The sequence below is a fragment of the Ranitomeya imitator genome, chromosome 5 (assembly GCF_032444005.1).
Source record: "Ranitomeya imitator isolate aRanImi1 chromosome 5, aRanImi1.pri, whole genome shotgun sequence".
NCBI classification, from domain to species: domain Eukaryota; kingdom Metazoa; phylum Chordata; class Amphibia; order Anura; family Dendrobatidae; genus Ranitomeya; species Ranitomeya imitator.
Window position 1 is genome coordinate 674,992,602 of NC_091286.1, and position 72,089 is coordinate 675,064,690.

Sequence of the window (72,089 nt, forward strand, 5' to 3'; positions counted from 1 at the left end):
GATAGTACGTCTAAGGTCACAGAGGGGTTAACATGTGCTCATCATGTGTCTTGTCAATGAACCCTGACACTACTGATCAGGGGACAGTTACTTAAAGAATGCTGTAAACTGGATTGACATGTTCCTGTGGTTGTGGTACTTACTGATGAAGGAGTCTTGAACTCTGAAACGTGTAGAATAATAAAGCCAGTGGTCCAGATTTTAGACACAGCTGACTGTGAACAACCAACATTGCGTGATGATTTACCCTCTTTTAAGAGTTTGGTAATCCTCTCCTTTGTTTCATTTGACATCTCTCGTGTTGGAGCCATGATTCATGTCAGTCCACTTGGTGCAACAGCTCTCCAAGTTGTGATCACTCCTTTTTAGATACAGACTAAGGAGCAGATCTAATTTGATGCAGGTGTTATTTTTGGGAATGAACATTTTCAGGGTGATTCCATAATTTTTTCCCACATAAATGAGCGATTCCATAATTTTTCCCCTATGCTCGATTACAAAAAGTAACTATTACTGACTACCACATTTTTTGTTCTTGATTTCTTTTAGTGTTTCTTAAAGCCAGAAAGTTGCCATTTGAAATGACTGTAGTTTTGTGCTATGTCTGTGATCTGGTTTCTTTCTACAAAATTAAACAACTGAATGAACATCCTCCAAGGCAGGTGATTCCATAATTTTTGCCAGGGGTTGTATGTTCACTGCTGTCTCACAATTTAGATGCTGCAGTTAGTCACCTTTCTTTGTTGGGACACCTTGTCATAGCTGGTGGGCTTTTATGAATTGGCCTATTTATGCACTAAATACCTTCATTTTTAATACTACGTGGGCTATGTTATATACTGCATGTGCTGTGCTATATACTACGTAGACTACGTAGCTGTGCTATATACTACATGGCTGTGCTATATACTACGTGGCTGTGCTATATACTACGTGGCTGTGCTATATACTACGTGACTGTGCTATATACTACATGGGCTTTGTTATCAGGGCCGGTGTCAGCACCCGGCGCACCCGGGCAAGTGCCGGGGCCCTGAGCACCATAATATGCAAATAAAATGTTAAAAAAACAGACAATGTGATTTTCTGGATTATTTTTTCTCAGTTTGTCTCCCATAGTTGAGGTCTACCTATGATGTAAATTACAGACGCCTCTCATCTTTTTAAGTGGTGGAACTTGCACTATTGCTGACTGACTAAATACTTTTTTGCCCCACTGTATGTGGCTCATTCTGTATGGAACACTCTGTGGTGCCCATTATACTGTATGGAGCATTATATGAGGCTCATTATTCTGTATGAAGCATTATATTGGGCTCATTATTCTGTTTGGAGCAATATGGGGCTCATTATTCTGTATAGAGGACTATGTGGTGCCAATTATACTGTATGGAACACTATATGGGGCAATTATACTGCATGGGGCAATATATGGGGCTCATTATTCTGTTTGGAGCAATATATGGGGCTTTTTATTCTGTATAGAGGACTATACTGTCCGGTTTCTTAGCTAATGTAGAATATACAATAGATATCACTCATGTAATGTAAGAAGTAAGTGAAATCTTTGGCATTGTACTATACCTATATTTCGCTGCCATATCCGTGCATTATGAATTGTGGTATGTGCTAAAGGGGCCCACCGGGACTCTTTCACCCAGGGCCCATGTCACGATATGGTATGAAATATCATATAAGTAGTTTCTCTTGCTAGCAGGCTGTGGGCTAAAAATCCCCCCTTCCCTTTCGCTTAGCCAAGAGCTGCCTTGCCAATGTACTGGGGGGAGTTTTATTGAAGAAAGGAATTTACGATCGCTTTGGAAGGCTCCAACTCTTCTGTAGCTATAACTGGATTAGAAATTTCCAGAATACATGGAAGTTCTTTGTTTTGCTTTTGTAAGATATTACGCAAACCGTTTACGTTAAGAACACGAAAATATATATTCCTAATCTCCCTCGGTGGATCTGGCCATCCCTCTAAACACGGGCTTCTAATTCCATCTGGTAAAGAAGTAGGGATTTCTCTGTAAATATGTATCCCAGATAGGACATATTTGATCTCATTAGAATGCCCACGTTAATCCGAGATGAATGCTAGGTTTGTTATGACTATGACATGTTTTGTAGCGGAGTTATAGAAATTAGATATAGGTTAGGGTAAAATTAGTTAACTGAAGAGGTAGGAGGGACGAGGTGATCCAACCCCTTTCTGGGATGTTACAGGCCGCAGCTATAACTGTCTGCCCAGATCCCCAGCACAGTTTTCTTGTATTTTTTCCTGGAGAGCCCTGAGCACGTCCAATGAGCTGGGACGTATGGAAACTTCACTAGCCTGGTTGCCTGCAATGCTTTGAACACATGTAAGTGTTATTCTCATGTAATCCTTGTTTTTTTATAATTACCCTGTACATATTTGCAATTGTCTCATTTGTAACATCCTTGTAAAATATTTTGATAAAACACTGCCTAAACTTTATGGAGTATAATAATTAATATACTAGATTCTTTCTCCATGCTCTAAACGTACCCTAAGTCTCCTGATGGGAATTACGCTACTGTTGTTTTTGGGTTAGCTTCGGACCCGTTTAATCAAAACTGGTGGCAGCGATAGTGTGCAGGCTTTTGGGGTGATGTTGTAGCGACTGCGGCGTTGATAATTATTGTTCCTGCCTGAGTGGGAGTAGTTTATCGCGTCGCTGCAGTGTGCCCAATAGCCAGAACATAGCAGGCAGCCTTTCTGGCAACTAATTACCCCAGGTGCAGTACCTCATCTGACCTGAGTGTAAGGGGGGCGCCAGAGAGCTGCAAGTTTTAAGTGGAACTGTAAGCGGGATATACATAAATCCCTGCAGTTCGTGGTATATGGCAGAGCAGTGGGATACCTAAAAAAAGCCCCTGCTGTAAACTAAGAGGTCAGTAGCCTTGTGTGTGTGTTTTCATTATATTGTGGAGTGGAGGGATAACTAAGATAAGCCCCCCTGCACATGTGATAGCCGTCTGTTGGCCTAAAGTCACCCCAACCCATGACGTAGGGGTGATGGTCATGGTGTGAATCGTGACAAATTGGTGGCAGCGGTCAGGGATTCCTGGCAGCCCATGAAACCCCGGAGCCGACCCTGTTTGTTATATGTTACATGGCCTGTGAGACTCTTTCGCCCGGGGGCCTCAAAAACCTGGTGCTGGCCCTGGCTTCACTGATTGGTCGCGCACGGCCTGCCGCGAACAATCAGCGACAGACGCAGTCCGGCCGCGAATTGGGGCGGGATTTGAACCATGCTTCGCTGATTGGTCGCGCCCGGCCGGCCAAATCCTGTGTATTCATGGCATTATTCTGAAATCTTCATAAATAAACTACATACATATTCTAGAATACCCGATGCGTTAGAATCGGGCCACCATCTAGTCATTTTTATAAATATACATATACTGTAGCAGTAATGCCGTCCAAATTTCATTTACTCAATGTTTGCACATCTTAGCACTTACAGAGGCGTCTGTATTCTAATGCTTTTATGTTAAGCAGTGGTAACAGCTTGCACTTGTTCATCTTTGGTTTATACTGTTCAGAGGGGCTGGCTAGTTTTTATTTCTTGTAACATATTTGTTATAGTCAAATCTATTAAACCTATTAAATCAAAATATAAAAAGAAGTATCCTATTGTAAATGGCATAAAAATATTGAAATACAAGCATTGCCATTTTATGAATCACTGTATGATCCCCCAAAAAAATGTTTTTAAAAAAGCAATCAGAACCACAAAATGGTATCAATTAAAACTGTCACTCAACACACAAAAAATTTGGGAGAAAAATTGAAAAAGTTATGGATCTCGGGAAATGGCGACGGAAGCCAAATACTTTTTACAAAGTTCTGAAGCTTATAGAACAAGTAGCACTGGAATATATAAATGGTATATATATATATAGTAGTATATATAATATTATTCGCATTATTATTTTTAATATTACTAATATTTTTACAGCACATTAAACAATTTAAAAGAAAAAAAAAAAAAAGGTGTAGCTGAAATTTTCATTCCACATTTTCAAGTGAATTGTGTCATTGAAAACTACAACTCGTTCTGCAAAAAAAAAAAAACCTAGCCTCACATGAATATGTCAGCATAAAAATAGAAATGCTGTGGATTTTGGAAGATAGGAAAAAAAAAAAACACAAAAAATGCCCAGTCTTGAAAGGGTCAAGCAGGTCAGGCTTATATGCGTAAAACAACTTTTACAGACTTTTTTTAAATGGAATTTTAGAGGAAATTCTAAAGGCATAACGAAAGTACAACACGAAGATATTCACAGAATTTTTGTTGGTGTTTATTTTTTACATAGTGTCTTTACTATGTTGAAGTTGTGCATTATGTTGTGTTTTCTGCAGTTTTTATTAAAGACTTTGCAGGATAACTTCCAAAAATGGCACCCCAAAATACTAAAAAATGTCATTATAAACACACATAAAAAAACACATCAGACTTGTGGTTGGTGATAGTAAAACATAGAAAGTTGATATTTTTGTTGATTATTATGTTTTTATTTACATATATCCACTCTGTACAAAAACAAGTAACATTCAAGAAAAAAACTAGAAATGCTTAATTTCAATACATTTGAAACATTTGATTATATATTTTACCATAATATATTTATTAAATTGGTATTGAAGTCTTTCATGATATTGCATGTTTATTGTAGTCTACCGTGATATTGCACTCTTACCAAACTCTTCTAACAAATATCTAAAAACTCAAAATATAGAATACATAAAAAAATCCGTTAAACCTTCACTAGTTAATCCAATTCATGTTAAAAATCCTATGAACTGTAGCCAAGTTTCCTGTGTATTTTTATTGTCCATTTTTTAGATGTAGTAGTTATAGATATTTCTGATATCTTTTTTTTACCAACATTTCCATTAATGCGTGGTCTTGTATTGTGATTTTCATGGCTTATGAAATACCACGAAGGGTAATCATTTTCACATGCGAGGCGTTACACACATCATTTGTGGTTTTGGTGCATTTGTTAATCCGACGACAGAGGTCAGGTCCACATCAGTCACCCCCGGAGGTAACCCGAAGTTGAATTTCTGTAATAGGCTTGTAAAAAAGATGAAGAGCTCCATCTTTGCAAGTGTTTCTCCAGCACACGCTCTCCAACCTACAACAGGATAAACAAGTAACATAACTCAACATTAAGACAGTGGCATAATTAGAGTTCGATGGACCTCAATGCAAAATTTGAACCTTTGCCTCCACCTGCATGTTGGTTAGATGTATGGGTCCTTGAAGCGTTCTAGGTCCTATAAAAGACATATATGTTCATCCCATCTGTAATAATGTCTCCCATTCTGTGTCCTTCTTGTTGTAATCTCCCCTATATTGAGCCCCATGCTATATCATTTAACCCCATCCCGGGTACCTTCCTAGTATAATGTCGCCATCCTGGTATAATTTCCCCCATCCTGGTATAATTTCCACAATTCTGGTGTAATGTCCCTATCCTGGTATAATGTCCATCATCCTGATGTAATCTCCCCCATTCTGGTCATCCAGGTGAAATGAGTGTCCCAATTCTGGTATATTGTCCATATTCTGGTATAATGTCCCCCATTCTGGTATAATGGTCCCCATCCTTGTATAATGTCCCCCATCCTGGCATAATTTCCACAATTCTGGTGTAATGTCCCCATCCTGGTATAATGTCCATCATCCTGATGTAATCTCCCCCATTCGGGTCATCTAGGTGAAATGAGTGTCCCAATCCTGGTATATTGTCCATATTCTGGTATAATGTTCTCCATTCTGGTATAATATACCCCATCCTGGTATAATTTCCCCCATCCTGGTATAATTTTCACAATTCTGGTGTAATGTCCCTATCCTGGTATAATGTCCATCATCCTGATGTAATCTCCCCCATTCTGGTCATCCAGGTGAAATGAGTGTCCCAATTCTGGTATATTGTCCATATTCTGGTATAATGTCCCCCATTCTGGTATAATGTTCCCCATCCTTGTATAATGTCCCCCATTTTGGTATAATTTCCACAATTCTGGTGTAATGTCCCCATCCTGGTATAATGTCTTCCATCCTGATGTAATGTCCCCATTCTGGTCATCCAGGTAAAATGAGTGTCCTCATCATGGTATATTGTCTAGATTCTGGCATAATGTTTCCCATTCTGGTGTAATGTGCCCTTCCTGGTATAATGTCCCCCATAATGGTATAATGTCACCCATGCTGGTCATCCAGGTGAAATTAGTTTTGGTGGACTCCCCTCCCACACGGGACCAGGTGCACCCCCTGCTTCTGCGATTATAACGCCTCTGGCTGGAAATACTGGACAGAGTGATGGCTCAGTGGATATCATTGCATTGCATTCATGGCTTTTAGGATTGCCCTGCGGAGATGATTTTCTCTGAGTTTTCTGCATTCCCTCAAAACACAGACTGATCAGTTAACTGGTTTCCTAACTCTACTAGGTAAAATTTGGGAATTAGATCGAGAGCCAAATTTACAATTAATGTGCCATAACAGTAGTGCGCTTCTACCGTTCCATCCAGGGAAAGGGTGACACTGGGGCTCTTTATTTCATGACGTCAGGTGCTATACTCGATAACATTTATTTGTTGATGTTGTATGCATATAGAAGTCTCCCCTAGTGTCAATGTCTCTTGTCACATTATATGAATCTCTTTTTTGAAAACTACTATGATTTTGCTCTATGTCCCCCATCCTGTGTGTCTATTTTATATAATATAGATATTGTAAACTTTGTCCTCCTTTTTCTACCTCCTTATTACCAATTATTTATCACTACTTTTTGTGTTCGGTATATTATCAATTTTGGTATGATCATGTTGAAAGTACTGTAATTGAAATATTATCCTGGCTGCGTGCCCTATTTTTCACTTGCTTGGTTCATAATATCCTCTTGGGAGATGTTTTAGTTAGTGGCCTACCACCCAATTTGGAAAGATAGACAAGTTGGACACATTGTGCACCATGGCAAGTCTTATTTTACATTAGGCCAAATCTCGCTTGATTCTTTATACATGACCAAACAGAAATATTTCTCTTCTGAAGCCCACTAGTGTTCCTATAAAGTACAGTGTGACAACCACACACAATCATCCCACTTGCCTGCATCCTGCTTCTCTGCTGTCTAACATGTGAAATGACACAGGACACATAGAACGTGCATTGGGGTAGTAATGATTAAATTATACAGTTAATTTGCATATTTTGGGTAAGACTCATGTTGGTACATGATGACTATGAATATACTGTCATATTATGCACTGCTACTTTGCTTTTGGCTTCTGTATCACATTGGATCATGTAATATTTGCATTAGGGCACCTTGCTGTTTTGTTCCACTTGCACCTTATTGCACTTGCACATTACTAAAAGTGACATTGAACCATTTTTCTATCTCTTGTGCCTTAGCATTATTGATTTGCTGCTATTTGTGAGGATCTTCCCTAGAAGACTTCTACACCACTATATTAAAAATATGTTATATTAATCTTAATCTAATAGAGATGTATTCCTATGGGTGTAATAATGCGGTACCAGGGGCAGAGATACATCCAGTGAAGCTACACATGGGTTCATAGGTAGAGGGCGATCCATACTAGCTTTGCAGGGACCATTTATAATGAGGGCAATTGCAAAGTATTATTTGAAAACTAGAGACTCCCAAAGCTGAGAGGGGGCAATGGGGCCAACACTGTGTGACTTTAGGGCCATCATATTGAATGTGCAACTGTAGGATCCATCTTAGGCTATGTGCCCCTGTTGCAGAACAGATGCAGATTTTTCCTCATCAAAACTGCACACCCTTGCCAGGGAAAACGCATGCGGCTTTTGATGAGTTTTTAATGCATTTTTGACCCGTTTTTCATGCATTTTTTCTAAGCGTTTTTAAGCATTTTTCAGCACAAATAAAGTTGTGACAAAAAAAGGCTCCCTAGAGCTCATTTTCTAGTCCAACCCCTCTTCTACCTAATGGGTTAATGTCACCTTGCTATTGAAAGGTGACATTAGGCCAGGTTAAAAATGGAGAGGTGTCAATAAGACACCTATCCATTATTAACTCTAGAATAAAGGGTTAAAAAAACACACACAAACACATTAATTAAAAAATCTTTTAATGAAATAATCACACCAAGTTTTTGACAAAATTTATTATTCTGCTAATCCAAAAAAACACCCCTTGTTCTGTTAAAAAATAAAAATAATAAAGCAACAATATCCATACCTCTCCACAGGTCCCATGATGTCACTTCCTATTTGCTGCAGTTTTGATTTTACAAAATCGCAGCAAATGCGCTTGAAATCTGCAAACCTTTTTAATATTTGCGAATTTCAAGTGTTCCAATACAAGTCGCCGCAATTCCGCAAAATAAATGAACATGCTGCATATTTTCCCGCGGTGCGACTCCACTACGGAAAAATACGCAGCATGGGCACAGCAATTGCGGAATGCTATTAAAATTAATGGGATACGTTTTTTTAGCGCTTTATTTAAGCGTTTCTGCTGAGGAAAAACAAGGTGGAAATGCTTAAAGAACGCAACGTGGGCGCATAGCGTTACTGAGTTTTTGGCCATCATACTAAATAAAGGCTGTGGGAGCAGCATAGTGAGGGTCCAATATGTTGTGTTGGGTGACGTTAGGTCCACAACACTTTGTGGGCAGCTGTGGGGGTATTATACTAAATGGAGTTCATCATACTGGCAGGTCATCATACTGTGTGGGGGTCATGATACTGTGTTTGGGGGAAATATGGGGACATCAAACTGTGGTTGTCATTTTAGGGACATTATGTTGGTTGTTGTAGCGTGCTTTACGGCAGGCTCTGTGGTGTCATCATATTATATGAATGGGGAGATTTCAGATGAAATTGTGGGGGTAAGGATGTTCACTGTAGTGATTTTATACTCTGTGTGTGGAGGGGAGGCATTTTTCGGAGCATTATGCTCTTAATGGCCATTAAAGATCTATCTTGGGTGAGAACACTAAGGGGCTTTAATAGTAGTGTAATGACTGTATCCATGCCACAATACATATCCCTTTCCCTGTTTATAAAAGTTTGGAGAAATGATCCTTCTACTCCAGTAAATTTTTTTTTGTGGGGAAAGAAGGGTGCTCAAATAGAATTTTTTTTAAGGTGCTGAATGATTTTTGTGTCCTCCCCTGGGAACAGACCAGAGACTTGCAGGATTCTTGGCTTGGGATTTTTAGTAAAATATAAATTTCAAAGTTACTTGTTTTTACATATAATGTTAATAATTTATGAACATAGGACAACTCCTTGAACCAATCATGGTTATGTGTAATTGCTCTGTGGAGCGTTTCTCGTTTGTATGTTGATTCTATTAAATATAGAATATTGCGTTCATAATGGGGTAAAATTAGAAGAAAAATTTCACCAAAAATGGTTGACCCTCTTTCCTTATTACAATTCTCCCTGGTAGCCATTGAACATAAAGAATCTTAATCCCACCCGTCGCACTCACGTGTTCGACCTAATCGCAGCCGAAGAGTCTGGAATATTATGTAGAACACGTGGTTAAATGTCCGTTAGACAAAACAGATCTTTCATCTCATGTTAGAGTGTGGGTAATGCAATGGCTTCAATGAAGTAGGAAGCTTCTCAAACTAATTGGGTTTAAGTAGAAATCAACGTGACTAGTAGATGTGATGTTTATTTGTTACATCTCCTTACCGGCAGAGAAGGGCATGAAGGCTTCTTTCTTTATGAATTTTCCGTTCGAGTCCAGAAAATGATTTGGAAAAAATTCATCGGGTTTTTCAAACTGCGTTTTGTCTCTCAGCACGGATGACAGTAATGGGATGATATAAGTTCCCTAGGTCAATATAGTAAGAGATTACCTTGTCAGAAAGTGTAAATTACAAGAGTCCATAATATTAATAATCCAATGAGTATTGGTACTCTCTCTCATCTGTTTAAAAAAAAATCACTATGATGCTGATACAGAAAAGTAGGAGGAGTGTCATTCTAGCGTCATGCAAGTACAATGTGATTTTTCTCATCTTGCGTCTGTATGACATCTCTATGACATGCTTATGCAATGCATTTTTAACATCAGGTTTAACATACTGCAATTATCTTTGTCATTTAAAGCTAGTTTGCAAAACTATTAAAGCAATCGTATATAAAGATATACATAGAATAGATAGATAGCATAAATAGGATAGATATCTTGTAAATAGTTAATGTCACAAGCCCCTTACTAGCTCCCTTTTCATGTGACACTGAAGCGTGTTTAGCCTTCTTTAACCTATTAAATAAATAATGAATTTTAAAAAATGGCATGGGATAATCCTTTTTTTTAAATAACCAGCTGAGGGAAAGCAGACAGCTGTGAGTAGGTCTTATTATTCTGGGAAGGGCCCAATATCCTATGGAGCTTCCCAGCCTATTAATATCATCTCACAGCTGTATGCATAGCCTTCACTGATTATTAAAAAGGGTCACCCACCTCAAATCTGACGTAGGGTCCTGCCTATTTATAATAACAAGCAAAGGCTAAGCAGATAGCTGCGGACTGATATTAATGTGCTGGGAAGGGGCCAATTTATTTTGGCTCCTTCCTAGACTGATAACACCAGCCCTCAGCCGCCCCAGAAATGGGACATTCATTAGATGAACCAATTCTGGCGCTTAGCCTCGGCTTTTCCCGATTGCCCTTGTCCAGTGACAATTGGGGGTAATAGTTTTAGGGTTGATGTCAGCTGTGTATTGTATATGTATGGTTTTTATTTTTTTTTTGTTCCTTAGTGTTGAATGGAAAAAAAGGAAAGTGATTTGAACTTTTATATTTATTTTATTTTTTTTCATATTTTTTTAAAAACTTTTCTTTTTTTTTTTACTTTTCACTCTATTTAATAGGTCAACTATGGGACTTAAAACTGCACTCATTCAATCACTCATGCTATGTGCAGTCATATGCACCGGATCACACAGCCATCATCTGCTGAGAAAGATGCAGGCATATTTTACTAATGATTGTGATATAAAAAAAAGCATTGCCAAATTAAAAAAAAACTAACTTACACATGAAGTTATTTTCTCATGATAACTTCCCAATTAATTATACAGCTCCCTTATATTTTCTCTTTACCTGAAAGTGTTTTTGCCTTTATATGTCAAAATTAACAAATTAAAATATACTATTTTGTTTTTAATTTAATGTTTGAGATAAAAAAAAAACAGCAAAAGTATTCATTTCAAAATGACCTAGATACTTTTGCAAGCTGTCTTCTGGTTTTGTACAAGGATCTCAGGTGGCTTCATTTACGAAAATTCTATCAAAACTTTTAAGGCTTTGTTGATTTTAAGAATTAAAAAAAATAAAAATGGAAAGTCTTCAGTGGTTTATACCTTTTAATGACTAACTAAAAGGTAATTTTTTGCAACTACTGAACAACAAGGTGACTTATTTTTTTTTCATCAATTAAACACGTCAATTCTACATTTGATCATGACGTGCTGAAATTCCTAAATATGTTCCTAAAGAGTATTACAAAATCATTTTTTTTAAGTTGATCATTTCGAATCAACGATCTTGACATAGATCTAACCTAGGGTTGAGCGACTTTTACTTTTATAGGATCGGGTCGGGTTTCACGAAACCCGACTTTCTCAAAAGTCGGGTCGAGTGAAATCGGCCGATCCTATAGAAAAGTCGGGGTCGGCCGAAACACGAAACCCAATGCAGTGCAATGGGATACTATGGTTCCCAGGGTCTGAAGGAGCGGAAACTCTCCTTCAGGCCCTGGGATCCATATTTAAGTGTAAAATAAAGAATTAAAATAAAAAATATTGCTATACTCACCCTCGGACGCGCCCTGGTACTAACCGGCAGCCTTCCTTCCTTAGAATCAGCGCGTGAAGGACCTTAGATGACGTCACGGCTTGTGATTGGTCGCGTGAGCGGTCACATGGGCGGTCGAGCGACTAATCACAAGCCGTGACGTCATCTAAAGTCCTTCATGCACTGATACTAAGGAAGGAAGGCTGCCGGTTAGTACCAGGGCGCGTTAGAGGGTAAGTATAGCAATATTTTTTATTTTAATTCTTTATTTTACACTTAAATATGGATTCCGATACCGATTTCCGATATTGCAAACATATTGGAACTCGGTATCGGAATTTCGATACCAGATTCAGAAGATCGCCGACCTCATGGCCGACCCCACACAGGGGTCAGGTCAGGTTTCTTGAAACCCGACTTTGCCAAAAGTCGGCGACTTCTGAAAATGGCCGACCCGTTTTGCTCAACCCTAATCTAACCAACAGAATAGCTAAGGAAGGGTGCAACCAAAGATTGATATGTTCATGACCTAAAACGTTGTACTAGTATTTACATTGAAAAAGTCCTATGACGTATCACTAATAAAGACATATTTTTCTTACTTTTGGAATAAAGTATCCCTTAAAGGTGACATCTTTGGTTGTTTCGTGACCCAGATTCAGAGGAACAATGTCAGAGAACCTCTGAATTTCATGAATTACTGCATTGGTAAAGGGCATTTGCACTCGGTGGCTGTACATTGGCTGTGCAGTGCCAATGACTCTTGAAATCTCCTCCTGGACCTTCTCTAAATGAAATAAAGAAATAAATAAATGAAGTTGCTAAAAGTCAAAATATTTATAGATTGGATATTGATTTTTCTATATTAAAAACACACCCTTGGGTTATTCCTACTAAGGACTTATTGAAAGGTCCGTTTTTTGCTAATAAATTCTCTCTGTTCTTTGTTTTGTATTTCTTCTCATCCAAGATGCACAATAACAAATTATATTGTGGTATCGGGTTAGCCAGAAAAATCGATGTGAATATTTTTCTGCCCAATGACGACAAACTTATTGTCGGAGTATTAATCTGAGAATACGTTTGTCATCATTGGGCAGAAAAGTATTCATATCGATTTCTCATCCAAGAAAAAAACTGTTGAAACTCTGACCAAACTCTGATTAAAATCACTTATAAAACTAGGGCAATTTTTCTCTTACGTGAAAAAAAACGGATGTCTGAATGAGTCCTTAGTAATGTTAGAGATCAGATGGAAACTGGAAACCAAGTCTACATACATATGCTCTTTGGTTTAGTGACGGAGCCAAATTTTTGAAATCTGACCAGTGTCACTTTATGTGGTAATAACTCTGGAACGCTTCAACAAATCCCAGTGATTTTCAGATTGTTTTTTCGTGACACATTATACTTTATGATAATGGTAAATTTAGGTCGATCTATTTTCTGTTTATTTATAAAAAATATCAAAAATTTGAGATAAATGTTAAAGAATTAGCAATTTTCAAAATTTGAATGATTATCCCTTTAATCCAGATAGTCATACCACAGCAAACCATTCATAAATAACATTTCCCACATGTCGGCTTTACATCAGCACCATTTGTAAAATGTTATTTTATTTTGTTAGCATTTTAGGAGGTTTAAAAATGTAGCAGCAATTTTGACTTTAGGGGTCCTATATATTGGGAAACCCCCAAACGTGGTACCATTTTAAAAACAGCACCCCCTGACATATTGAAAACTGCTGTCAGGTAGTTTATTAACCCTTCAGCAGGTGCTTTACAGGAATTAATGCAAAGTGGCATGATAGAAATGAAAAAGTGTATTTTTACCACCTAAATGCCTCTAACTTCTGAACAGATTACTACAGCCGTCAGACTCTAAGGCCGCTATTTGGTCGTGAATTGCCATGGCAAATATCAGGACCACACAATCATGATCTGAGGGCACCAATTGGGATAAAGAGGAAGCCTCCACACTCTGTTAACCATTTATAATTATGTAGTCACTATTGAAAGCAGCATCTAAGGGGTTAAACAGATTTGGACGGTGCAAACACTGTTCGTGGTTGATACAGCAAGTTGTCAGCTATAGTGTACAGCCGGCAGCTGCTGGATTGTCACCTGTATGGGGAGGCTAGTCTCTTATATCTCAGGTCAGTTAAAAGACGTATTGGCTGTCACTAAGGGGTTAATATGTTTTACATGGGTGAAACAGGCAACACATAAAATGCAGACCCCAATTTTTGATCAATAATTGGACTTTATTAGTTTACTTATGTAGTGAGACTCAGGAGCTTTAGTTACTTAGTAGTTTTTGTGGTGCACCTTGTCTTAACAAAATGAGGGCCTGAAATGATGAAATGAGGGACACATGAGTGTCATTTTAGGGTTCATTGTCTCCACAAGAGAAAATTTTTTTAGGATCCATCCTAATAATACTTAATATATTTGTTTTTTACTAAGTCTCACATCTTTTAAGCCACTACAATATATATTTATACTGACCTGCAAAATCGCCATGCCAGGTCATTATTATTATAAAGCAAATGTTGTAAAAAAACAAAACCCAAAATAAAAGACAGAACTGCATTTTTTTTCCGCCAATTCATACCAGTTATAATTTTTTTCCCATGATTAATTGATTTCTGTGGCTTACAGCACCAACTGAGTCAACTATGTCACCATTCTCCTGTTACAGGGCTATTGAGGCCAGTAATTGTCTGCAGCAGTCAGATGACCAGAGCAGGGTATCATCAGAGAAACATCCAAATATTCCAAAAATTACCCTCATGATTAATCTCCCCCACCATATTATTTTAAGATTTAAATTAGAACATATTTCTTGTCACATGTGTATATAATATCAGACCCATCAGACCCCAGGGGAATGAAAATGCTGGACACAACACCATCGGGAATTAAAAGAAATTGTGCAAATTTTGTAAGTTCATGATTTTCCACTTGAGCATTTCCAGCTTCAAATTTACAACAACAAACAAGACAGGCTGACTGAGAGTTGTAATTTTGCAAAAGCTGGAGAGCCTTAAGTTGGAAACTACTAGCTTTTGCTCAAGTATACCTTGGATGTTTTGATATTTGATCATTAGTAGAAGTCCCCAGCGGAGTGTGGTGGATGTTGTCTCCATTCCTGCAGAAAACAAGTTCCTCACCACTCTTGTCAGATTGCCATTGTGGAAATACGAAAGGGGGTTTCCTGCCTCCTGCAAAATAAGTCAATGTATTTTTACAGTGAGCAAGGTACATTAACCCAAGGTCGGATTCATGCTTCAGTGAAACAATGATTATTCTTGCATTAGAAGGCCCGGTGCAACTGCTCTCTGTCGTGGTTCCACCCCTTAGTGTGTCTGAGATGCAGTTACTGACCGCTCAGCCATCCAATCTGCTACAGGGGCATCTTGAAGCTGTCAGTACTGGTGCAGCGGCTTGCTGAGCTGTCTGTGTGTTCATTGACAGCTCAGCCATCCAATCTGCTACAGGGGCATCTTGAAGCTGTCAGAACTGGTGCAGTGGCGTGCTGAGCTGTCGGTGTTTTCATTAACAGCTCAGCCGTCCAGTCTGAGTCTGGGAGGCGCTAGCTGTCTTCAGGTGGTTTGTCCCTTGTGATTGCCAGGCTCCTTAATTGTGCTTTTACTCCCAGTTCTCTGACAGTTGTACATTCAGCTACTGTGTGACTTGTCTCTCTGTGCCTAGCATTCTGTGTTTTGATCTTTCATTGCCTGACCTTGGACCTCGTTCTGACCATTTGTCTGGTTAACATCTGATCCGCTAACCTCCTTGTATTCTGACACTGGAAGGTTACCTGACTACGCTTTTTTTCTCTTCCGTCTTTTTATCACATACACTCCTGGCTTTTGACCTCTCATTCCTTGTCTATCCTGTCTCACTGTCCGTGAGAAGTAATTCATTGTCACACTATCCTGAGCTAACAACTTTCTAAACATATGTGATACATACATGCTAGCCACCTTAGGGAGAGACCCAAGTTGGGCTAAATGTAGCGGGATGAAAGAGACAGAAAAGCCCTCTACTTAAAGGAAATACATAGTGGATGCGTTCCTGAAACGGAAAGTACTTGCAAGCAGCATAATACAAAGAATAGCAGGTTTACCCAGAATCCTTTGCAGTAGGCGGAGCTATGCAAATCATCTCTTTCCACCCCTGTCTAATCCACAGCGCTTGGAATCGCCAAGCGTGCAATGCTGCGGATTAGTTTCTAAATTTACACAGCTGCTATTCTTTGTATTATGCTGCTTGCAAGTACTTTCCGTTTCAGGAACGCATCCACTATGTATGTCCTTTCAGTAGAGGGCTTTTTGGTCTCTTTCATCCCGCTACATTTAGCCCAACTTGGGTCTCTCCCTAAGGTGGCTAGCATGTATGTATCGCTTGCTCACCGAGCCCCACTCCATACAGCCAACCAATTCCAGCCCTGTGCTGATGAGGGCCTAAAGCCCGAAACACGTGTCCACAGGTAGGAATTGGTTGGCTGTGTAAATTTAGAAACTAATCCGCAGCATTGCACGCTTGGCGATTCCAAGCGCTGTGGATTAGACAGGGGTGGAAAGAGATGATTTGCATAGCTCCGCCTACTGCAAAGGATTCTGGGTAAACCTGCTATTCTTTGTATTATGCTGCTTGCAAGTACTTTCCGTTTCAGGAAAGCATCCACTATGTATTTCCTTTAAGTAGAGGGCTTTTTGGTCTCTTTCATCCCGCTACATTTAGCCCAACTTGGGTCTCTCCCTAAGGTGGCTAGCATGTATGTATCGCTTGCTCACCGAGCCCCACTCCATACAGCCAACCAATTCCAGCCCTGTGCTGATGAGGGCCTAAAGCCCGAAACACGTGTCCACAGGTAGGAATTGGTTGGCTGTGTAAATTTAGAAACTAATCCGCAGCATTGCACGCTTGGCGATTCCAAGCGCTGTGGATTAGACAGGGGTGGAAAGAGATGATTTGCATAGCTCCGCCTACTGCAAAGGATTCTGGGTAAACCTGCTATTCTTTGTATTATGCTGCTTGCAAGTACTTTCCGTTTCAGGATCGCATCCACTATGTATTTCCTTTAAGTAGAGGGCTTTTCGGTCTCTTTCATCCCGCTACATTTAGCCCAACTTGGGTCTCTCCCTAAGGTGGCTAGCATGTATGTATCGCTTGCTCACCGAGCCCCACTCCATACAGCCAACCAATTCCAGCCCTGTGCTGATGAGGGTCTAAAGCCCGAAACACGTGTTCATAGGTAGGAATTGGTTGGCTGTGTAAATTTAGAAACTAATCCGCAGCATTGCACGCTTGGCGATTCCAAGCGCTGTGGATTAGACAGGGGTGGAAAGAGATGATTTGCATAGCTCCGCCTACTGCAAAGGATTCTGGGTAAACCTGCTATTCTTTGTATTATGCTGCTTGCAAGTACTTTCCGTTTCAGGAACGCATCCACTATGTATTTCCTTTAAGTAGAGGGCTTTTCGGTCTCTTTCATCCCGCTACATTTAGCCCAACTTGGGTCTCTCCCTAAGGTGGCTAGCATGTATGTATCGCTTGCTCACCGAGCCCCACTCCATACAGCCAACCAATTCCAGCCCTGTGCTGATGAGGGCCTAAAGCCCGAAACACGTGTCCACAGGTAGGAATTGGTTGGCTGTGTAAATTTAGAAACTAATCCGCAGCATTGCACGCTTGGCGATTCCAAACGCGGTGGATTAGACAGGGGTGGAAAGAGATGATTTGCATAGCTCCGCCTACTGCAAAGGATTCTGGGTAAACCTGCTATTCTTTGTATTATGCTGCTTGCAAGTACTTTCCGTTTCAGGAACGCATCCACTATGTATAAACATATGTGAAGCATTTTGCTCAAGTTGTCAGGAGACTGCGGAGAGTCGGATCAAAGATTCATTAACTTAGTGCATACAGATAGGTATTGTCCAACTGGGACAAATCCCTTTAAAGTACCAAAGCCGTATACCAATGGGCTGTCACTGACCACATTGCACACATGTACCTGCCACCAATATGAGGTTTACGGCGGTGCTACAAAAATTATTCAATGTCAATGAGGCCGACATGCTACTCAAATTAATATAGCAAGGCAGCCATCATGTTGGTGGCTGCTACATTTGCTGTTTATTCTGATGGTGACATTGGATTAGATGTCATATGTTCTAATTGATCGCTATTTATTTAAAATGTAAGAACTGAATTTTTATTTTTACTTCCTTGTTTCCAAAAATTATTTTTTGAGATAAGCTAAGGAGACAAGTCCAGTTTGGAGTCTTATTGGCAATGATTTATAGAAAAAAAGATGCAAATTAGCTCTTTTCCAAAGCTAAAAAACATACTCACCAGTGACACCTGTTACAGGTATATTCCAATGAAGTTAATGTCGGAACCTCTTAGAACAAGTTCCCATGATGAGTCGTTGATGCATTTATGATGCTAAATAACAAATGTTTTACAGTTCTAGCAAATTGGATGGAATTTATAAAAAATCTTACACCCACTCTGCTTTTTTAATGCAGTGTAAACTGAACGATGATGCATTTTTTAAAATTTGCAACATGTAAATTAATCCTCCGCCTACGCTGAGTTTTATGTGCTGAAACTCCACAGGTAATACACACATGCATTTTATTAGTGTTGTTTCACTGCAGAAATGGACTAAAAATGCATGAAAATTCGCACATGACTGAATCAATAAAGTTTTGCCATATACCAAGAAGTGTAAAAAAACAAAGCATATTTATTTAACCCCTTCATGACCTTGGGATTTTTCGTTTTTCCGTGTTCGTTTTTCACTCCCCTCCTTCCCAGAGCGATAACTTTTTAATTTCTCCGTCAATTTGGCCATTTGAGGGCTTATTTTTTGTGGGACGAGTTGTACTTTTGAACGACATCATTGGTTTTAGCATGTCGTGTACTAGAAAACGGGAAAATAATTCCAAGTGCGGTGAAATTGCAAAAAAAAGTGCAATCCCACACTTGTTTTTTGTTTGGCTTTTTTGCTAGGTTCACTAAATGCTAAAACTGACCTGCCATTATGATTCTCCAGGTCAGTACGAGTTCATAGACACCTAACATGACTAGGTTATTTTTTATCTAAGTGGTGGAAAAAAATTCCAAACTTTGCTAAAATAAAAAAAAAAATCGCGCCATTTTCCGATACTCGTAGCGTCTCCATTTTTCGTGATCTGGGGTCGGTTGAGGGCTTATTTTTTGCGTGCCGAGATGACGTTTTTAATGATAGCATTTCGGTGCAGATACGTTCTTTTGATCGCCCGTTATTGCATTTTAATGCAATGTCGCGGCGACCAAAAAAATGTAATTCTGGCGTTTTTAATTTTTTTCCCGCTACGCTGATTAGCAATCAGGTTAATGCTTTTTTTTAATTGATAGATCGGGCGATTCTGAGCGCGGCGATACCAAATATGCATAGATTTTATATTTTTTATTGATTTATTTTGATTGGGGCGAAAGGGGGGTGATTTAAACTTTTATATTTTTTTTATTTTTTTAACATTTTTTTCAATTTTTTTTTTTACTTTTTCCATGCTTCAATAGCCTCCATGGGAGGGTAGAAGCAGGCACAACGCGATCGCCTCTGCTACATAGCAGCGATCTGCTGATCGCTGCTATGTAGCAGAAATGGAGGTGTGCTGTGAGCGCCGACCACAGGGGGGCGCTCATAGCCACCGGTCATCAGTAACCATAGAGGTCTCAAGGACCTCTATGGTTACAATGGAGACGCATCGCCGACCCCCGATCATGTGACGGGGGTCGGCGATGACGTAATTTCCGGCCGCCCGGCCGGATGCGGTAGTTGAATACCGCTGTCTGCGTTTGACAGCGGCATTTAACTAGTTAATATGTGCGGGCAGATCGCGATTCTGCCCGCGCCTATTATGGGCACATGTCAGCTGTTCAAAACAGCTGACATGTCCCGGCTTTGATGCGGGCTCACCGCGGAGCCCTGCATCAAAGCAGGGGATCTGTCCTCGGACGTACTATCCCGTCCGAGGTCAGATAGGGGTTAAACCATGACACACCAAAAAGAGAAACAAATTAATTAAGAAATATGATAAAACACATGTAAGAAAAACACTCAAAAAATTAAATTTACCTAACTTAGCTAATAAGTGCAGAAATGCTGCAGATAATCTGCAACATCAAAAGCTCATCTTGGGAATGTAGCCAAAATGAGCTCGTCAACATGCCAATGTTTGTTACAGTACAAAGCCTAGAGGAAGAGCCATATTGTGCGAAACATTAATTACCTGATTTTTATGTACGCTTTACCTGGCAAACTGACAATTATAGAAGCATGAATGCCACATCTATTACTCTACTGTTGAAGAACTCTGTGAATTTTGCGTTACTATGGGAGTCCGCGTGAAAATGCAATGCCTGAGCGCCCAATAAAATGTACATAATGCACACCAACGTCAATACGATCTTATGTCACTTCTTTTATCAGCGTGTGGAAACCCTAGGTGTTTAAAAGAAGTGACATGCTCAGTCTTTGGTTAGCCTGCTCTCAAAACTTTACAATTTTTAGTGAAAGATGCCAACGGCAGAGAAGTTGGAAGAACTTTGCTTGGGAAAACTCAGTGGTTGGAGATGTTAACCTTTAAACCCAATCAGAGGATTCTTATCTAGCCAAAAAGAATGCCTGGTCTGGCTTTTATTCTAAGTCAAGTGGCCATGCTTGTTAAAAAGTTGACATTGACATTTTAGATTTCTACTTCCAATAGGTTGCACTAGAGTTCAAGTCCTCTTTCTCTCTGAAGAGACAATTTGCATATTCACTTTGAGAAGGATCAAATGGCCTTTAAGTCTCCTTACACCAGCCTGGCACGCTGCACCATAAGTCTATGGAGCAGCAGCATCTAGGGCTTTAGGGCAAATTACACATTGAAAAAGAGCAAGTATAAGCAGTGCCGATCCATTCCTATCTACTCTTACATTTAGTTTAGTGTATGATAATCAAATTCTATACCTCTTTTTGTCTCACAAGGAATGCATCAATGAAACTTCTCTGATCGTTCTCGTCCAAGTTCTTCAGATGTTCTACAAATGTCTTTGTGATAAACTCACATTGCTCCACCACATTTTTCACAATAATTTTGTGACTTCCAGGAAAAAAACCCAGAAATGGGAAGATGTTGTACAACTGTAAAAGTAAAATGAGAATGAGCTATAGTACAACAGAAGAAGAGTCGAATTAGAATATTGCTTCCATCAATCTAACCATGACTCTTCTAAAAAAATGACATCTATTGCTAGGGAAAGAAAGGAGGCGAAAAATATTTGTTTGTAGCTTTTTAACCTTTGTCAGGCTGCATAATTTTACAACGATAACAGGCTGCAGAGATACCATCATATATATTTTATTGAAATTTGCCCAATATATTCTGGACCAAAACTGCAGAGATGTCACGAAATTTCAGCCCTCTACGGCTTTTCGAAAAAAAAAGTTATTGCAATTTTAAAACGGAATAGTTACAATTGTACCTACTCAGCCGGACGAAGGTTAATAATTTTTTAGCTTCAATTTTTAAATAGTGGCAACTAGGCTTGAGCGAAACGGATCAGACAAATTCAAAAGTCGCCGACTTTTGGCAAAGTAAGGTTTCATGAAACCCGACCCTAGTGTGGGATCGGCCATGGGGTCGGCGATCTTCGCGCCAAAGTCGCGTTTCGTATGACACGTTTAGTGCCATTTTTTCAGCCAATGAAGGAGCGTGGGCAGAGTGATTACATAGGTCTTAGGGGTGTGCCTATCGCCATCTGATCGCTTGTGTGCTGTAGTAGCAATTTGCAATGTGCAACACCAGCTTTTCGGTGCAGGGACAGAGGGGAGAGAGAGAGAGAGAGAGAGAAAGAGAGAGAGAGAATTTTCACCATTGACTTGCATTGGGTTTCGTGTTTCGGTCGAACCCTGACTTTTCGCGATAATCGGCCGATTTCACTCGACTCGACTTTTGAGAAAGTTGGGTTTCGCGAAACCCGACTCGATCTTAAAAAAGTAAAAGTCGCTCAACCCTAGTGGCAACGTATTCTGCAGTAGCCAAATGGACCTCATGACCTGTTTTCTTGGATTTATTAAACTCTTATTTCAATTTCATAGGAATCTAATTTTTCTGTTTTATTAGTTACATTGGAACTTAGGTTTCTGGTGTTCCAAAACAATAGCAACCTCAGAGTTATTCTGCTTCTGATTTCTGCTGATTCATTCTAGTTTCATGCATCAACCTCTTGGTGACAATGGAAATAACCGTACAACTGTGCCAGGGTCTGCATGTGTGGATTCAGTTTAAAAGCTGAGCCTATTCTAGTTTATACTGCTGACATCTAAACATTACAGTATCAATCAAAGCTAGTAACTGATTGTTGCTGCTAACCACTTTAATAGGTTGGCCAGGACTAATTTTTTTTACTATGCTTTTAAAAGCTAACAGAAAGATAGTTGCTAACAAGGGCAAGTATTGTATTAACTTTTGTAACCGGTGTCGGCTCAGAGAGGTCATCGTCCACTCCTGCTAGCGATTCAGCTGCTCCACATCAAAAGAGAAGCTCTCCTTTTTCTGAGCTGTTCTGTCAATGGGGCATGAATGCTGAATGTCATGCTGATTGACAGACGGCCTCTTGATGTTCTACAGCGGGACCTGGTTGTCAATCAGCATGACTGCAGCAGTTGTGCCCAGTCAACAGAGCAGAAAGGAAAAGAGGCTCTATCAACTTGATATCAGTTGAAGGTGCTGAATCACTGGCATGAGCAGTCTGTGACTGCTCTGCGCCAGCTGAGATTGGTACTGAGAATAGAACTGGATAACCCATTTAAATGCTTCTCTGATTTAATAATTACAGATTCAAGTCTCCTAATGGAACCTTAAAAAGTAAACGGTTAAAAAAAATTGTTGCGAAGTTTGAAATAAACTTTTAAGACGTGACAAAAGAAATGTTTTTTGGAAGCTTAAAGGGCAATTTGCATACTGGTCCCTCACCTATCATATGCCAACATAGAAAGTATAATTTTGGTATTTTCTTATTTGTCATATGATGTTTTTGTACAACTCAGGCACCAGGACCTTAGTGCATCTGCAGTAAGAACAAACCTGTTCTCAAGTTACAGACTTGCTTAAAAATAACCAGTCTCTGTCATCTTGTACAGGGGTAATGATAAGCCTTTGTCATAGAGACTTGCCAGTTTCTATAGCGCACACATATTTGCTCCTCTCAGAGTTCCATAATGGCAGTCCCACATCCGATTAATAACATAACCTCATGGAGGGAAACACTTATGGCTTTAATTGCTCTCCCGGCACTTACTGACAGCCGGACCTAATACGGAGCGAGCTGTTATTCATATGTGCAGTCACAGCTATGTGCGCAGTTACAGCTTCTCTCTATACACAGAACGGTGACTGGGACCAACCCTATGATTGGAAACTGAACACTGTGGCGGGAAAAAAGTTAATTTCCACTCGGCAGTGGGACTCTCACTGCGGGAACCAAATGGTGTCTGAATTCTATTAGCGACCAGAATAACCTGTCATGGCTCTGGTATCAAGTGTCCCGGGACCAAGTGCTCCATCCCTGTCCTTAATGCTAGGTGTGCCCTAGCTCACCCTGCTCCCCAGATTACTTCTGATGGTGAAAATGCTGGGGCCACGTACCTTGCCTTAGCTTCTGAATATTCCCTCAATCTGTATTCTTCTTCCACCCAGGGAAGAGTGGATTAGAAGTTTACCATAGTATACCAGCTAGACATAAGGTAATTCAAACAGGGGTAACGAAGAATACCAAACATACAAATATACTCACACATATAACAGAGGAATGCAATGGGGAGAGGAGGATGAGGTTAATCCAAAGTAGGAAAACAAAGGGAATTGTCACACACTCAAAACCTAGCAACAGTCACAGATAAATCCACCAAACACCTTCTCCAATATTAACCAACAACAACTTCCAGCCATGCAGCATAAGTCAACTCTGACAGTGAGTGTTAGTCAGGGCCCAGATTATATAGGAAATGGGAGTGGATAACAGAGCACAGCTGAGAGCCTTAATGCAGGAAAGCTTCCAGGAGTTCTCAATTGAGCAGATTAAACTTTGCACTGCTAAAATAAATTTGCACTGTTAAATATGAAGTTGAAGTGCTTTTAATCAGCGCAGGAGTATGAAAAATCAGACGCTGTGGTCTTCTGGCTTCTCTCTGTGGGAGTAAACCTGTGACATAATCCCATATCTTCAGGTTAATTACAATATTTTACATAACAAGTTACTCTTAATTCCTAAGACTTATTCAACTATGTACTCATAAACAGCAAAATCTATGTAAAGAAATGTATAACATAAGTCAGTGATATTACCGCAACCATTGGCATTCCTGCAATCCTAACGTTCTCATTTATTAAACACAGAAGTCTTGTAAATTGGGGATCATTGTAGTCCATTCGATAACCAAGTAAAATCGATACAATTATGTTTGCAGTGGCAGCATTCAAGATCATGTTACTGTCAAAAGGGTTCCCTAAATGAGATAATAAATCGAGTTTAGTTACATGGGAAGAAAAAAACTGGAAGGAGACAAAGCACAAAATAGGGTCTTATCTGGGTTGCAATATTAACAAAAATGCACAAATTGTGCTCACCTGGTTGGGTTGTGTGCACACAACCATTGATAGCATTTTACCCTGCTGGAGACCCACCCACAAGGAGATAAATGCATAAAAGGAAGGAGAAAATGGGTAATTCTGCGCAGCCATTAAAGAATGGAAGATGCCAATCCAGTAGTATGTGGTTTATTTGTCAACGTGTTTCAAAGTATACAACTTCTTCATCAGGACAATCACAGGATTGATAGATATGTTAATAATATGCAAATGTTGAAAAAATACTAAATGGGAAAAGGTCTGGAGACACTGGAGGCCGTGGTAGCATGTTTATTCCATACAGGCTTCCCATAGTAGGGTGAGAAACATGTGACCTGGCAATGTCATGTTGCAAAATAGCTTTTTGGACACTTTGGAAAAATGGTCACACCATTGGTAACACAACCAATAATAAAGGTTAGGGGGTTTGGCAACCATGCATTATGCCATTCCACAAATAATCCCTGGAATAGGATGTGTGGGATGCTACCTCATCATGGTGATGCCCACTTGGTCTCCAGACCAATTTACAGATACCAGTGCACCCAGGACAAAAACAGGACTCATTGTTGAACAGCATAAACCTAAACCTCCATTCCAGCTTCCATTGCTGTTTTGCTCTCAACCATGATAGCCTTTATGAGAGCTGTTGTGATGTCAATGAAGAGGTTTTCACAAAGGAACAACAAACGAGTCCTTCTCCTGAGATTGTAGTGTAGGGTGGCATAATATAATGGAGTGAACCTCTTTAGTTTTCGTTACAGGTACACTAACAGCTCGGGGTTACATCTATATGGTCTTGGAACTAGTGATGATTGAGCAGTAAAATTCTTGAGTACTCGGTACTCTATTCAAGCAAGTCGGACACTCGGAAGGACACAATTCGAGCACCAAGTATAATGGAAGTCAATGGGAAACTCAAGTATTTTTCTGGAAGACCCTAGCAGAAGGGATAGGGGGCAGGAAAAATTGTTGGAATAGATGGAAAGAGAGCTCAAATGGAATAGGAGCAGCATGGGGATGAATCTCTGACTCCAAGGTCGCTGCTGGGAACAATGTTGTCAGAGTATTACTCCACTTTTACAGACTGACAATAAAACATACAAAACCAAAGATAAAATGGATTTTGCAGAAAAAATATTAGGAAACATTCTGTTAGGTGTTGGGATTCTCCCGCTGCACAGGATAGATCCCAAGCATTATCCCATTCAGGTCTGGCCGCTGCGATTGCTGCTCAGCACAAATGTCAGTCCCATCGTCTCGCTCAGACTTGTGGTATACATTTGGTTACTGCTTGATCTTCAGTCAAGTCTATTGTAATTAGTGATATGCAGGGGCAGTCTTATGCTCTGGAGTCTAAGCCCAGAGATCGCCTTACTGAGCATGTCTCTGATGTAGCGTCCTCTCATTGGTGGTCGGATGTTAGCTGCTCTGATGATCTGGCAGCTCCGGATTGGTCCGCGGGCAATATCTCGACCGACTGGGCATGAGTGTTTGGGGTGGAGCCAAGCATATAAAAGGCTCACAGTGGCGCATGCGGGCACGCTAGTGTCATTTATGTTTTGGTGTTTGTGGGTTACACTACCACTGTCTGCACGTCTGCGAGTCTGTCTCTGCTCAAAGACTGAACACATTGGCAGGCAGGTAGCACACTTATGTGGTTCCGTACCCTTGGCTCAACGCTTGAGTCTCTAGTTTGCTACATGCTTAGGATGCCGATCAGGCACAAGTTCGGTAGCATCAGGACTGGGGTAACTAGCCGCTTGGCTTAGCATCTGTTTCGTTCATGTGTGCGGTTAACACAGTTCATTTACAGAGCAAGCTCAACCCTTATGCTTCCTCTCAGTGAAGTCGACAGGTTATTGTTCCTAGTGTCATTAGAGTTCCTTGGCACAGCATCTGCTTCATTCGTATGTGCGGTTAGCACAGTTTTGTTGCAGAGCAAGCTCAATCCACGTGCTAACATACCAGTGACGTTAACAGGGTATAGTACTTAGCATTCTTAGTGCAGTACCTCTATGAAGTAACTTGGTACTCATTGTTCTGATCGCTCTGTGTGGCGTTAACACAGTGTGTTTATGGTAACACTCGCTGTTTTGTTCCGTCATTGTTCACGCTAGGAGCAGGTTCATCTCTCCATGGTGGACCCATGGTTGCGATCGCACTTTATTTCATATCTTATTTTGTGCAATCCCCCTACACATTCTTTCTTGTATAAGGACTTGTATATAAGGCAAAATTAGTAAGAGAAAAAAACTCCACCTTCTAAACCTCTTAATAGCCATCTCTCGCCATATTTCCCCATCACCTATGACTGCAGTAGATGACATAGTAGAGGGGGAAACACCACTACAGCCTACCGCTTGTCACCGGTAAATGTAATTTTAACATTTTACTACCTTATCTGGACATATGATGTGTGTGGCAGGGTCAGACACATCCTGTTTAATTTATGAAGGGACTCTGAAATTTACAAAACCCCTGTGAACAATGCAAGAGCTGCCAAAAATTGGAAGGTAGAGGGACTTCAAAACACTTGGTGTTAGACATAAAGGAGGCCTCATACACATTCCACTAATATTGTAAGGCAATGGAACTCGTAGAATTCACCGGCACTGGGTAGTAACTACAATGACAATCAGTCGCTGAGTCTCACTGAGAGCAGCAGGAGCCAGTGACGATGATAAGCATTAACGTCACTCCCCAGTGCCTGTGAATAGCGGGCACTAGAAAAAGAATAGAGAAACGCTGAATACATTGGACCTGCGTGGCAACATTTTGGGTAAAGAATTGATGACAAGCATGAGATCTTTTTTCTTCAATAAATTGGTGAATGATGGATAGTGTGAGGTAGTCTTTATCCAAATAAGGTGTTTTTTTTCCGTGTGTATGTTTTTATTTTTGATTACATGGTTAGTAATAAGAGTGTCTGATAGACACCTCTCCATTACTAAGCCCAGGACTTGATGGCAGATGTAATTTTTTGACAAATCACAGCTGTCATCAACAACAACTACCATTACCCCCAATTGACACCATACAGTAAACTTCTCACGCAAGGTACTAATTGTATATCTTTTGGATATCTATCTATCTATATCTTTGCTCGTGAGACTGTACGCTAATGCAATAAATCCTGTCTATATGCCTCTAATCCAAAACTATCCCTCCTACACCCTAGCAATGAATGCATGTAAAATCAGTTTTACTAGTAAAAAGACAGTATGTAGCCCTGAAAAGGACTTGTTTTAATGGTTCAGCAGTGGTATACAAACCTGCTCTAATCTAAGTTCTCCTTTCTAGATCAAGTCTCCTTCAACTGCTTCTAGAGGAGAGTTTGCCAAGCATCAAGTCACCGCTTGTGGCTGGCCAATCATAGTAATGGTCAGTTTGCAAATTGTCTATGGCATTACTATGTATTGCAGGCAATGCCCGCATGTTTATCGGCTGTTTATTAGCTACTAAACATGTCAGATGGGGGGTCGAGCATGATGCTCGAGCAGCCGCGATACTCGGTAAAGTAATGAGCATACCCGAGCACCCCAATGCTCGATCGTGTATAGAGCAGTGGCATGCACGCTCGCTTATCACTATTTGGAACCAAGGCTGCCATCAGTGCATTACTGCAATTGCAGGCATATGGGGCCTGGCGAGCAGAGGGGACCAGCAGCGGTGTAATCCTACCACTTCAGTAACTGATTGTGCATCCTCAGTAGTGTTGAGCGATACCTTCCGATATTCAAAGGTATCGGTATCGGATGGTATCGGCCGATATCCAAAAAATATCAAATATCGCCGATACCGATATCCGATACCAATGCAAGTCAATGGGACACAAATATCGAAGGTATCCTGGATGGTTCCCAGGGTCTGAAGGAGAGGAAACTCTCCTTCAGGCCCTGGGATCCATATTCATGTAAAAAATAAAGAATACAAATAAAAAATATGGATATATTCACCCCTCCGAAGGACCCTGGCTGTCACCGCTGCAAGCATCTGCCTCCGTCCCTAAGAATGCAGTGAGTGAAGGACCTTTGATGATGTCACGGTCAGGTGACCTGTCACCTGACCGCTCACGTGACCGTGACGTCATTGAAGGTCCTTCACTCACTGCAGACCCTTGGAACTATACGCACCGCACACGCCGATTCCGATTTCCGATATCGCAAAAAATATCGGAACTCGGAATCGGAATTCCGATACAGCAAATATCGGCCGATACCCGATATTTGCAGTATCGGAATGCTCAACACTAACAATCAGTTAAAATCTGTTGGAACAGTTAACAGCCGCCAGCCAATCACAGGCTGGCAGCTGACGTCAGCATGCATGTTGCCGATGCATGACATCATTATCATATGCCGGAGTGACGTTGCGCGCCTCAGCTTAATCGTAGGGGAGGACACCAATAGGCCTCAGACAGGTAAGGAGAAACTTTTTTGTTTGTAGTATGGGGCACATTATACTATACATGACAAGGGGGTGTGTTATACTATAGGGTAGAAATAATACTATACATGACAAGGGAGTGCATTATACTATCTATGATAAGAGGGGGGCATTATACTATGAGGGGGCATTATACTATGATCGTGTATTATATTATGGGGGTGCATTATATCATATATGACAGGGGGTGCATTATACTGGTATGGGGTGCATTATACTAAACACGACTATGGGGTACATTATACAACTATATATGACTATGGGGTACATTATACTATTATGGATGAATATTGTGCAATATGGAGATACATGGGGAAGCAAGGAGATACATGAGGCAGAATGTGAGGACACGTGGGTTCAGAATGGAATAAAATGTGGGGTCCAAAATGTGGGCTATTATTACTGTAGGGGATAATTAAAGGATATTGTTTTTTTTTAGGATAGAGTTTCCAGTGTGTGAGAGAAGAGGTCCTGTTACTGTGCAGGGTGACTCAGTTCCTTTTTTTCTTCATTTGGCGTATTGTAGAGGTTGGAGAAAAATTGGGGAATGTGCTCTAGATAACTGTGTTATTTTCTGTAGAGATGAGTCCTGGCTGGAAGAAGGGATGGTGTGTTCTGGATGAAGATGAAAAGTGAAAATGAAGGACTTCAACTAGAGACGTCACCGGTGAGTCAGTGTGTTACCTGTACACTGACACTATACACTGTATAATGTATACAGAGCTCCTGTTTATAATGCCACTGGTGATCACTGTATACTACCTGCATACTGACACTGTATACAGAGCTTCTGTGCATAATGTTACGGGTGATCACTGTATTATCTGTGCAGTGACACTATATACAGAGCTCCGGTGTACAATGTCACTGGTGATCCCTGTATTACCTGTACACTGACACTGTACTCTGTGTACTATGTACAAAGCTCCTGTGTATAATAGCGCGTATGGTAAAATTAGAATATTTTTTATTAATGACCAGTATTGTAGTATTCGGTCACAATTTGGTTGTGATATGTGGTCCTGCCTTAGTGTGGCCGTATTTGTCCCTTGTATGTGGTATTGTTTAGTCACTCTTTGATGGAAATATGTGATCTGGTCATGGTGTTGGGGTATTGTCCCTTGTATGTGGTATTATAGGTCACTATGTGGTGGCAATATGTGGTCCAGCCATGGGGTGCGGTATTTGTGCCTTGCATATGGTATTATTCGGTCACTATGTGATGGTAATATGTGATCTGGTCATGGTGTTGGGGTATTTGTCCCTTGTATGTGGTATTATTTGGTCATTAGGTGGTGTTAATATGTGGTCTGGCCATGGTATGACTGTATTTGTCTCTTGTATGTGGTGCTATTGTTCATTTTAAAAATTGTATGTGACACATTAACTTAAGGAAACAAATAAACATATACCTAAAAAGATATTATTATTGGATAGTTGAACAAATATTTAATAGGTTATAGTAGAGTATGGTCCGGTCAAAACAGTCTACTTAGTTGTGGTGGTGGCTTAAAAAAATCTTTTAGTCAAAACAAAAGCTGCTCACTATGTTTGTGATATGGTGTTAGATGGGAACTGATAATGTGTGATTGGTGAGGACTAGTGTTGAGCATTCCGATACCGCAAGTATCGGGTATCGGCCGATATTTGCGGTATTGGAATTCTGATACCGAGTTCCGATACTTTCAGTATATCGGATACCGGAATCGGAAGTTCCCATAATTCAAACAGCCAGAATTCAGCCAATGAGGAATGATTAGAAGTGTGGGCACATCCTGTTCTGCATGGTAGGCATGTAACTACTGGCATGGCTGTGATTGGCTGCTGAAATGATGTCATGATGCACTATAAAAGTCGCTGCCGTCATTTTGGGTTCACTCTGCTGTGAATTCAGTTAGGGACGCTTTGTTCTGACTGAGGGCCAGTTTAGAGATAGCGATTTGCTTCATTGTGCTTTACCCAGGCTAATTTAGCAACCGCTGTGTGAGAACCTTGTTTTGCCTTGCAGCTCTGTTCACAGGTGTCTGCAAGGTGTCTGTGTGAGCTCACTCTGTAGCCTGGTCTGCAGCCACTGCTGGTTGTAGTCAGCTCAGGGTGCATCACTGCCACATACCGTTCCACTGTCTGTTTTTCAATTAGTGCAGCCTGCTGCACATTTGTTCAAATGTATCCTATTAGTGGCTTCCCATCTGTATACAGCTAGTTTGTGGGAAAACACTATAGGATTGCATAGAGGAGCTTTTTTTGGCTTTGCAGCGGTGTTCACGGCGGTCTGCACGGTCTCTGTGTGAGTGCAGCTCACTCTGTAGTCTGTTCTACCGCCACAGCCGGTTGTAGTCAGCTTGGAGTTAAACATTAAACATGCGCTACTAAACGCCGTCAGTAGCAAGGTCCACCTCACCACCGATGCGTGGACCAGTCACCATGGACAGGGATGATACCTTTCCCTCTGCCCATTGGGTCAATGTTGTGGAGCCGGGTACAGATCTTGCGAGTGGCACTGTACATGTTCGGCCAACTCAAAGGATTGCAGGAATCGAGTCTGTAAACATTGCCTCCTCCTCATATTCCAGTTCCTCAGAATCATTACTGCAGGAGCCGTCACGGTCTACCTTCACCTTGACCCGTGAACGTTTACCTGTTACGACCGATACAAGCACTGCCGTGGCTAAATGTCAACAGGCCGTACTGAAATTTATTTCTTTGGGGAATCGAAGCCACACAGCGCAGGAGCTCTGGAATGCCATCAAGCAGGACAGCAACGTGTAGTTTCTGCCAGCGAATCTCCAGCCAGGCATGGTAGTGTGTGACAATGGCCGAAATCTGGTGGCAGCTCTGGCCCTAGGTAAGCTCACTCCCATCCCATGCCTGGCACATGTGCTCAACTTGGTTGTGCAGAGTTTTTTGAGGGACCCAGATGAATGGGAAAGAGCCTTGGTCCACACTTACTCCGCTACCATTTCTATGTTGTTACAAGAATCCTACTTTAAATTGGTCTCGCGTTGGTACCTCACCCCTGCTAGGCTGTCCTTGATAGGGGGTCATACGTCTCCTAATTGCTGGAGAGCTTGCGGCCTTAGAGGCAACTTGCTCCACATCTTCTGGACCTGCCCTAAAATAAAAACACTATGGTCTAGAATCTCTGCTCTGATTGGTGTACTTTTGGGCAAAAACATCATCTTGACTCCACAGATGGCTTTGCTCTCTGTGGGGCTAAGCGACATACACTTTCCTCTTAGGGCATTGGTCATCCACATATTCTTGGTCACAAAAAACGCCATTGCCTATAGTTGGAAAAAAGCTACACCTCCTTCAGTCCAAGAGATCAAAGCACGTGTTGCCCTCCACAAAACATATGAGCAAAAATTTGCCTTAGCTAATGATAACCTGAAAAAATTTTCAGAAAAATGGGCTCGTTGGGGAGAAGCTTTCCTGTAACATTTCGCAGCAGATTGTCACATCGTGATCCATATTTTGATTAAAAATTTTAGTATTGTCAGTAATGTCAGACTGGCATGTCTGTCTAATTCTCATATGTAACTGCATGCATTATGATTATTCACCATTCAAACGTTGTATTACCATCGGGCAAATGTGATTACCTGTTGACGCATACTTCAAGTGTCTTCTCTCCCCTCTTCTTCCCCTGCTCTTCCTCCCTCCTTACCAGCCTTCCTCCCCCTCCCCTTCCTTTCCCCCTCAACTCCCTTATGCCTACTTCCTCCCTGCCCCGTTAACTGTTAAAATCCAATAAAGTTTATTTGGATAAAAAAAAATAATACGAAGAAGGTGAAGAAGAAGATGAATAAGGTGAAGGAGAAGTTGATGGAAAAGATGATGCTGCTGAGGTTGATGAAGAAGAAACTGTGGGAGAAGTTAAAAAGAAGTTGGGCAGCATGGAAGTAGTGAAACATAAATATCTGATGAAATATAATAAATCTTAACATAGTTAATATCTTTGTAACTCCGAACGTCTTAAAAAAAATTAATTCCTGCTATTTATTCCATTTGATTGGGCTAAAACTCTATGCCTTTAATGTCTCCTCCATCCTCCCCCAATACATCCTACATTATTCTTAGTTGTTTTCCTTCATGTAAAATTAACCTACAAGGAAAGAAAGGGTTTATTTTAATTCCGATATTTTTGTCCCATTGACTTGCATTGGTATCGGGTATCGGAATCCGATATTTTTTGAATATCGGCCGATCCAATCCGATACCGATACTTATGGATATCGGAAGGTATAGCTCAACACTATTGAGGATGTGATGCAGATGTGGAGTTTTTCTATGAGTAGGCGGTGGTGGGACTGTGGAAGGTTGGAGGTGGAGCTGGGGTGGAGCCTGGGTGGAGTCTCAAGGGACACCGAAAATTTTGCCCAGAAATTCCTGGTAGCATTCCTGCTTGGAACCAGTGGTGCAACCAATACTCCAAAGTGTCCTAGGAAAAGCTAGGTTACAGATTGCTAATAATAATGCAAGATAATGAATCGAGCACATCTGTAACATCATTGGTCTGCAATTGAAAAGTGTGCTGCCATCAGCAGATCTTGATAATTTGCCAAAGTGCATTCAGTATGACAGAACCTTACTGAGACAACCATTAATAACCTTGATGATAGCAGGCAAGGCTGTAAGTGTTGGGTTTTCTGTGACACCTTGGACCACTGAGCAACAGTCCAGTTCTTTTTCTCCTTGGCCCAGGTAAGATGCTTCTGGCGTTGTCTATTAGTCATGAGTGGCTTGACACAAGGAAGCAACACTTGTAGCCCATTTCCTGATTATGGCTCTTGAAGCAATGACTCCAGCAGCAGACCACTCCTTGTGAATATTGCCCAAATTTTTTAATGGCCTTTTCTTAACAATCCTTTCAAGGCTGCGGTTATCCCGGTTGCTTGTGCACCTTTTTCTACCACACTTTTTCCTTCCTCTAAACTTTCCATTAATCTGCTTGGATACAGCACTTTGTGAACATCCAGCTTCTTTAGCAATGACCTTTTGTGGCTTACCCTCCTTGTGCAGTGTGTCAATGACTGCCTTCTGGATATCTGTTAGGTCAGCAGTCTTCCCCATGATTGTGGAGAATACTGAACCAGACTGAGGGATCTTTTTAAACACTTAGCAAGCCTTTACAGGTGTTTTTTGTTAATTATTCTAATTTACTGAGATAATGACTTTTGGGTTTCATTGGTTGTAAGCTAGAATCATCAACATTAACAGAAATAACCACTTAAAATAGATCACTCTGTTTGTAATGACTCTATATAATATAAGAGTTTCACTTTTTGTATTGAAGAACTGAAATAAATTAACTTTTTGATGACATTCTAATTTTTGTGGGAAGCACCTGTACCTGTACTGCTGGTCAGTTTTTCTTTTAGTAGCAAACTCCGATGACATGTGCCTTCCTACTCCCATTTACATCAGCCTCAGGTGGTTTTAATTAGTTGGTTCCCTCCTGCCCCATAAATTGTAGGCTTTTTAGTCCAAGAGAGGTGTCTTATAAGAACAGGGACCCAGCTATATGGTACGGCTTGATGGTGCCAGTGGGGCTCACATATATTGGCCAATTTCAGCAACGATATTGTGTATCTGTCCGAAGGGCTTTCATTTAGACCCCAAAATGTGTTGTAGCCCCCAAAAGATATACTTTTAGGATCATCATTATAACATACCTTTAAAAGAAGCAAGCATATTATTCAAGTAGACACATTCATCAGTAATTTTTTCTTCGATCGTACTTCTTCCCATGCCGTAATCACGCAAGGTGCTGATTGTAAACCTTCTCATTGCTTTCCAGGTTTCACCATGAGAAAAGAGGATCCCTGAGAAATGTAAAAAATGTCTGAAGTGAAAATGATAAATCTTATTTCATTTTATTTAACATATTGAATATTTTTGTAAATGTAGGAAATCTAATTTCAGTATTAGTTCACTTAGATTGAATTTTTTTCTACCTGGATATTCCATTAATTTCAATAATAATAATAATCTTTAATAATTGATTTTCTTAATTTCTTTCCAATCATTTCTCATTTTCAAAGTGGTTTTATCAGATTTATAATATACTGTTAATTCCTTTCAAAAACATTGTCATGCATGTCCATTGGTTGTGCCAGGTATTATTTCTTATTCCTTTTCATTTACTTAGATCTGAGGTGCAATTCCAAACTGTAACGGGGTGGGTGGTGGAACCACTGTGCCAAAGCCTAAGGAAGACCTGGATCATCACCCAATCCGACCATGGACATGCAGAAGCTAACGACACAGCAGTCCGTTGAGAGACAAGGGAGGTGAGGCAGGTGCTACCCCAGGACTGACCTTGAGTAGACGGAAGCTGACCCGCAGAAGCAGATAGCTGGAATGGCCCGGGAGAATGTCCAACAGATGCCAGCAGGTAGAGAAGATGACAGGAACCAAAGGTGCAAGCAGGACAGCCTGACGGAGAGATGAGCACTGGCAGGTGCAGCTGAGGTGAGCATTGGCGGGAGCAGTTGGCTCTGCTGCCATTGAAGTAAGCACTGGTGGGTACAGCTGGCTCTGCTGCCGTTGAGGTGAGCACTAGCAGGTGCAGCTGGCTCAGCTGCCATGGAGGTGAGCACTGTCGGGTGCAGCTGGCTCTGCTGCCATTGATCTGAGCATTGGTGTGTGCATCTGGATCTGCTGCCATGGAAGGAAGCACTGGCGGCTGCAGCAGACTGAGATGCTAGTACAGGGACCTGAGAACTGACAAGCCTGTTAAGAACAAACTCACAACATTGCACAGGCATCTCCATGTTGGTGGAGGCGGTTTAAATAGTATGAGACCTGCAGCTATTTGCTGGGGACACTTTAGAGGAACGTGCGCAGCACCATTAAGAAAGAGGAAGTGTGCATGCGCGCGCTCTCAGCACAGTGCTTGGGAACCTGCTCGGAGTGCTGATGTCTCTGCAGGCAGAGAGGGACTGCAGGCAGAGATGCAGGCGCTATACAAACATATCCTTTTGGCAGTTATGGCGCTATTACTAGGAGGAAGCAGGGAAGTTTTGTATCTTGTACAACCCATTTCAAGAAATTTTCAATCTTATTTATTGCATTCAACAAGCAAAACTGTTCTCATGACATTGACAATTCATAAAGGGGCGCATTGGTGATTTTTCTTCTTCCTAGCTGCCACTACTGCTCATTTCTGACTCTGTGTGATGTTATAATGGGCACCCTTCAATACCATCAGAAATCTAAACTATCATATATGTGAACTATCACATCACATACATATTTCTAAAATGCGTCTAATCTTTGATGAACTCTTATGATCTCTAGGCCTTGACTCTGGGTCATCACTTCACACTCCAGAAAGTTTGCTGAGTTAGGTACCCAAATACTCTCCTGTCCTTACAAAGTCACATTAGAAAGAAGACTGTTTGGGTAATGCATTGGATACACTGTATTCTACTTTACTTTTGCCTTCAAGGGAATCCAGTGAAACCTGTCAACTATTTAGGCTTTTATTTTACCTATTGGGCATCAGGTGTGCTCATAGTTGCCAACTTTCTCAAATTTGCTGGACCTGTCACCATTTTTTCGAAAAATTCATGGCATATTAAGAGACAAAAGTGTGATGATTCCACCACTCATAGTTTTGTAGTGATGTTGTGAATGACAGCTATGCCGCAGTAAGGGATTGAAGGTTGGCTGAGCTGTGAGGATTGTGAGTGACAGCTCTACTGCCCAGTCTGAGGCAGGTGTGTGTGTATATTGAACCTGGTAGTTTCTGTTGGATCTCCTTCAGGTGTCAGCTATTCTGGGTGATTTCAGGGATAATAAGCACTCTGACAGTTGTCAGACCTTTGCCAATTGTAGGTTTGCTCAAATGGTGAGTGTGTTTGCTCTGCACTCCAAGTTGTATTCTGATCTCCGTTGTTGACCTAGGATCTATCTTTTTTACCTTCCTTTTGACTCACCAATTTTCCTGATATGCTACCTTCCTGATACTCTGACCTCAAACTGTTACTTGGCTACGCTTTTGTCTATCCCCTTTGTCTATTATGAGCCCTCTTGGCACTGACCTTGGACCTCTTAACTATCCTGCCTAGTGGTAAGATGGTTAGTAGTGACTAGAGTGACAAAAAGTAAGTAAATATCCGAGTCAAGAGCTGTATGTATGCAACGTCCTACCCAAAGTGACTAGACTGGCTGGGTTTGTGGACATTTCCAGGGTAGGTCTAGGGTCAGGACTTAAATGTCCCTTTGTCTGCCAACAATAATGTTGGTATTTATAAATGCACTTCTTGTGAAAATCCAGGCTCTAATATCTGCTCATACTCAACCCAATTTTGTCAAACCAATCTTGTTTGGCAATGATTAGCATAGGTAAATCAATATACTTATAAACTGTCGGAACAACTGGGAGATTCTTAGAAAATTGAGAGACTTTGCTTTCTCCTGGAAGAGTTTCCTTCTCAAGCCTCTGGAAAACAGTGTTTCCAAAAAGTTGCTTCAAAAGTGGCTGCCATATGCACATTTTTGGGGGCTTGAATATGATGGAAAATGGATGGCTGAGGGAGAAATCTTGACAAAAGGGACAGAACAGTAGCAATAAAGTCGGCAAATATTTTATACCAGGTTTCCTCTAATATAGGAAGCAATGGTCAACTATGGTACATACTTTCAGGTGTATCTGTACTATAGCTAATTGCTTATCTAATATCAAAAGAATCATATAATTTCATCCTACTTCTAGTATTAATCCTATGAAGTACATAAGCCAGAAGTAGAGAGAAACAATCATATGATTTGTTCCAGGGCTAGAACCAATGATCCAGTCTTCGCTGATTTGTTTAATGGATGGGATAAGCACATACTGTAGTTCCACTGTGTCAGTATCATACCAATAATAAACAATTGTCCAAAGACCAGACCTCACATACTATAACTGACAGACATTTTAAGGATGCATATAGTAGATATGTCCACTGGAGATGAGAGAATCAATTCAATGCAAATCAAATTTGTGTCAAATTTTAGGAATTCTCCGAACATGAAATATTCACACAAATACGGACTGCAGCCATTTCATGCTGTATGTGCTTCTACGAGTCCAAAAGTTAAACACGCCAATTTTTATTTCAACATACTATTTTTTTCTTTATTTATGCTAACTTTTATAGTGCCTTTAATTTCTGAAGTGCTTTACAGACATCAGCATCATTGTCGCCATTGTGGCTCACAATCAATCTTCGCTATCAGTATATCTTTGGAGTGTGTGAGAAAATTAGAGAAACTAGAGATAACGTACACTCCCTGACAGAAGTTATGTCTCTTATCCATGTTATGTAAATAAAAGCTTATAACCTGACGTTAAATTCATCTATTGGTTGTATAAATTATTCTTTTGAAAGCAGACACCCTCCGAAATGTGGTTTAGGTTAAGAAAATAAATTGGCATCAATGCAGAAATATTGATCAGTTAATGGACACAGAATAGTCAGATTTTGGCAAGACAAAAGTTTTGTCGCCCACAGAAAGTAATGTGATATTCAAATAAATAATTAACTTCAAACACAAATATTTGTTGCATAACATTGGTAAATGAAGTAGTGGTGCTATTAGAGTCATATTTAATATTTTTTTGTGACTTCCATGAGCTTGAAGGACTGCATCTATGCGGTTCAACAATGATTCATACAATGTATTAATGAAGTCATCAGGAATAGCAAAGAATGCAGTCTTACATGCCTCCCAGAGTTCATCTAGATTCTTTGGTTTTGTCTTCCAAGCTTCCTCTTTCAGCCTACCCCAAACATGCTCAATGATGTTCTGGTGACTGGGCTGGCCAGTCCTTGAGCACCTTGATACCTTGATCTTTTTTGCCTGGAGGACCCCAATGCTGCAAGGCTAAAGTGGACAATATCCTGACTAGTCAGTAATACCACTAGAAGCTGCACTTTACATCACAATCACTGACTGGCCACATACAGACATACAATACTAAGCAAAAGGGTATCAATGTTTTGAACTTTTGACTTTCAGGCTCCATATCCACCATCCACTACTGCTTTGATTGTGAGACTACCATGATTTTATAGACAATCATCTTGGCTATTCCATATATAAATTTGACTTGTAACTATTTAGCATATGATTAGTTATGCAAATTCTTGCCATGTCACTGCTATGTTACTGTTTTCCTCCTGTTGGTGTTCTCACATTTACTAATAGCTCAGTGTGTTATTAGAGTGATTCCCATATGAAAGGTCACTGACTCAAATTGAGGAGCAGCCATGAAGATGATTTCCAAAGAAAATAGAAACAGCATCAACCAACTCATCGATAGTGGTCTCTAGGCCAAGAAAATTTCCGAACTGTATTGAGTGCCATGGCCCATGACAGTTGGAAGAAGTCCACTCATTCAAAAGCCAAGAGGTGGACGTCCAGTCAAAATATTGGAGTCAATAAGTTATCTCACTACAAAGGTCTATCAGTTCTTACGCAACAAACACAGCAGTGGAGGTGGGTCATATGCTTCGTAATAGTGAGTTCACAGACATTCAAGCAAGCACTGTGCAATGCACTTTACACAAGTCTGGATTGGTGGCTCAATAAAAGGTAAAGAAGCCTCAAATTCAATATCGCCAAAAGAAGCGTCGGCTCGAGTTTTCAAAAAAGTACGGAAAGTGGACAGCAGAAGATTGGACACTGGTGATTTGGAGCAATGAGACAAAAGTCAATAAACCAGGCTCTGATGGCTGAAAATGGGTCTGAAAGAAGAAAAAAGAAGCTTATGGATCAAGAAATTTTATTAACTGTCAAGTTTGGTGGAGAAGTCTGATAATATGAGGTTCTTTAACTCCAAAAGCATTGGATTCTTGAATGGGATTTAGGATGGTCTCAATGCTGAGCTGTGTGTGAGTATCCTACAAGATGAGTTACTTCATAATATGAGTATGAAAAGGACGACATAGTGTTCCAGAAGGACAACAATGCGAAGCATATGTCAATATCGGTGAAGAAATGGTTCAATGACAATTAAGTAGAGGTGCTGGATTGGCCCTCACAGTCACCAGACCTAAACTCAAATCGAACACTTGTGAGTAGAGTTGAAAAAAAAAAAACTGTATACATACCCAAGCGAGTCGACCATTATCCACTAACATGGGGAAGGTGTAGAATTGACCGGTGATCATATTTTGCTAGAGACATGTTTCAATCTGAATGAGAGCAAGCCCAGACAGTGCTGAAAGCCAATGGTGGATTTAACAAAATAATACAAATTAAAATTTAGATTTTTAAAACCAAAACAGTAACAATGCAGTGACATGACAAGAATCTGCATAACTAATCACACGCTAAATAGTTGCAAGCCAAATTTATGTATGAGATATCCAAGATGATTGTCTGTAACATGATGGTCGTTTTACATTAGAACCTATAGTGAATGGTGAGATATGGAGCCTGAAAGTCAAAAGTTCAAAACATTGTTACCATTTTGCTAGTCGCTGTATGACATAAGCATCTCCAGACAGAATATCGCAAAATCATTTTTATTTTTAGAAAGCTGCTGATCTTGTGTTACAAATCTTGTGATAGTTTGAGAAAACAGAATTGGTTAGGAAGGATCCAACTGTATAGTGGCTTGTGTGTGTCAGTAGAGGGACATCAGACTTCAGTGGGTACTGATGAATTGATGACTGTGGCATCAGGACACCTCTGTTGTACTTTGGGGACATTATTGAGTACAAGGGCTACACAACAGATGTTACAACACAGGCAGTCAGAGAACTGCGGAAGGTCAGGAGATCAGCCTTGGTAGCACATAGTATTAAGTAATGAATCAGTGTTAGTAGCCTCAGGTTTTTTAAAGGGATGTCAAACCATTTTTTTTTAAATTTCAAACATGGGTCCATGGTGTCTCCAAATTAAAAGAAACATTTCACATGATGAACCATATTGACTAGGGAAAATTCCCATATGGGCCAATGACATTTTATGCAACGCATTTGACAGCTCAAAAATGACAACATATTGCATGAATCAAAAATAACTATAGATGACATAGACAAAAAATACAGTACAATAATCACAATCTAGTATTAAATTAGTCAGGTATATACTTAAGTAAAAAAGTTTGCATTTATAACCTTGACCTCCTGTATATTGTGCCCACAATTATGGAATAAACATATATCACCGAATAGGCAACTACAATGACACCTCAAGAGACCAAGTGCAGAGCCCTTGGCTAAAATCAATTATTATGATGGATAAATTATACAAAGTTTACCATACATCTAAGATCAACAACTTCTGATGAGTTTATCAGCCACTCCATAAACGAAGATTGACATTATCAGGCCCAACAAAAGTTAAATCAACCATACATGGATGATGATGTTGACTATCCTAAAGTAGCTAGCAGGACATCGAGGCACCACAGTCCATTACACAACACAAAATTACATATTTCTCTGCCATTCCATATTTTTTAACATCTGGCAAATATTCTTGATCCATTATGTGTATTTGCCACTAATGGAACATAGCAGTTGGCACTGTTATTAGGTCACTTTGACCTTTACTGTCGATAAGGAGGCATTGTGACTAGCACTCTTAAGGAAGACTGCCAGTTTAGGTGGCTTTTAGTCATGTGCGAGTATACTCGTTGCTCGGGTTTTCCAGAGCATGCTCGGGTGGTCTCCGAGTATTTGTTAGTGTTCGGAGATTTAGCCTGAGTATATGTGGGGGTTGCCTGGGTGCTAGGAAATCCCCACATGTGCTCAAGCTGTCTAGTAGCCGCAAATCATGCTGCTGAGGCGAAGAAAACTTAATCTCTGAGCAGTTACAAATACTCGGAGACCACCCGAGCGTGCTCGGGAAAAACCGAGCAATGAGTACACTCGCTCATCACTTGTGGCTTTCTATTGGAAACATTATGCTAAATAATTTCATCCTGTAGCATTGTATAAACACCAAACAGCAAAAGAAAATGTTGCCATGGCTCGAAGTATTGTAAGATAGATAATGGGTAAATTTCAACTCTTGTAATTATTATGTGATATTAGTGCTCTGAAGAATTTAGAAATCCTGAAACAGAAATGTTGCGGCATCGTGTTTGTATATTTAACAGTTAGAGAACAGAAATGTCAGTTAATGACTCTTATTTTTCAAAAACCTGACCTGCACATCCAAACTTAGACTCAGTGTGAACAGGTGCTGAACCTAGAGTCGCCAACTCGTATATAGTTAAGTAAATAAGGCAGCACACTGCAGCGCTAAAACATACAAACTTGAAAAACGAGTTGGCGACTCTAGGTTCAGCACCTGTTCACACTCAGTCTATGTTTGGATGTGCCGGTCAGGTTTTTGAAATGTATTCTCTAGCCTTCTGATCGTGCACTCCGCCTCCTAGCTTCAGGTGTTTTAATTACAGCAGGTCCAGTACCCCTCCACAGAGAGAGAGAATTTTAGTCTAGTAAGAGGTTTTCACATGTACCCATTCAGATGGAGACGTTTATTCTCAGTGAGGTAAGGCAAGTTTAGGACCTGGTATAAGAGAGATGCCGTAACGGGGCTACCAGGTACACATAAAATTGGCCATTTTTATGCGCTAAAAGCTCTCATTTTTCATATTTCTAGTGCAGTAATGCAGTTCAAATTTTGTTTTTCAAGTTTGTATGTTTTAGCGCTGCAGTGTGCTGCCTTATTTACTTAACTATATACGAGTTGGCGACTCTGGGTTCAGCACCTGTTCACACTGAGTCTAAGTTTGGATGTGCAGGTCAGGTTTTTGAAATGTATTCTCTAGCCTTCTGATCGTGCACTCTGCCTCCTAGCTTCAGGTGTTTTAATTACAGCAGGTCCAATACCCCTCCACAGAGAGAGAGAATTTTAGTCTAGTAAGAGGTTTTCACATGTACCCATTCAGATGGAGACGTTTATTCTCAGCGAGGTAAGGCAAGTTTAGGACCTGGTATAAGAGAGATGCCGTAAAGGGGCTACCAGGTACACATAAAATTGGCCATTTTTATGCGCTAAAAGATCTCATTTTTCATATTTCTAGTGCAGTAATGCAGTTCAAATTTCGTTTTTCAAGTTTGTATGTTTTAGCGCTGCAGTGTGCTGCCTTATTTACTTACTTAGTTAATGATTCTTAGACAGATCAGAAACAAATAAGGACAGAACGTTCAGTATTAATTTACTTAGTTGTTTGAAATGATCCTCATACGTAGGCTTCTCAAATATATTTATCATTGGAGAATAGTGTAAAGTGCATTTTGCCTAATGCAGGCTCTGTGGAGGCGTGACATAATGCAGGTATAAAAAGATAGTCAATAGGGAACCCCTGTGTTAAGCGCTCTGCTCCCGCAGTTCTATATTAAGGAGAAGACCATGTGTTCATTTTGTCTCTTTTTTCATAAAATCCATTATGTAGTGAACCATATCCTATAAAATATTGAACATTACATAATCAGATAGCACTGACATTTCAGTTCAGACCAAGCAGGACATAACTATAGAAGATAGTAGGGGTTTAGCTATACCCCTAGAGGGGGTCCAATGCCACGTCTGTCATAAAAAAGACAACAGCAGTATTATAAGTTGCCATTGGTAATTCAAGGTTGGGTTTGTTACATATTTCCACTCAGCCTCAGAAACCATCAGTTACAGCTCTGTGGGGGGGGGCACAGGTTTTAATTATACCTCGCCTTGTGGTCTAAGAGAATATAAGAAGTTCCATATGAGGTTAACAGTCGTGTGAATCTGACAAGCATTGGGAAGTTTCCTCCAATTTGGGCAAGAAATTAGATTTGCATCAAATTTTTCAATTTGAGTCAGTCTAATATGGTTCACTACGGCACATGTGGAATAATGGTGATCAATGAGAATATGATGTATCCACTGTGCAACTGTATAATTGACTGATTACATTGATGGCTCTAACAAAATTGTATAAATATTGACTTCACCCCTTGATATTATCTAAGTGTTATACGAGTGAGTATACTCGTTGCTCGGGTTTTCCGAGCACGTTAATGTGGTCTCCAAGTATTTTTTAGTGCTCGGAGACTTAGTTTTCATTGCCGCAGATGCATGATTTATGGCTGCTAGACAGGCTGAATACATGTGTGGAATAACTGTTTGTTAGGGAATTTCCACATGTACTCAGGCTTTCCAGCAACCATAAATCATGCAGCTGAGGCCACGAAAACTAAATCTCCGAGCACTAACCAATACTCAGAGACCACCCGAGCGTGCTCAGGAAAACTCGAGCAACGAGTGTACTCGCTCATCACAAATAGCCACTTCTTCATAATTTTTTTCACTCAAATCATAGGTTAGAGGAAAAAATTATGCAACACAATAAATCAAACTAACAATAGAAAAAAATTGATAACTTACCCATTCCCTTGTCCATATCATGAAATATTTTAAGCCTTCCTCTTCCCCCAAACACTTCAGCATTGCTGACAAGTGCATCTCGTACGGTCTCATATCCGGCGAGGACCACCATTTTTTTTGTGCCCATATAAAAGGTAAAAACTGGGCCATATTTCTCTGCAAGCTGAAAATCAATAGTGAAAATATAATTAGGACAGGCACACTTAAGTGGTGGAAAAAGGTTGAACTCGAAAGGGTTAGAAAAACTTGATTGCTATCATACAAACCAGCACCACATTTATCCCAAGGTTATGTGGGGTAGTGCAGCTCCGATCTCTTCTATTTGTTATTTAATATCTAGTCCCTTCTTAACATCTGTATCCGATGGGTTGTGATCGAAGTCTCGGGACCCCCAACTGATCGGTGGAAAACAATCCTACAGTAGGCTGTTTAGCAAGTAGAAACACTGAGCTCCTGCATAAGCATGCACAGAGCAGTGCGTATGCTCAATAGAAAGTTTATGAGCCCAAACATGGCTCTGTGCACCCACGTGCAGTAAATCAGCACACTAGGACCCAAACCTACAATAATTAGGATAGGCACACTTAAGTGGTGGAAAAAGGTTGAACTTGATGGACTTAGGTTTTTTTTCAACCTATGTAACTTCTTTACAGTATTCCGGTCCTACAAATGGTCCACTTTATTATTCATCTTATGGCTGTAGTCTTGTGATATTACCCTGCAAAATCTTACCAGACCACAAAAGCCTCTTTATCCAGCCTATCAACTGGGTGCCAATACTTAGGCAACCTAATGTCAGCTAATCTGCATTTAGCTGATACCCTTGCATGCTTTGGTTTAATATGCAGGCACGAACAAAATTGCATCTTGCCACGATGCCAAAAAAGTACTCACCTACTATAGGTACTCGCCCACATGTTGTTTGAGTGGGACAAAAAAATTGTCAAAATTTGCTAATTATTGGGTTAGAAAGCACTGCCAGAAGATCTATTATTTATTTATATAGCACCATTAATTTTGACAGCACTTACTTGGAATCACAATCTAAATTCACTATCAGTATTTCTTTGTAGTGTGGAAGGAAACCGAAGAACCTGGAGGAAACCCCCTAGAAAAACACAGGGAGCACATGCAACATATTGTCCATGGCAGGACTTTGAACACAAGACCCCAGTGCTAACCACTGAGCCACAGTGCTTCCCTTCGGAAATATATTTTTTAAACATCACTTACCTTTGTATGCCAAAGTATCTATTACTGTTAGCATGGTTGCTTTGCACCACTGGGGTCAAGGGCTCAAATCCCACCAAGGAGAACATCTGTGTGGGTTTTCTGCAGGTACTCTACTTTCTTTCCGTATTCCAAAGAATTTCTAAAATTGTTCGCTCCAAAAAGAAAAGTGATGATTAGGTTCGTAAAGTTCTGTGGAATGAACAGCACTATGTGCATTTATTTTAATTCCACAGCGCTTTACAAACATCATTGTTTTCATCCACTTTGGGGCTCACAATCTAAACTTCCTATCAGTACGTCTTTATAACATGGGGAGAACACAAAGACTCCTTGCGAATGTTTTCCTTTGAAGGACTGGAACCCAGAAGCTCAGCTCTGAAAAGCAACAACTCTAACCACTGAGCTCCTATGGTAAGCAAGCAAAAATAAATAAATACAGTCATCCTCAATTGGGTTCATCCATTTGCTGGACATTTTTGAAGTTGACTTCATTTTGTGCATGTACTTTTTTTCATCTTCTCCCTACCCTGCACCCTCCTGATCCAGGAACCTTCTCTACATCATAGACTTGCAGTGATAGAAATGTAGACCGATAAATGCACAGTTTGAGGATTGGTTCCCCGCAAAATTTCCAAAAATATTCATTTTTTAGAGCAAATAACAAAATTTAACATCAAGTTCAGGTTTCTATATAGATTTGCAGGAATAACTATTGAGTTAAAAGGGTTAGAAAAACTTGATTGCTATCATACAAACCAGCATCACATTTATCCCAAGGTTATGTGGGGTAGTGCAGCTCTGATCTCTTCTATTTGTTATTTAATATCTAGTCCCTTCTTAACATCTGTATCCGATGGGTTGTGATCGAAGTCTCGGGACCCCCAACTGATCGGTGGAAAACAATCCTACAGTAGGCTGTTTAGCAAGTAGAAACACTGAGCTCCTGCATAAGCATGCGCAGAGCAGTGCGTATGCTCAATAGAAAGTCTATGAGCCCAAACATGGCTCTGTGCACCCACGTGCAGTAAATCAGCACACTAGGACCCAAACCTACAATAATTTGCTACATATGTTAGGAAGGGAATAGACATTGAATGAATATAGGTGTTTTTTGTAGCCCTCAATATACTTTGTATCTTTAGATTTCTTAGATTCTGTATGATGTGACATCTCTTACCTCTAGATAAGTCAGCTGAGGCTTCTTCAAATTGAGAATATGCAAATTCCCAATCAGTGGCCAGCGTCTTGGTCCAGGAGGAGAATTTGCAGTGTTGCTTTTATTCCAACTTTTCAGAACATTCAGAATATATAAAAATGTTAAAACAAACACAAAGAAGGTAGCTAAAGTGATCTCCAAAGCCATGGCTGAGACCAGAGCTGATGTAAACGTCTGAACTTGGCAGAGCCCACACCTGACTGACTCTTGTGCCCCACCTAGCTCTTAGTCACATATCACATAACAACTGTGAATATAGGTGGGGAAAGAGTACCAGACTGTAAGAGCAATGGCAAAGTCAAGTTAAGGACAGCGAGAGCCAGGAGGCTTATAAAACAAAAGCCAATGCAGTGTCTCCTTGCAAGGCTTGTCCAATTTATTTTATCAGATGTGTTGGGGTCAAACTTTTGTAGCACCCACTAATATATACTGTAAGTATTACATGTTCTCCTTGTTCCTCAAAGCTCTCTTGTTCTCACAATCATCGATGGTAAAGTAACAAGGAACCAAACCTGTGCATCAACCTCTAAGGCTATGTTCACATGTTCATTTTTGCTGCAGTTTTTTTGCTGCGGTTTTTAAGCGAGTTTATGTAAATTAAAAGCTGTTTTTATAGTACCAGGAAAAGGTATGAGATTTCAGAAATCTCATGCACACACATTGGTCTTTTCTCCTGACTGATTTGGAAAACTTGTGTGTTTTTGAAAAAAGCAGCATGTCACTTCTTTTGGCATTTTTTCAGCATTTTTTTAATGACAGATTTCCTTTTAAGATTAGTTACACAGATATGTATGAACTGTAATTGCAATAGACATAGATACCAGCCTTTGTACAGTAGAAAGCAATGAGCAAGTATAAAAACGTAGCAAAAAATGCAGTGATCAGGTTTTGCTGTGTTTTTAGTGATAAACAGTAGTTTTATAAGTATGTGAAACTCGATTTGTTGTGATTTTTCCCAAAATTAAATCATAATGTCTTGGTTTCCTCACCTGAGATGGCAGTTTGAAATAGTACAGTTTAATTAAATTAGTGATGTGTAAAAAGAAACGCTGGTCGACCAAGGTGTGAAATTGAGCAATGCCTGAACAGCTAAATGGCAGACCAAAGTGTTATTATTATTATTATTATTTATTATTATAGCGCCATTTATTCCATAGCGCTTTACATGTGAGGAGGGGTATACATAATAAAACAAGTACAATAATCTTGAACAATACAAGTCACAACTGGTACAGGAGGAGAGAGGACCCTGCCCGCGAGGGCTCACAATCTACAAGGGATCGGTGAGGATACAGTAGGTGAGGGTAGAGCTGGTCATGCAGCGGTTTGGTCGATCGGTGGTTACTGCAGGTTGTAGGCTTGTCGGAAGAGGTGGGTCTTCAGGTTCTTTTTGAAGGTTTCGATGGTAGGCGAGAGTCTGATATGTTGTGGTAGAGAGTTCCAGAGTAGGGGGGATGCACGAGAGAAATCTTGTATGCGATTGTGGGAAGAGGAGATAATAGGGGAGTAGAGAAGGAGATCTTGTGAGGATCGGAGGTTGCGTGCAGGAGAGTACCGGGAGACGAGGTCGCAGATGTATGGAGGAGACAGGTTGTGGATGACTTTGTATGTCATGGTTAGGCTTTTGTACTGGAGTCTCTGGGTGATGGGGAGCCAGTGCAGGGATTGACAGAGGGGAGAGGCCGGGGAATAGCGGGGGGACAGGTGGATTAGTCGGGCAGCAGAGTTTAGAATAGATTGGAGGGGTGCAAGAGTGTTAGAGGGGAGGCCACAGAGCAGGAGGTTACAGTAGTCAAGGCGTGAGATGATGAGGGCATGGACTAGGGTCTTTGCGGATTCTTGGTTTAGGAATGTGCGGATCCGTGAAATATTTTTGAGTTGGAGGCGGCAGGAAGTGGAAAGGGTTTGGATATGTGGTTTAATAGAGAGATCAGTGTCAAGGATTACTCCAAGACAGCGGGCTTGTGCGACTGGGGAGAGTGGACAGCCGTTTACTGTAATGGATAGGTTCGTTGCGGGGGTCGTGTGAGATGGGGGAAAGATGATGAATTCTGTTTTGTCCATGTTAAGTTTTAGAAATCTAGCGGAGAAGAAGGATGAAATAGTGGACAGACATTGAGGGATTCTGGTTAGTAGGGTGGTGATATCTGGTCCAGAGATGTAGATCTGTGTGTCGTCAGCATAGAGATGATACTGAAAGCCGTGAGATTCTATGAGCTGTCCCAGGCCAAAGGTGTAAACGGAGAAGAGCAGGGGTCCTAGAACTGAACCTTGCGGGACTCCGATAGATAGGGGGTGAGGTGAGGAGGTGGTGTGTGAGTGGGAGACGCTGAATGTACGGTCAGTTAGGTATGACGAGATCCAGGATAGGGCCAAGTCTGTGATTCCAAGGGATGAGAGGTTCTGCAGCAGCAGGGAATGATCCACTGTGTCAAAGGCAGAGGACAGGTCCAGGAGGAGGAGGATAGAGTAGTGTCGCTTGCTCTTGGCGGTTAATAGGTCATTGGTGACCTTAGTTAGGGCAGTTTCCGTGGAGTGGTGTGACCGGAAGCCTGATTGAAAGCGGTCGAAGAAGGAGCAGGAAGATAGATGGGAGGACAGTTCAAGATGGACATGTTGTTCCAGTAGTTTTGAGGCAAAGGGGAGAAGTGATATAGGGCGATAGCTAGATACAGAGGATGGGTCAAGAGAGGGCTTTTTGAGGATAGGTGTGATTGAGGCATGTTTAAAGCTTGAGGGGAAAATGCCAGTTGTTAGTGATAGGTTGAACAGATGGGTTAGGGTTGGGATGAAGACTGTGGTGAGGTTTGGGATGAGGTGGGATGGGAGTGGGTCAAGTGCACAGGTGGTGAGATGTGATCTTGAGAGTAGAGTGGAGAGTCCATCTTCTGTAATGGTGGAGAAGTTGGTTTTGGAGGTGGAGGGCTGGGTGGTTGGGAGGAAGGGTTCTGGGGGTTGTTTACTAAAACTGTCTCTGATGTTCTCAATTTTCTGCTTGAAAAAAGAGGCAAAGTCTTCTGCTGAGATGAGTGGGGAGGGAGGAGGTGCTGGGGGACGGAGGAGAGAGTTGAAGGTGTTGAATAACTGTTTGGGGTTGTGAGACAGGGAGGATATGAGAGATGAGAAGTAGGTTTGTTTAGCTGTGGTGAGTGTGGTCTTGAAAGTAGTGAGGGACTGTTTGAATGTGATGAAGTGCTCGTTGGAGTGGGATCTTTTCCATCTGCGCTCAGCAGCTCTGGAAGCTCCCCTCAGTTCTTTGGTCATGCTGGTGTGCCAGGGTTGTCTGTTGATTTTGCGAGCTTTGGTATGTGTGAGAGGGGCAAAAGATTCCAAAGCTGCAGCTATTGTGGTGTTATATAGAGCGGCAGCATTATCCGCATTGTGTAGGGAGCTTATGTCTGTGAGAGGGAGGAAGGATTCAGAGAGTGATGGAAGATCAAGGTGTTTAAGATTTCTGCGAGGATGTGAGAGTTTGTGGGGTGGGGGTTGTAGACAAGGAGTAGAAAGGGAAAAGAATGTGAGTAGGTTGTGGTCAGAAAGAGGAAGAGGTGAGTTTGAGAGGTTAGATAGGGAGCAGAGGCGGGTGAAGATGAGGTCCAGTGTGTGACCATCTTTGTGGGTGGCTGTAGAAGACCATTGAGTGAGGCCAAAGGAGGAAGTGAGGGATAGAAGTTTAGTGGCAGCTGAGAGGGAAGTGTCAATGGGGATGTTGAAGTCGCCCATAATGATAGTGGGGATGTCAGCGGCGAGGAAATGGAGTAGCCAGGTGGTGAAGTGGTCAAAGAAGGTGGTGGCTGGCCCTGGGGGACGGTAGATGACAGCCAGTTGGAGGTTGGAGGGTGAGTAGATGCGTACAGAGTGCACCTCAAAGGAAGGGAGGGTAACAGAGGGTGGCAGTGGGATTGGGGTGAAGGAGCAGTTATCTGACAGGAGAAAACCAACTCCTCCGCCATGCTTGCTGCTGGGGCGGGGTGTGTGAGAAAGGTGGAAGCCACCGTAAGAGAGTGCAGCAGGGGAGGCTGTGTCAGAAGGGGTGAGCCAGGTTTCAGTGATGCCGAGGAAGGAGAGTTTGTTATTGATAAAGAGGTCATGGATAAATGAAAGTTTATTGCAGACAGAGCGTGCGTTCTATAGTGCTCCAGATAGGGAAATTGGGGGAGTGGGGGCAGGATGAATGGGTATGAGGTTACTGTTGTTGCGAGGACGTGTAGAGGATCGTGGCAGGAGATTAGAAATGAGTGTGGGAATGTGATGAGGAGGGCCAGGATTTGGGGATATGTCGCCAGCAATGAGGAGCAGCAGACTGAGCATTAGAAGGTGTGAGCTGGATAGGTCATGATGTGGCCGTGTGTGCCTGGAGAGAAAGGATTGTATGTGGAGGAATAGTTCTGTGGAGGAGGTGAGATGACTGGGGAGGATGGAGGGAGAAATGACTAGTTCTTTACTGGGTGGAGGGACTACAGGAGATAGGAAGAAATAGAGTAGTATGGGGGTGAATGTGAAAAGAAACCGAAACATTATAGTGGTTTTCTATTCCTTTACCTTCCAGTCAATTCCAGTCCAATTCTAGTCTAATTCATAGCAATTAAAAAACTGCAATTTAAAAATGCAATTTCTAAGATGGTCAGACACGTCTGGTCAGACTCATGGCTTTGAATTTATGTGCACCTAAGGGCTCACAGCTGAGAGGGAGGATGTGGGCGTGTGTGTCCAGAGCACATGTTCACAGTTAAGCCAGGTCATAAAGAGGGGGTGGGGTAGAAAGTGTAAAAGTAAACAGTGTCAAAGGGGTCCTCTGGGGGTGATGGTGCTGCAGCAAAGATGGTTTCACTTCCCACAGGTGAAGTGGGGTCCCCAGGGCTCCCAGGGTTTTTGGCCAGAGTGGTGTGGTGCCAGAATAAATGAAGGACACAGGGTTGCAATGTTTTTACCTGGTTTACTGTTGGCAGTCAGTTTCAGTCCAGGGTACTGGTAACAGGTGACGGTGGAGTCCAGGCAGCCTGGAAACCGATTGAACCCACTTGGTCAGGTCAGATTGGGAGCCTTCCACTATACACTGAATATTAGTCCCTTGCTGCCTGTGGCTTTCTGGCAAGGTACTCTTTCTCTCCTGTCCTGGGACAGTACCTGCACGGTAGGCAACTTGAGCCATTTCCTTGGGGTCTCTACTCATGGTAACTCCAGGCTTTGGTTGTTGCTGTACCTCAGGTGTAATGTGGGCAAGTCCCTTTTAGTTTCCTGCCCTCCGGTTCTCCTGTGGGACTTGTAGTTCCTCACAGCCTCGGGCTTCCGGTGACCTGTTTCTGTGCTTTAGCTTAGAGGGAGCCCACTCGCAACTCTCCTCTAGCTCCTGACTTCTCCTGTGCCCCTTCTCAGTTCCTTGTCTGCACCAAACTAACTAACTCCTCCTCCAGAACAGAATGTATATTATCTAGGGAAGCTCCCCTGAAAACCGGGTTCAGAGCTCCCCTTTCTGGCTTGGAGTCAGAATGTGTTGAATGTACAGCTTACCTGTCAAAGGGATTTTCTTTGTTTCTAGGAATGGCATCACCCTCCCCGAGAGGAAGGCAATACCACTGTGGTACCTGAACTCCTGGGGTGCCACAAATGCAACATGTGAACATAGCCTAATTGAAAAACAACTTTCTCATGTGAAGAATTTTTTTTATTTCAGGATGATGCCATCGAATTATGGGGTCTACCATTTTGATGGATAGCACTATGCCTTCCGTAACATCTGGTAGAGGCACCATCACAAATTGGAACATTGTAGAGATGAACAAATGTTTTTCAAGGAGAATTGAATTTTCCTAGAATTTTAAAAAGTTCTCATGATCAAGGGTGCAAATTCAGCAAATTGAGCATTTTGCTGAGTCGTAGAGGAATGGAAAAGGGTTAAAAAAAACAATACTAACCTATCTCTTTACTGCCACAGCCAAGGTCACTATGTGATCTGGCCTCTTTTCAGTCCACCTGGCACTAGCATTGAGAAGCAAAACCAAAGAAACGAGCTGTAGTATAAGTTGGTGTACATGGAATGTATCGGAGCATGTTCACACTGCCCGTTCAACAGATAAAACCTAAGATTGAAACAAAAAGAGCAAATACCCTGCAGTAAGTGTAGTGACACATGGACAGTGTCGCCAGGGTTTAGGGGACGGGTGCTAGCCGGGAACACAAGCCAATACACGCGAAGTGAGAAGACCAAGGTGTGTAGTGAACACAGGACCTGAGCTAGGCTTGTCACATGATCTCAGGGGGTGGAGCTAAGATGGTCACATGACCACAGGGGTGGCGCTACCTTGCAAGCAGATGGAGAGCCGACCGTGGAGAAAGGTGCGCAAACTGAGTAACGATGTCAAAGCAAAGCCAAGGGTCAGAAGCTAGAGAAGTACGAAGTAACCAAGGTCAGATGAGTAAACAGGGCCAAGCCAAGGGGTCAGAATATGAGGGACAAAGCAGTACCAAGCAGGAGGACAGAGATGGTAGTAAAGGGACAAACCGGGTCATACACAGCGAAACTCATAAATGCAGAGGAACAGCGATTACAGACGAGTAACCTGGGTCAGCAATCTCTAGCAGAGTAAACAGAAGTATCACCAGCACAGGAACCAGGAACTACCAGCATTAAAAAGCCACCCCATAACTAAAGAGAGACGGACAAACTTAACCCTGACCTGACCAGGATGGAGCAGAACCACCTCGTCCTGAGTCATGACAGTAAGGAAATAGTAAAAGCTATCCCACTGCAAAGATGTGTATATCAACTTCTGCTTCGGCTCCTTTCTTTGGTTTAGTTGTAGTTTCTTGCACTTTGTATAAACAGGGATTTTGTCCCCTTTTTTTGCGCTAAGTATTTTATCTATTAACCATCTCATGCCAGGATACTGAACAGTTGAGCTTTGATCCTGCTTTGCGCCCATCTACATTGAGGTTCTCGGATACAAGGTGAGGTTTTAACCTTGCTGTACTGTTCAGGTCAATATGACCCGTAATGATTTTTGAAACCTTGTAGATTTTTTTATATGAGGATTTGAAACTGGTGGTATCTTGACTTCTCCTTATTTGTGGAGCTCTATATATATTTTTTTTTGTTTACTTTTTGCTACATGCTGATTGTTACACTTGTACTGTTCGGGTCAATATGACCCGATAGCATTTTATACTGTTCTACAGGTCTCTGGTTATTTCTGACTGCAAAAGTAATGTTTTTTTATGTGTACTTCATCTCAAAATGGTGGTGCTTTCACTGTTCTTACCAGTAAACAAGTAATTTGGAACTTGCAGCCTAGTCAGGCTGGTAGATTGTCCTCTGAAAATATCATAAAAGCTACTCCTGGTCCTAGAAGGTACGCTACATCAAGAATATCTGATATAGGATCAGCATTCGCATTGTTCCTAAATATAACTATCCTAAATATTAAAAAAACAAATAACAAACATTTAGGGACAAGTAGTTTATGGTGATAAATGGAAAAAAATAGAATGACAGCTCTAAATGCTTATATTGGTTTACTTCTCTTAGCGGGAGTATACAAATCTTATGGTGAATCAACTAAAAGTTTGTGGAATTGCGAAACCGGTCACCACTAGTGTTGAGCATTCCGATACCGCAAGTATCGGGTATCGGCCGATACGTGCGGTATCGGAATTCCGATACCGAATTCCGATACTTCCCGCGTATCGGATACCAGAATCGGAAGTTCCCAGAATTCAAACTGCACGCAGCAGCCAATGAGGAATGAATGGAAGTGTGGGCACATCCTGTTTAGCATGGTGGGCATGTAAGTACTGGCAAGGCTGTGATTGGCTGCTGAAATGATGTCACTCTGCACTATAAAAAACGCTGCCGCCATTTTGCGCTCACTCTGCTGTGATTTCAGTTAGGGACAGGACGCTGTGTTCTAACTGAGGGCCAGTTGAGCTTGCTAATTGCTTTATTTTGCTTTCCCAAGGCTAATTTAGCAAAACGCTGTGTGTTGTTCACTGTTCACCTTGCTCTTGCCTTGCAGCGCTGTTTTAACAGCGTTCTGCAAGGTCTCTGTGTGTGTGTGTGTGTGTGCAGCTCACTCTGTAGTCTGTGTGCAGCCATATACCCGGTTGTATTCAGCTCAGGGGGGGGTTCACACTGCCTCATACAGTTCTATCCATTGTCCTTTTTTGCTCATAGTGCAGCCTGCTGAAAATTTTTCCAAAAATTTCCTATTAGTGTCTTTCCACCCGTCTCCAGCTAAATAGTGGAAAAACACTACATAGGATAACCTAGAGGAGGGTTTTTGGGCCTTGCAGCGCCATTTACGGCTGTCTGCACGGTCTCCGTTTGAGCGCAGCTCGCCCTGTAGTCTGTGTGCAGCCACAGCCAGTTGTATTCAGCTCAGGGTAAGTCACTGCCTCATACCGTGAAAAAACTTGTCCTTTTTTTCAAATAGTGCAGCCTGTTGAAAAATTTTTAAAATATTTCCTATTAGTGTCTTTCCACCCGTCTCCAGCTAAATAGTGGAAAAACACTACATAGGATAACCTAGAGGAGGGTTTTTGGGCCTTGCAGCGCCGTTTACGGCTCTCTGCACGGTCCCCGTTTGAGTTAAACTCGCTCTGTAGTCCGATCTGCAGAAAAAAAAAAGTAAAGTTCACCAAACACCACTTAACACTTGTGTAGGCCACATTTGAAAAATAATAAAGTTTAGTCCACACTTTACAACATTAGTGTTTCTTACACCTGTTAGAAGGAGCATTTCAGGAATAAGCACGCTAAGGCCTTAGTACTTTTCTGCTTATCTTTATCTGTCAACCAAGATGAAGAGGGCAGGGAGTAAGGCACGTGGGCGTGGGCGCGGAGCAGGGAGAGGAGCAGGGAGAAGACGTGGTGATTCTGTGCCTGCTGCGGGCGCCGGTGACTCGTCGTCACTCAGTTTCAGCAGGGAACAGTCCTTCATGCGCAGCTTTGTCGGAGAGCGCCGTGCACCGCTGCTGCGTGAAGACCAAATTGAAGCCGTTGTCGGGTGGATGGCAGCTAACGCCTCGGCATCGACTTCAGTTAGTGCCACATCCTTTCAGGCACAGAGCACTGGAGAGCAGCCATCTGTCTCTTCACCACCTGCCAAATTGGCCAGGCAGTCAGAGAGCCCAGGATAGGAGCCGTCTCTACTTCTGTTCTCTGAATCTCTTGGCTTGGAAACAGGGGGCCAGCCAAGCAGCATTGGAGAAATGGAAGAAGAGGCAGTGTGCAGTGATGCCCAACAGCTTTTTCTCTCTGACTCTGAAGAGGCAGGTGGGCCAGTGCCTCCGGTGACCACAGCGCAGTACGCATCTGATGATGAAACTCAGGTGCCGCTTTCTGATGCGTACTGTGCTGCCGAGACTACCCAGGAGGAGCAGTTGGTGGCAGAGGGTAGTGGAGATGATGAGGTCCTTGACCCATCGTGGCGTGAGGAACAGGAAGGTGGTGGGAGCAGCTCTGAGGAAGAGATTCCCCTTACGGGCCAAAGAGGGAGAGGGAGGGGGAAGACTGCGGAGCCTGTAGCCTCCACTTTGGCACCAGTTAGGAGCCTGTCTCTTTCCAAAGCCAAAAAGGGCGCTCCCAAGACTTGCAGTGCCTGGTCCTTTTTTGACACAGTTGCAAATGGCATTTGTTTTGTCAAATGCAAGCTGTGTCATCAGAAAGTCAAAAGAGGTAAAAGTGTCAGCAACCTCAATACCACAAATATGTGGAAACATGTGCGGACCAGGCACGCGGTGGAGTTACAAAAACACACTGAAGACGTAGGCCAACCAACAGCGGTAGCTACCACCTCTTCAGCTCATGTTGCCTCTTCCTCCAGCTCACGCACAGCTGGTTTGGCTTCCTCCCAGGATCGCCATGGAAGAACCTCTGGCACTGTTGTCCAGAGACCTAGTGTAATTCCACCCACAGCACCACATTCCCAGTCATCCTCACACTCCCAGTCTACTCTACAGCCATCAGTAGTACAGGCATGGGAGAAAAGGCGAGCATTCTCGGCCAACCACCCCCGAGCACAGGCTCTGAATGCAGGCATTGCCAAACTTCTGTCCCTGGAAATGCTCTCATTCAGGCTGGTGGAGACTGACAGCTTCCATGACTTGATGGCATTGGCAGTCCCACAGTACAAGGTGCCCAGCCGCTTTTACTTCAGCAGGCAAGCTGTCCCTGCCCTGCACAAGCATGTGGAGGGACACATAAAACACGCGCAAATTGGGCATGGCCAAGGGATAACAGACCAGCGCAGGCTCCGTGACAGCTTAAAACAACGCTGAGGAGGCAGCGCACGGCACCAAGGGGATAGGAATGACAGCTGTGCTGCGTCCCATTACGAAGGAAATTCCCACCTCTGGGACGGTTTTATGGTATAAGGGAACACATTATTAGTGTTTACTTCTGTGTTTGCAAGGAGCATAATTAAAAGAGCAACCTTTTCCTTTTGCATCCTTAGTGCTGCACAAGATGGCTCTTTCAGCTACAAACGTCTTGGGGGGGGGTTAAAGGTTCCCTTTCAACTTGCTCCAATCAGGCTTCGGCCTACACTCTGTTCCTCTGCTCCTCCTGCTGTCCCTGGGCTCTAACACCGCCAGTTGGTGCCTGGAAGTGCTGTCTGCACAGTCAACAGTCGCTCCTCTGTTATTGGGGTTCAATAACGTCAGCTGATCCCCCGCTGTGTGTGCGGCAATACCTCCAATCTGCTCCTCCTGCTGTCCCTGGGCTCTAACACCGCCAGTTGGCGCCTGGAAGTGCTGTCTGCACAGTCAACAGTCGCTCCTCTGTTATTGGGGTTCAGTAAGGTCAGCTGATCCCCAGCTGTGTGTGCGGCAATACCTCCAATCTGCTCATCCTGCTGTCTCTGGGCTCTAACACCGCCAGTTGGTGCCTGGAAGTGCTGTCTGCACAGTCAACAGTTGCTCCTCTGTTATTGGGGTTCAGTAACGTCAGCTGATCCCCAGCTGTGTATCCGGCAACGTGTCATGCGACCGCCACGCTGGCACAACAAAAATGTAAGGGAACCTGTCCCCCCCCCTAGGCGTTTGTTACTGAAAGAGCCACCTTGTGCAGCACTAATACTGCACAAGGAAAAGGTCGCTCTTGAAATTATTCTCCTTGGAAATGCTGAACTACACACTCATGTAATGTGTCCCCTCACACCGTCCAACCGTCCCGGAGGTGGGACTTTCCTTTGTAATGTGACGCAGCACAGCCGTCATTCCTACCCCCTTGGCTCCGTGCGCTGCCTCCTTAGCGTTGTTTGATTCCGTCATGGACCCTGCGCTGTTATGTTATCCCTTGGCCATGCACAGTTTGCGCTGCCCGTCCTCTGACATCATTTGTTGTCGTCCTGGCTGCGCCTGTGCATCCACGCTTTCGGAAATGCCACCTCGCAGTGTCGTCTAATGTGATCCCACAGTGGGCCTGGTATCCATGGCCATGCGCAGTGCATATACTAGCCTCTCACTCCCCTTCTTCACACTTCTTCAGACTAGGCGGTGTCAGCTGATCCCTAATAGCATGCCACGGCCGTGACGCCGCACAGTCTGAAGAAGCAGGAAGGAGGTGAGTGAGAGGCGATGATATGCACTGCGCATGCCCATGGATCCCTGGCCCGCAGTGGGATTACATTAGATGACACTGCGAGGTTGGATCTCGGGCAGCTTTGACGCACAGGCACTGCCAGCCTGACACCTAAATGATGTCAGAAGACGGGCACCGCTAACTGTGCATGGCCAAGGGATAACATTACAGCGCGGGCTCCGTGACAGAAGCAAACAACGTTGAGGAGGTGGCGCACGGCACCAAGGGGGTTGGAATGACGGCTGTGCTGTGTCACATTACAAAGGAAAGTGCCACTTCCGGGACGGTTTAACGGTGTGAGGGGACACATTATATGAGTGTGTACTTCAGCGTTTGCAAGGGGCATAATTTTAGGAGCCACCATTTTCCATGTGCAGTATTACTGCTGTACAAGATGGCTCTTTCAGCAACAAATTCCTGGGGGGGGTTAAAGCTTCCCTTTCAAATTGCTCCACTGCAGGCTTCGGCCTACCCTCTGCTCCTATTTGATTCCCTGGGTTTCAACACTGTCAGTTGCCACCTGGAAGTGTTGTCTACACAGAAAAAACACTAGCTGATGTGTCAGTGGGGTTCGGCACCGCCAGCTGTTCCCCTGCTGTGTAGTCGGCAACGTCTCCAGCACAAGCCACGCTGGCACAACAGAACAAAAGCTGCCACCAGTGCAGGTTTCGGCCTACACTCTGCTCCTCTCCTCCTCCTGCTGACTCTGGGCTCTAACACCGCCAGTTTTTGCCCGGACGTGCTAGCTGCACAGACAAAAACACCAGTCAATGTGTCAGTGGGGTTCAGCACCGCCAGCTGTTCCCCTGCTGTGTAGCTGGCAACGTGTCCTGCAAACGTCATGCAGGCACCTGAACTGAAATTAAAGGGAACCTGCCCCCACCCCCCAGGTGTTTCTATGTATAACAGCCACCTTGTACAGCAGTACTGCTGCATTTGTACAAGGTGGCTGACTTTTTCTCCTTGCCCACGTTGAATTTAACACGTACAAAATGTGTCTCATTACAGATCATTACAATGTCCCTGAGGTGTGATTTTCCTTTCTAATGACACGCAGCACCCCCCTTGGTAGCGCTGCCCGTCTTCTGACATCATTGGTTGGCTGCCTGTGCCTGTGCGTCTGCCCTGCCCGACACAACGCCCCTCGTTGTCTCATATATTTTGACTGCGAGGGTGTGATTGATGGGCATGTGCAGTGCATATGTTCGCCTGTCTTAACTCATCTCCTTCCGCCTTCTTCAGACTGTGCGGCCTCATGGTCGTGGCAGGCGATAAGGGATCAGCTGAGGCCGCCCAGTCTGAAGCAGGTGTAAGGACATGTGTGAGCGGCGAACATATTTACTGCGCAAGGCCACAAATCCCAGCTCTGCAGTGTGACTTTATTAAAAGACACTGCGGGTCTGGGATTCATGGCCATTGGTAACCACACCGGCCAACATGAAATTAGGTGAGAAGACAGGCAGCGCTCACAGTGCATGGCCAAGGGCTAACAATAGCGCAGACTCCTGTACAGCAAATAACAACGCTCAGGAGGCTGCGCCCAGCACCAAGGCGTTATTTTTGGATACCTGTGCTGCATCTCCTTAAAAAGACAAGTCACGCCTCCAATACAGTTCTACTGTACAATGGGCAAAATTGTGTACGTCTTTCATTCTGCGTGTGCAATGAGCAAAATTCAAAGAGCAACCTTTCACTTGTGGAGCATTACTGCTGCACAAGGTGTGGCTCTTAAACATTGTAACACCTGAGGGTGGGTTAAAGGTTACCTTTGAAATTGGTTCAATTAGGCTTTGGCCTACACTCTGCTCCTCCTGCAGACCCTGGGCTCTAACTACGCCAGTTGGGGCCCGGAAGTGCTGGCTGCACAGAGAAAAACACCCGCCATTGTGTCAGTGGGGTTCAGCACCGCCAGCTGTTCCCCTGCTGTGTAGCCGGCAACGTGTCCAGCACAAGCCACGCTGGCACAACAGACCAAAAGCTGCCACCAGTGCAGGCTTCGGCCTACACTCTGCTCCTCTCCTCCTCTCCTCCTCCTGCTGACCCTGGGCTCTAACACCGCCAGTTGGGGCCCGGAAGTGCTAACTGCACAGAGAAAAACACCAGCCAATGTGTTAGTGGGGTTCAGCACCGCCAGCTGTTCCCCTGCTGTGTAGCCGGCAACGTGACCTGCAAACGCCACGCAGGCACCTGAACTGAAATTAAAGAGACCCTGACCCCCACCCCCAGGTGTTTCTATGTATAACAGCCACCTTGTACAGCAGTACTGCTGCATTTGTACAAGGTGGCTGACTTTTTCTCCTTGCCCACGTTGAATTTAACACGTACAAAATGTGTCTCATTACAGACAATTTCACTGCCCCTGAGGTGTGATTCTCCTTTTTAAATGACACGCAGCACCCCCCTTGGTAGCGCTGCCCATCTTCTGACATCATTGGTTGGCTGCTTGTGCCTGTACGTTCGCCCTGCCCGACACAACGCCCCTCGTTGTCTCATATATTTTGACTACGAGGGTGTGATTGATGGGCACGAGCAGTGCATATCTTCGCCTGTCTTCACTCCCCTCCTTCCGCCTTCTTCAGACTGTGCGGCCTCATGGCCGTGGCAGGCGATAAGGGATCAGCTGAGGCCACCCAGCCTGAAGCAAGTGTAAGGACATGTGTGAGCGGCGAACATATTTACTGCACAAGGCTACGAATCCCAGCCCCGCACTGTGACTTTATGAAAAGACACTGCGTGTCTGGGATTCATGGCCATCGTTAACTGCACCAGCCAACATGAAATGAGGTCATAAGACGGGCAGCGCTAACTGCCCATGGCCAAGGGCTAACAAGAGCGCAGACTCCTGTACAGCAAATAACAACGCTCAGGAGGCTGCGCCCAGCACCAAGGCGTTATTTTTGGATACCTGTGCTGCATCTCCTTAAAAAGACAAGTCACGCCTCCAATACAGTTCTACTGTACAATGGGCAAAATTGTGTACGTCTTTTATTCTGCGTGTGCAATGAGCAAAATTCAAAGAGCAACCTTTCACTTGTGGAGCATTACTGCTGCACAAGGTGTGGCTCTTCAACATTGTAACACCTGAGGGTGGGTTAAAGGTTACCTTTGAAATTGGTTCAATTAGGCTTTGGCCTACACTCTGCTCCTCCTGCAGACCCTGGGCTCTAACTACGCCAGTTGGGGCCCGGAAGTGCTGGCTGCACAGAGAAAAACACCCGCCATTGTGTCAGTGGGGTTCAGCACCGCCAGCTGTTCCCCTGCTGTGTAGCCGGCATCGTGTCCAGCACAAGCCACGCTGGCACAACAGACCAAAAGCTGCCACCAGTGCAGGCTTCGGCCTACACTCTGCTCCTCTCCTCCTCCTGCTGACCCTGGGCTCTAACACCGCCAGTTGGGGCCCGGAAGTGCTAGCTGCACAGAGAAAAACACCAGCCAATGTGTTAGTGGGGTTCAGCACCGCCAGCTGTTCCCCTGCTGTGTAGCCGGCATCGTGTCCAGCACAAGCCACGCTGGCACAACAGACCAAAAGCTGCCACCAGTGCAGGGTTCGGCCTACACTCTGCTCCTCTCCTCCTCCTGCTGACCCTGGGCTCAAACACCGCCAGTTTCTGCCTGGACGTGCTAGCTGCACAGAGAAGAACACCAGCCAATGTGTTAGTGGGGTTCAGCACCGCCAGCTGTTCCCCTGCTGTGTAGCTGGCAACGTGTCCTGCAAACGCCATGCAGGCACCTGAACTGAAATTAAAGGGAACCTGCCCCCACCCCCCCCAGCTGTTTCTATGTATAACAGCCACCTTGTACAGCAGTACTGCTGCATTTGTACAAGGTGGCTGACTTTTTGTCCTTGCCCACCTTGAATTTAACACGTACAAAATGTGTCTCATTACAGACCATTACAATGTCCCTGAGGTGTGACTTTCCTTTTTAATAACACGCAGCACCCCCCTTGGTAGCGCTGCCCGTCTTCTGACATCATTGGTTGGCTGCTTGTGCCTGTGCGTCCGCCCTGCCCGACACATCCCCCCTCGTTGTCTCATATATTTTGACTGCGAGGGTGTGATTGATGGGCATATGCAGTGCATATGTTCGCCTGTCTTCACTCATCTCCTTCCGCCTTCTTCAGACTGTGCGGCCTCATGGCCGCGGCATGCGATAAGGGATCAGCTGAGGCCGCCCAGTCTGAAGCAGGTGTAAGGACATTTGTGAGCGGCGAACTTATTTACTGCACAAGGCCATGAATCCCAGCACCACAGTGTGAATTATTGAAAACACACTGGGGGTCTGGGATTCATGGCCATCGATAACCGCACCGGCCAACATGAAATGAGGTCATAAGACAGGCAGCGCTCACAGCGCATGGCCAAGGGATAACAAGAGCACAGACTCCTGTACAGCAAATAACAATGCTCAGGAGGCTGCGCCCAGCACCAAGGCGTTATTTTTGGACACCTGTGCCACGTCTCCTTAAAAAGACAAGTCACGCCTCCAATACAGTTCTACTGTACAATGGGCAAAATTGTGTACGTCTTTCATTCTGCGTGTGCAATGAACAAAATTCAAAGAGCAACCTTTCACTTGTGGAGCATTAATGCTGCACAAGGTGTGGCTCTTCTACTTTGTAACACCTGAGGGAGGGTTAAAGGTTACCTTTGAAATTGGTTCAATTAGGCATCGGCCTACACTCTGCTCCTCTCCTCCTCCTGCTGACCCTGGGCTCAAACACCGCCAGTTTCTGCCCGGACGTGCTAGCTGCACAGAGAAGAACACCAGCCAATGTGTTAGTGGGGTTCAGCACCGCCAGCTGTTCCCCTGCTGTGTAGCCGGCATCGTGTCCAGCACAAGCCACGCTGGCACAACTGACCAAAAGCTGCCACCAGTGCAGGCTTCGGCCTACACTCTGCTCCTCTCCTCCTCCTGCTGACCCTGGGCTCAAACACCGCCAGTTTCTGCCCGGACGTGCTAGCTGCACAGAGAAGAACACCAGCCAATGTGTTAGTGGGGTTCAGCACCGCCAGCTGTTCCCCTGCTGTGTAGCCGGCAATGTGACCTGCAAACGCCATGCAGGCTCCTGAACTGAAATTAAAGGGACCCTGACCCCCACCCCCAGGTGTTTCTATGTATAACAGCCACCTTGTACAGCAGTACTGCTGCATTTGTACAAGTTGGCTGACTTTTTCTCCTTGCCCTTGCCCACGTTGAATTTAACACGTACAAAATGTGTCTCATTACAGACCATTACAATGTCCCTGAGGTGTGACTTTCCTTTTTAATGACACGCAGCACCACCCTTGGTAGCGCTGCCCGTCTTCTGACATCATTGGTTGGCTGGCTGTGCCTGTGCGTCCGCCCTGCCCGACACAACGCCCCTCGTTGTCTGATCTATTTTGTCTGCGAGGGTGTGATTGATGGGCATATGCAGTGCATATGTTCACCTGTCTTCACTCATCTCCTTCCGCCTTCTTCAGACTGTGCGGCCTCATGGCCGCGGCATGCGATAAGGGATCAGCTGAGGCCGCCCAGTCTGAAGCAGGTGTAAGGACATTTGTGAGCGGCGAACATATTTACTGCACAAGGCCATGAATCCCAGCCCCGCAGTGTGAATTATTGAAAACAGCAAATAACCGCTCAGGAGGCTGCGCCCAGCACCAAGGCGTTATTTTTGGACACCTGTGCCGCGTCTCCTTAAAAAGACAAGTCACGCCTCCAATACAGTTCTACTGTACAATGGGCAAAATTGTGTACGTCTTTCATTCTGCGTGTGCAATGAGCAAAATTTAAAGAGCAACCTCTCACTTGTGGAGCATTACTGCTGCACAAGGTGTGGCTCTTCTACATTGTAACACCTGAGGGTGGGTTAAAGGTTACCTTTGAAATTGGTTCAATTAGGCTTCGGCCTACACTCTGCTCCTCTCCTCCTCCTGCTGACTCTGGGCTCTGACACCGCCAGTTTTTGCCCGGACGTGCTAGCTGCACAGAGAAAAACACCAGCCAATGTGTTAGTGGGGTTAAGCACCGCCAGCTGTTCCCCCGCTGTGTAGCCGGCATCGTGTCCTGCATACGCAACGCAGACACAAAGCTGCCTCCAGTGCAGGCTTCGGCCTACACTATGCTCCCCCTGCTTACCCTTTGCTCCAACACCGCTAGTTGGGGCTCTAGGAAGACAATCTTGAATAGGCAACGTATCCGTGTTCCAGCACCGCCAGCTGGTTCTCGGGCAGTGTTTTTGTCACGGGTACTCCCTCGTGCCCAGCCTGGTGCCAGCACCGTCAGCTGTTTCCGGGTAGTGTCAAGCTCACTGAGACGCCTATGCGTTGACCCGTCGTGTTGCGGTCGGGTTAGCCAACTCCAGGGTGCCTCCAGTTTAGGAGCTTCCTATGTGGGCTGCGTGAATTGGCAGTCAAGGCTGGTTCTGTAGTGCCAGTAGGCCAAGCTCCCCCTGTAGGACTGTTGGGGTTCAGTAACTGCGGCTGCCTCACGGCCTAGCTGTTCTCTCCTCTCCTGTGGACTTTCTGGTCCACCACCTGGTTCCAGCACCGTCAGCTGGTACCGGGCAGAGCCTTTGGCTTAGGTGCCTCCTCCTGGGTATCCAAGTTCCGCCAACGCCAGGCGGTCCTTGGTAGTGCTTTTAAGCGCGGGCACCTACAGCTTAGTAACCGGGTTCCAGCACCGTCAGCTGGTCCTCGGTGCCATTGGCTCTTGCACACTGGGGCAACGCATCCGGGTTCCAGCACCGCCAGCTGGTTCCCGGCAGTGTTTTTGTCACGGGTACTCCCTCGTGCCCAGCCTGGTTCCAGCACCGTCAGTTGTTTCCGGGTAGTGTCAAGCTCACTGAGACGCCTATGCTTGCCCCATCGTGTTGTGGTCGGGTTAGCCAACTCCAGGGTGCTTCCAGTTTAGGAGCTTCCTATGTGGGCTGCGTGAATTGGCAGTCAAGGCTGGTTCTGTAGTGCCAGTAGGCCAAGCTCCCCCTGTAGGACTGTTGGGGTTCGGTAACTGCGGCTGCCTCGCGGCCTAGCTGTTCTCTCCTCTCCTGTGGACCTTCTGGTCCACCACCTGGTTCCAGCACCGTCAGCTGGTTCTGGGCAGAGCCTTTGGATTAGGTGCCTCCTCCTGGGTATCCGAGTTCCGCCAACGCCAGGTGGTCCTTGGTAGTGCTTTTAAGCGCGGGCACCTACAGCTTAGTAACCGGGTTCCAGCACCGTCAGCTGGTCCTCGGTGCCATTGGCTCTTGCACACTGGGGCAACGCATCCGGGTTCCAGCACCGCCAGCTGGTTCCCGGCAGTGTTTTTGTCATGGGTAGTCCCTCATGCCCAGCCTGGTTCCAGCACCGTCAGCTGTTTCCGGGTAGTGTCAAGCTCACTGAGACGCCTATGCTTGCCCCGTCGTGTTATGGTCGGGTTAGCCAACTCCAGGGTGCCTCCAGTTTAGGAGCTTCCTATGTGGGCTGCGTGAATTGGCAGTCAAGGCTGGTTCTGTAGTGCCAGTAGGCCAAGCTCCCCCTGTAGGACTGTTGGGGTTCGGTAACTGCGGCTGCCTCGCGGCCTAGCTGTTCTCTCCTCTCCTGTGGACCTTCTGGTCCACCACCTGGTTCCAGCACCGTCAGCTGGTTCTCGGCAGTGTCTTTTGCTCTTGTACCTTCTGCTCCCCATCCTGGTTCCAGTAACGTCAGCTGGTTCCGGGCAGAGCCTTTGGCTTAGGTGCCTCCTTCTGGGTATCCAAGTTCCACCAACGTCAGGTGGTCCTTGGTAGTGCTTTCAGGCACGGGTACCTCCTGCTTAGTAACCGGGTTCCAGTAACGTCAGCTGGTCCTTGGTAGTTCCATTGGCTCTTGGACCTTCGGCTACCCATCCGGGTTCCAGTACCGTCAGCTGGTTCTCGGCAGTGTCTTTTGCTCTTGTACCTTCTGCTCCCCATCCTGGTTCCAGTAACGTCAGCTGGTTCCGGGCAGAGCCTTTGGCTTAGGTGCCTCCTTCTGGGTATCCGAGTTCCGCCAACGTCAGGCGGTCCTTGGTAGTGCTTTTTAGCATGGGTACCTCCTGCTTAGTAACCGGGTTCCAGTAACGTCAGCTGGTCCTCGGTAGTTCCATAGGCTCTTGATTCTTGAACCTTCGGGTAGCCATCCGAGTTCCAGTTCCATCAGCTGGTTCTTGGCATTTTCTCAGCCTTCTTGTACCTTCTGCTACATTTCCAAGTTGAAGACCCTAAAGACGACGACCCGGAAGACCACCCCTAAGATGACGACGACACCAGAGACGACAACCAGTGAGATGACGACGACCCTGGAGATGACGACCCTGAAGACCACCCCGATGACGACGACGACACCGGAGACGACGACGACGGCGGAGACGACGACGGCGGAGACGACGACCCTGGAGACGACTACCCTGGAGACGACGACATGGAAGACCGAGAAGCAGAAGAACAAGAGGCTGCAGAACAAAGAGCAGAAGAACATTAAGCATAACACTTAATATCAGAGCAAAAGATATTATCTAAATTATATGCAGAAGAAGACTAAGCAGTGTATGGGGGTGAGTCTGTTCCTCCTCGTGGTGCCCCTGGATAAAGCCTGATGCTGCAGGCCAAACTGAACGCGGACAAATGTAACTTTTGTGACAGGCAGAACGGAAGGTGTAATCTTCAAACTTTTATAGATAACAACTACGGCAATGCCTGTCACAAATGAGAATATGATGAAGAAGTAGAATAGGAAGAATAATAATAGTTGAATAAAATGAATATGAAGAATGTAATCCAAAAAAATTATAGGTAGAAGATGAAGAAGAAGATGAATAAGGTGAAGAAGAAGTTGATGTCAAAGATGCTGATGATGATGAAGATGAAAGTGTGGGAAAAGTAAAAAAAAGAAGGGGAAGGGCGTGGAATAGTGAAACATCAATATCTGACAAAATAAAAAAACATTTACATAGTCAATATCTTTGTCACTCCGAACGTCTTTAAAAAAAAAAAAATCATGTTATTCTTTGATTGGGCTAAACCTCTATGACTTTAATGTCTCCGCCACCTCCCCAAATACATCCTGCATTATTCTTAGTCGTTTTCTTTCATGTAGAATGAACCTACAAGGAAAGAAAGGGTTTATTTTAATTCCGATATTTTGGTCCCATTGACTTGCATTGTGATCGGGTATCGGTATCGGCGATATCCGATATTTTTTGTATATCGGCCGATCCAATCCGATACCGATACTTTCCGATATCGGAAGGTATCGCTCAACACTAGTCACCACATATTTAGAGCTACAATGTGTCTTGAAAGGTTTCAAGAAATTTCTAGAGTACTGCGGTTTGATTCTAAAACAGAATGGAAAGATGAGCTATAGATAAACTAGCACCCATTAGAAATGTTTGGAATCAATGGGTAGAGATTCTACCAAAATTGTATAATATTGGTGAAAATGTAACTGTTGATGAGCAACTGGTGCATTCCGAGGTAGGTGCCCATTCAGACAATATATACCAAGTAAGCCAGCCAAATACGGCATTAAGATCTGGACACTTTGCGACAGCAAGTTCATATGCTCTAAATGTTCAAGTGTATACAGAAAAAAACCCTGGTGAAAGACCTGAAAAAAATCAGGGTATGCGTGTTGTTCTCGATTTGACTCATGGACTAAAAGGACAAAATGTCACATGTGACAACTTTTTTACATCCTATCAACTAGGCCAGATGTTGAAGAAAAAACAACTTACCATGCTGGGTACTATAAGAAAAAAACAAACCTGAACTACTGCAAGGTATCCTTAGCAAGAGAGAGGTGTACAGTTCTACTTTTTTTTTTCTGGAAATACAACTGTTGTTTCTTATGTTCCAAAAAAAAAACAAGCAGGTAATTCTAATGAGCACAATGCACCATGACAATGCCGTAAGTGATAGAGAAGGCAGAAAGCCTGACATTATTTTGGATTATAATGCCACAAAGGGAGCAGTTGATACTTTAGACCAAGCAATATCAACATATACATGCAAACGCAAAACCAATCGGTGGCCAATGATTTTATTTTATAACATACTGGACGTTTCTGCATACAATGCATTTGTCTTATGGAGAGAAATCGACCCCGATTGGAACCGGAATAAGCTCCATAAAAGAAGATTATTTCTTGAGGAATTGGGCAAATCCCTAGTTAGGCCATATATTGAGAGCAGAAGAGTGACCCCCAGAAGAGAAGGAGCAACAGCCATTGTAAAAAGTGTCCAGCATGCTCAAGAAAGAGACTCCACATCCACGGCCTCCACCAGCACAGCTACCAGCACAGCACAGCTACCAGCACAGCACAGCTACCAGCAGCACAGCTACCACCAGCACAGCTACCAGAAGCACAGCTACCACCAGCACAGCTACCAGCACAGCACAGCTACCAGCACAGCTACCAGCAGCACAGCTGCCAGCACAGCACAGCTACCACCACAGCACAGCTACCAGCAGCACAGCTACCACCAGGACAGCTACCAGCACAGCACAGCTACCAGCACAGCTACCAGCAGCACAGCCTCCACCAGCACAGCTACCAGCACAGCACAGCTACCAGCACAGCTACCAGCAGCACAGCCTCCACCAGCACAGCTACCAGCACAGCACAGCTACCAGCACAGCTACCAGCAGCATGGCCTCCACCAGCACAGCTACCAGCAGCACAGCCTCCACCAGCACAGCTACCAGCAGCACAGCCTCAACCAGCACAGCTACCAGCACAGCACAGCTACCAGCACAGCTCCCAGCAGCACAGCCTCCACCAGCACAGCTACCAGCACAGCACAGCTACCAGCACAGCTACCAGCACAGCTACCAGCAGCATGGCCTCCACCAGCACAGCTACCAGCAGCACAGCCTCCACCAGCACAGCTACCAGCAGCACAGCCTCCACCAGTACAGCTACCAGCAGCACGGCCTCCACCAGCACAGCTCCCAGCAGCACAGCCTCCACCAGCACAGCTACCAGCACAGCACAGCTACCAGCACAGCTACCAGCAGCATGGCCTCCACCAGCACAGCTACCAGCAGCACAGCCTCCACCAGCACAGCTACCAGCAGCACAGCCTCCACCAGCACAGCTACCAGCAGCACAGCCTCCACCAGTACAGCTACCAGCAGCACGGCCTCCACCAGCACAGCTACCAGCAGCACAGCTACCAGCAAAAAAAGGAAGAGATGGAGCTTCTGTCCATCTTGCTGTGACAATAAGACTAATCTGACATGTGCTGGATGTTCAAAATATCTGTGTAAAGGACATGTGTCTTATTATTGTGTTCAGTGTAAAAACGCATGAACATGTTCAGTTTTTCTTTTTTCTTTCTAAAAAGGTTGAAGTTTTTATGATTTTTCATTTGTTGATTTATAAATATTGTTTTGAAAAAGATAAATTTCATGTTTTAGTAATAGTAATGTAAAGCTTCTTTGTTATTTGTGTGCAGAATGCCAACAATCAAAGATAATTGTAAAAAGCCTGTGTAACCTTTTTATGAAAAAAATAAATAAATTATTAAGTTTAAATTTTTCATTTGTTTATGATCAACCATGTTCACATACAGTATAATAATGAAAAAAAAAGTATTCAAATAAAACACTTAGAGTAGCTAAAAATCAAGAATTAATAGGTCGGGTCATATTGACCCGGGAACAGTACAAGTGTATAGCAAATGCGAACAGAACAGCAGGGTTTACAATAAAGAATAGTACAGTCTCAATTGGGGTACACCTTGTTGGGATGGGATGACTTTTATGGTCAAATACATGGTTTACTTATCATATCATTTAAATGCACTATTTCTATTTACTTACCGTAATTAAGTAAAGCAGGGTATATGCTCCTTTTGTTTCTATCTTAGGCTGCCGTCACACTAGCAGTATTTGGTCAGTATTTTACATCAGTATTTGTAAGCCAAAACCAGGAGTGGGTGATAAATGCAGAAGTGGTGAATATGTTTCTATTATACTTTTCCTCTAATTGTTCCACTCCTGGTTTTGGCTACAAATACTGATGTAAAATACTGACCAACTACTGCTAGTGTGACGGCAGCCTCAGGTTTTGTCTGTTAAAAAAACAGAGTATGATGCAAGTTTACCAATTTATGCTCGGACTAATTTTTTTGGTTTTATCAGAAGCCCAGTGTCGATTAGAGAAGGACAAAGAGGATGGGAGGTAAAACAGCAATTTCACAAGAATAATGTCATGTCAGACGCTATTCACACTAGGGCAACCGACAGACAGCGGTAATTCCACATTTGTCCACTATACGCTCAGTGGCGCCGGCTGGATTTTATCCAGGTTATCCAGGGTTAATTTAGCTGGTAATTGGATGGAAGCTGGGTCACGTCCGTGGCCTTTAAAATAGTCATTCTGGACTTTGGGCGTCGCCGATTATAGCTTGTGTCTTGTGACCTCGGTCTGGAGTGGTGGTCTAGGAGTAGAAGTATCGCATCTGGTGGTGAATTATCCTTTGTCATATTTCTCCTTCTTATATTTGTGTCTGTTTTGCCCTGTGCACATTATAATGTTTTCCTATGTGTCTGCGGCGTGGTGCATTTTTTAGTTTTCCCTGTCTGTGCTTTCTGTGTAGTTTGGTGTGTAGTGTTATCACTGGGTGGCGGGTGGAGGTTTCAGCATAGGGCTGAAACAGGAGTCAGGGCCAGGCCTGGTGGCCCAGACTAACACACCATCAGTGTAAATTCTGGGAGAGGGACAGACAGGGTTTTTCCTAGTCTGAGGGACATCGCAGGGGCCCGGGTAATCAGCTGTAGTCTACCCAATACCCCCGTGACAAATAAAAAACAGTTACCATCAGAAACAAATAAACTATATGTCCTTGAGTTGTTCTTATGTACTGTTCAATTTAGCCTGTCTGACAACAGAAAATGGAGCCTGTCATGATCCCAATGGCAGGGGATCACTAAAGGACAAGCACAGATACAAACAAGCTCTAGGGCGATGGAACCTGAGCTGACCGCGACCCTGAACCTAACACACAAATAAAAGTAGTCGGGGAACGTGCCTACGATGATCCTAGACGTCTCGCTCCAGCCGAAGATCTAACTTCCCCTATTAGAAGAAACACAGACCTCTCTTGCCTCCAGAGAAATCCCCCACAGAAATAGCAGCCCCCCACATATAATGACGGTGAAATGAGAGGAAAGCACATACGCAGTATGAAAACAGTTTCAGCAAAATGAGGCCCGCTAAAGCTAGATAGCAGAGGATACAAAAGTGAACTGCGCGGTCAGCGAAAAACCCTTCAAAAAACCATCCTGAAATTACTTGAACTCATGTGCCAACTCATGGTACATGAGGAGCAATTTCAGCCCACTAGAGCAACCAGCAGCAAGAATCACATATCTGCAGGCTGGACTAAAAACCAAATAAAGCAAAACAGCAAAACAGGAAAATCCAAACTTAGCTTGACCAGAAGGTTCTAGGAGCAGGGAGCAGAGGTAACAAGACACACTGGATACATTGATAACCGGCGAGGAAATGCCAACAAAGCCAGGTTAAATAGGAAACTCCCATATGCTGATGGAACAGGTGGAACCCAGAAACCCAGGAAAGACAAGTCACCCAGTACCATCAGTAACCACCAGAGGGAGCCCAAAAACAGAACTCACAACAGTACCCCCCCCTTGAGGAGGGGTCACCGAACCCTCACGAGAACCACCAGGGCGACCAGGATGAGCCCTATGAAAAGC

The 72,089-nt window shown here is 43.4% G+C and overlaps 1 protein-coding gene across 1 annotated transcript; it reads right to left on the reverse strand.

The window, feature by feature from the left end:
- Positions 1 to 4,304: 4,304 nt before the first annotated feature.
- LOC138638770 (cytochrome P450 2K6-like) lies at positions 4,305 to 47,022 on the reverse strand. The gene is made up of 9 exons (XM_069728342.1): positions 46,767 to 47,022; positions 44,357 to 44,519; positions 34,654 to 34,803; positions 24,248 to 24,408; positions 20,869 to 21,042; positions 14,938 to 15,079; positions 12,456 to 12,640; positions 9,741 to 9,882; positions 4,305 to 5,166 (listed from the first exon to the last, which is right to left on the reverse strand). Exons 1-9 carry the CDS (start codon positions 46,950 to 46,952, stop codon positions 4,985 to 4,987), a joined length of 1,485 nt encoding a protein of 494 aa, XP_069584443.1. The 5' UTR covers positions 46,953 to 47,022; the 3' UTR covers positions 4,305 to 4,984.
- Positions 47,023 to 72,089: the final 25,067 nt, after the last annotated feature.

Excerpts from the sequence above, each read along its gene's own strand:
- LOC138638770 (XM_069728342.1), bottom strand. The coding sequence starts at position 46,952 with ATGGCTTTGGAGATCACTTTAGCTACCTTCTTTGTGTTTGTTTTAACA. Across the intron at positions 44,520-46,766 it reads CTCAGCTGACTTATCTAGAG|CTTGCAGAGAAATATGGCCC; the intron begins GTAAGAGATGTC and ends ATTGATTTTCAG. Across the intron at positions 5,167-9,740 it reads CTTCATGCCCTTCTCTGCCG|GTTGGAGAGCGTGTGCTGGA; the intron begins GTAAGGAGATGT and ends ATCCTGTTGTAG.